Source organism: Zingiber officinale, chromosome 1B (genome assembly GCF_018446385.1).
Source record: "Zingiber officinale cultivar Zhangliang chromosome 1B, Zo_v1.1, whole genome shotgun sequence".
NCBI classification, from domain to species: domain Eukaryota; kingdom Viridiplantae; phylum Streptophyta; class Magnoliopsida; order Zingiberales; family Zingiberaceae; genus Zingiber; species Zingiber officinale.
The window spans coordinates 23,570,126-23,641,632 of record NC_055986.1 but is presented as its reverse complement, the minus strand read 5'-3'; the positions used below and the strand labels follow the sequence as shown (position 1 = coordinate 23,641,632).

Here is a 71,507-nt window from a genome sequence, read left to right as displayed (position 1 = left end):
GGGTTGGCACCACATCATCTAATAAATATTTGAGTTAATCTTCTTTGGAGCAGGAGGAACAGTTTTTGAACCGTTTTCTTGGGACACTAGGCTAAAGATAGCCATTGGTGCAGCTCGAGGTCTTGCATTCTTGCATTCTTCAGAAAGGCAAGTCATCTACAGGGATTTCAAGGCTTCCAACATCCTCCTCGATGTGGTACGAATAAAGATTAATTTTGACCTACAAATCTATATGGCCATATGCACCTATTCAGAGGCAAATGGTCTGAGTGTGAATTCTTATCTGTTGTGCAGAACTACAACGCAAAGCTCTCTGACTTCGGTCTGGCAAAGTATGGGCCAATGGGTGGAGAATCACATGTCACTACCAGAGTCATGGGCACGTATGGCTATGCAGCTCCAGAGTATGTTGCAACAGGTGAGTCATTTTGCATCATTCACAAATCTCTACCTGTTTTATACACTCGATGCGTTCCACCAAAAATCAAATTGTTCTTTCATGTTTCCATTGTGGTTTGTGGGGCTCTCCCAGTGTGAAAGACCACAACATGCTTCACCATCAGTTTTGTTCTAGTGGCTTATCACCTATAGTGGCCAGTTAGCATGTGCTCATTAATCCACTAATTACTGTCTCTCACACATTCTGCATAACCTTTTATAGCACTTTGTTTATCTGTATATAAATCTGGTTAAGTTTAAAATACTCTAGATTTCAGTTTCCCTTGCACATCTAAATGCTGTGTTTAAATCGAACATATAAATTGATCAGAAAGTGATTCAAAACTTTTGGCCCACGAAACTTTTCAGGATAGTGAAATAAATGCACAAATCTTTCTTGCTGATTTCAGGGCACTTATACGTGAAAAGTGATGTGTATGGATTTGGAGTCGTCTTGCTGGAGATGCTCACTGGCCAGAGGGCACTGGACACCAACCGGCCAAGTGATCAACACAAATTAGTGGACTGGGCAATGCCGATGCTGGGTGATCGAAGAAAGATAGGGCGGCTAATGGATGCTCGGCTAGAGGGGCAATACTCCTCCAAGGGTGCCTATCAGGCAACTCAATTGACACTGCGTTGCCTCGCCGGTGAACCAAAAAGTCGCCCATCCATGAAGCAAGTCGTCGAAACATTGGAGAACATTGAAGCCATAAAGACAAGGTCGAAAAATGCTGCTCCTCGACCCATGGCCCGCAGTCGTGATCACACTCCCACGCATAGTAATTCCCCTCTTCAACCAAGGAAGGAGACTAGTGCCCGCTCCAATATAGAAGTTGCTCGCCAAACTCGCCAAGCAGCTACATGATGATGGTTGTATAAAGGTACTACCGTTGTCTTTTATTTTGAGACGTGTTTGATTAATTAGTGAGCGAACTACCTAAGATAGGCTGATCAAAGATAACAAGTTCTCTCTCGTGCAATTCATATTCCATCAATGCAATCACATTTGTTAAAGAGTGTAGGAATGGAAAAGCAGAGAATAAAACGCTACCTTTCACATTATCAAATGAGGGTTTGTAAATTTTACATAAATACTAAATGGTCATTTGTTCTGGCATTTTGGATCAAGATTTATAGAATCGGGCTTTGTATTTTTTTTTTCCCTTCCATTTTTAATTCTCACGCGGACTAATTAATTGCACGATGCTGCTGTGGGTGCATTCTTCTCTGGGTTTTTGAAAGATGAAAATTTTTATTTTCAAAGAATATGGACGAAAAAGGAGGGAGCTCCCGCTCCAAACTTCAATCTGTATTGTATGTAAAGGGAGACATTCATCTTTTCTGCATGTTCTACTCAACTTCATTCTTTTAGGCCCAGTGTTCATCTTCTCTGGATTATTAGGAGGTTTCATGCCTTCACGGTTGAGTATCAGAGTGATATCAATGCAAATAATTGTGTGTAATGGAAAACAAATTAAAATAACAAAAATATTATTATTCTCAACTTGATTCTGAGGTACAAGATTATGATCATTATATTGAAGTTAATTGAAAGACAGAAAACACTAAACACGCCTGAAAATAGCAAGCACACAAAGCCTATAATTGGTATCTAAATTTAAGACATCATGGCGCTCACCTTTGTAGCAAAGTCATCATCATCTAGATCATCGTCGGAGCTGAATGCTTTCTCATTCTCATGTGCTCTGTACTCCTCTGACTCATAATCAAAACCATCGTCTTGCTTGTTGAAATTTTCCAGCTCTTCGTCTTCTGCTTTCTCCAATACTTCCTCTTCTATGCTCCCCAATATCATACCATCTTCAGCTTCCATCTGACCATGATAGGCTAGCTCGTCTTCTTCAGGGATCACCTCCTCTGCTTCACTCTTATTAATTGTGTAATTGGCTTCCTTAGTGGCTTCTAATTGAGGATCTATTTCATTTGGAGAGTCACTACCGCCTTGACTATGTTCTCCTTGACCAATAGAAACTTCACTCTCTGCATTGGCCAACTCCCTCTTCCTCTTCAGGATGGCACTCAGTGGCTTTGGACCCTCAAATGATAGAGCATTTTTTGGTTCATGGGTACCTTTTGCCTCTCCAGAATTAACTTTATTCAGTGTGAGATTAGAGTCAGTAGTTCTGATTTCATGAAATTTCTCATTAGCCTTTGTACCTTTCAGTTCTGCAAGAGACATCGGCCTAGAAAAATCTAGAGAGTTTGTACCATCCCTTGAGGTTGCTTTGTTTCTACGAATCCTCTCATCTTTGATGAACTCCTCACTTGGTTGCTGTCGTAGTCTTTCTGGATGCCTTAATTGGGAGTTCATACGGTTTATTGGTGACAATCTACTTCGAAGTCTCCTTCTCTCCTCCAAGAGAAGGTTACTTGCTGCATCATTTGAAGATCCACCAGGAAATGTAATCCTGCCTCGCAGACGACTGCTGATGGATTTCTTAGGAAAATTTTCATCATCATGGGTACGAAGACGGTGATGTCTCCTTGCATATTGTTCCTCTCTTCCATAATGCTCACCACGACCATGACGATTACTGCTAGACTTTAAAGCATCAAACCGTCTTCGTTTAATTAGTTGAAAGCGCAAGTCTGACCCTTCCATTGCATCAGATTTTGTCTCTCTATCAAGTACTTGTCTTTCAAGTGATGGTGGTCTGTCCAAAATCCTAAAAGAATTTGATTCCACACCATACCTGCCATGTGACTGCTTATAGCCATCGTATTCACCAATGCCATTGTGCCTATCCCTTATAATCTTTTCCACAGGTTCATAATCACCGTGGTGATATTCATATTCATCTTCGGGTTCCACATTTTGTCCACTATGAGCAGCCACTATTTCGAAAGCATCTTCACCGTGATAGTAATCAGGTTCTTCAATATCATCTTCTACAAGTACATCAAAACCAGGGGAATGTTCCTGCAATAATTCATCCGCATCCTTGCCATCCTCATTTTCCTCATCTGTAGATTGCTCCTGATGACCCCATCGTTGGCTTTGAAAATACTCACTGTTACTAGGTTTTCCATTTTGAATCAGTGGAGGATGCTCATCACCAAATGATTGAGGCAATTTTATTTTGTTCTTAAATGATTCTTGCTCGGTAGCATTTTCAGCTTGTGTAACAATTTTTGCTGCCACAGATGATACCCCAACCGGGCTAATGGCTCTTGCCTTCGCTTTTTCAAGATTAAGTTCAGCTACATTCTGTTGTGTAATAATTTTCTTCTGTGCATTTTTCTCATTTATTTGCCGTGGTTCAGCAGATAACGTAGAAACCATTGCAGCACTCTGTAAAACAAAGTCGATGGATGCCTGTGGTCCATGCATGAACGGGCACCTTTCACCCTTCAAACACTGCCCCCACTGAAAATAGTAGCAAGGAGCACTTTGTTTGTTGCCATTACGAGGAGTGGGAACTGCCGGGGTAAACGTTGATGCTGCAGATCGATCTGGTGCTTGAACTGGAGCTGAGTTGGCTCTTGGTGAAACGTAAAGAGAATCAAGTGGCTGTAAAACAAACTACAGCAATAAGCTCTACATATATCATCATCTACCTAAATAAATTTTATCTTATTTTATTGTTCCTAACCAAGTTTTTTAGTCTACCGCTTTCTCGCTTGATATGTATATTTGTCATAATTTCACATCGCCTAACTAAAATATTTAGTGATCGTCTAAGTATATGTCCGTATCATCTTAAACGTGTCTCTCAGAGTTTTCCCTCAATATATGCAATTCAGACTTTCCCTCAATATATGCAACTCGGACTTTCCCTCAATATTGTAGCTCTCATTTCTTATTCTGTCCATCCTCGTATGTCAACACATCCACCTTAACATTTTTATCTCTACAACTCTCATCTTCTGTTCATGTGCTAGAGTCCCAACATTCAGCTCCATATAACATAACAGATGTAATTGCAATTTTGTAGAACTTTCCTTTAAGTTTTAGAGGTACCGTACGGTCATATAAAACACTCGATGCTCTCCTCCATTTCAATCATCCTGCTTGTATTCTATATAAGACATTTTTCTCAATCTCTCCATTGTTTTACAAAAATGATCCTAAATATTTAAGCTCTCGGTTGCAAATAACTCATCATCTCTTATCTTAACAATTGTCTCATTATGTCTAATATTGCTAAACTTAAATTCCATATATTCTGTCTTTATTTACTAAGCCTAAAATCTTTCCCTTCTAGTGTTTTCCGCCAAGAGTCTAGTTTAACATTTACTCCTTCACGTATTTCATCTACCAAAACAATATCATCTGCAAATAACATGCATCACGGTACTATGTCTTGAATGTGTGTAGTGAATTCGTCCATGATTAGTATAAAAAGATAGGGACTTATAGCTGATCTAGATGCAACCCTATATTTATTGAAAATGCTCTAGTTATTCTGCCTGAAGTCTTTACTCTGGTTATTACATCCTCGTACATATCCTTAATTAATTCAATATATGTTACCCTAACACCTTTCTTTTTTAGAATTCTCCATATAATTTCTCTTGAGACTCTATTATAAGCTTTTTCATACCATGTGTAGATCTTGTTTTTGCTCCCGATATTTTTCAATTAGTTGTCTAATAAGATGTATAACTTTTATTGTCGACCTCCCAAGCATAAACCCAAATTGATTTTCGGTCATTTGGTCTCCTTCCTTAATTTTTTTTCTATTATTTTTTCTTAAAATTTCATAGTATGACTCATTAGTTTAATACCTCTATAGTTTGCACAATTTTGTACGTCTCCTTTATTCTTATATAAAAGAATTAGAGTACTTACCCTCTATTGATTAGGTATTTTTTTTGTTTTCAATATTATGTTAAATAATTTTATAAGTTATTCAATACCTTGTTTCCCTAGCCACTTTCATACCTTCTAAATATCATCTGGCCTAACGACTTTTCCATTGTGCATCCCATTAAAATTTGTTCTACTTTTGAAATTTGAATTCTACAATAAAAATTTAAATTTCTATACTCATTTAACCTATTTAAATTACCTAAGTTAAGTTGGTCACCTAAACCTTTTTTAAAAAGTTGATGAAAATACTTCTTCCACCACTCTTTTATTTCTCTATCGTTACTAGTACCCTATTACATTCATCTTTAATACATTTTATTTAGATAAGATTTCTTGTCTTTCTTTCTCTTATTTTAACTATTTTATAAATGTCTTTTTTCTCTTCTTTTGTATCCAATTTTTGATATAATCGTTTAAAATTTTTATTTTTGTTTCATTCAATACTTTCTTGTATATTTTTTTTAAACATTTTCTCATTCTTATAAATATATAATTCTTTATAAGTTGTTCGTTTTTCCTTCACTTTCTCTTGTGCATTCTCACTCTACCAACAAGATTCCTTATTTAGTGGTGCATGTCCCTTTGCCCACCGCACTCTTAGTTACTATTTTCAACTTGGATACCATCTTATCCTATGTTGTATTAGAATCACCTAATATTTATATTCTACCTTCTCGTTAAATATATTTTGTTTCTCATCATTTAACTTCCACCACTTAATTCTAGGAGTCGTATATATTTTCTTTCTATCGATATTATACTTGAGGCGTATATCCAACACTACTAATCTATGTTGGGTGGTTAAGCTTTCTCCAGAAATGACCTCAATCTTTAGAAATCGTTTCTATCCTTCTTCCTAACTATAAGAAAGTCAATTTGCAATTTATTATTCTCACTTATGAACGTGACTACATGTTATTCTCTTTTCTTAAAATATGCATTAGCTAATATAATACCATAAACTATCTCAAAATCTAATATAGTTTGCCTTTATTCATTTCTCGTTCCAAATCCATAACCCCTATGTACCCTCTTATATTCCTCATTTTATACTCGGGCATGCTCACTTAGATCACCTCCTATTAAAATCATTTCATTTGACGGAATATTTTGTAATACTTCATATAAGTCATCCCAAAATATTGATTTGGTAACTTCATATAATCACAGTTGTGGTGCATATACGCTAATTATGTTCATAGTTTTTTTCGTCACTATAATCTTAAGGGCTATAATTCGATCCCCTTTTCTAACAACTACAATTTCATCTTTTAACGAACTATCTACAATAATACCCACTCCATTTCTTGCTTTACTCTTTCCTGTGTGCCATAACTTAAAATCCGAATTCTCTATCATCTTTGCCTTCTTGCCTACCCATTTTGTCTCTTGTACACACAAAATACTAATTCTTCTCCTAATCATCGTATCTACTACCTTCATTAATTTACAAGGTTCCTATGTTCCATGTTCTAAATCTTAGACTATTAGTTTTCTTATTATATTTGTTTTTAACGAACCTATGGTGTGAGAACTCTTACCTATTTAACACTACACCCAAGTTCTCATGGAGATGTAGTGATCCTTACCGATACGTTACAATCAAACTCTGCAACGTCAACTCTTGCATATTTAGCACTACACGCGAGTTCTAGAGATGTAGCGGTCCTTGCCTAGACGTTATAGTCGGACCCTGAAATGCGTTCCTTCTAGGGAACAAGCTAGTATAAACACAATAGTTTAATGGATCCATTCATTAAACATTTGTAATAGTTTTAACGCTCGCTAACAGCCTAACGCAACCCTCCTTTATCAGGACTTGGGACCGAACATGATTGGTTCATCATGGGCGGAGTTAATATTGCAATATAGAAATAATGCAAAAAGGGAAAAACCTTTGAGAAAAGAATCATATTAATAAAAAAATTATGCTGATAAAAAATATGAGCAATTAATAGTTTATGCTGATAACTAAGTGCCATTTGAACCATATTTGGTGAAATGATGCATATTTAAAAGGAATGAAAAGATAAAACTGACATACCGGATGTCGGAATGAACATTTTGGATTGAGACAGTTCCTATTTAGCCAATACCAGCAATCCCTAGGGTTAATTCTGGCACCCTCACTGTGGCGATAATCACATTCACTTCCCTGAAAGATGAATTAACTGCATTAATTTTTAATAGAAAATATTATATGAATTTAAAAATTAATGCTTCAAAATGAAATCAAAGAAATTTATGACGGTGCACATTAATCTGAAGAATTTGAGCTTAGAAGAGGGCTACAGCAAGTTTCAAACAATTAAGCACAACAATTAGCCAGGAGCTCAAAGGGTATATATCTCCAAGCAGCGAAAGTTACAGAATGCATACTTGCTGATTGTACAGATGTAAACATAATTCTTTAGTAAACATGTAGATTGAAATGAATCTCATTTAAGCTTTCAAAACAATAAGGTTTGTTGTCAGGTTTATTATTGTGTTCATAAACAGCAAGTTTGAACAGTAGAAAATAGATTTGTGTGTACCAAAGACCATACTGCCACAACTGCTACAATGCTTCCGTAAGCAATGGCATACTGTGGTAAGTAATCAGGTGTTAGATGGCACATAATTATTTTCATTTCAAATATTCTAAAAACCTTTATTAAGATCTTCAAAAGTGGTGCCACCTTCGAATGAATTGTCAGCAAGAGTTACACTTAACCAGAATCAACAATTGAACATAATGATTTGGTCCACTAACGCATAGCCTTCAAATCATAGAATTCATCCTTCAATATCGAAAGCTTAGTTTAGCAGTACAAAAAAGGACAATCTAAGGGAAATTTTCAGTGAAATAGCTAACTAAAAACTTACTGACATAAAATCATGGAAATGGCTCTGTCATGTCTTTGAAAAAACAAAAAAAGGTTTAAACCAACATGGTTAAGCAGATAATAATAGCATGTATCGAAGTAATAGTAAAAGAAACATAGGCTTAAGGACTTCTTATAGAGAATCAAGACAGCATCTTTGTTCCTGTAGGAAAAAAAATACAACCAGGTTCAATATCTAGAATCATGAATTTCCATCTTCCACCGAGAAAGGAAGACAGGCAAAGAACATCTCTAAAGTCCAATTGCGGGCCTCAACTACTTTTTAAAAGATCTTGTTCTTCGAAGAGATGGTAAATTAAAGAGATTTCAGATGGATATGTAAGAAAACTGGGAAAATGGAGGGAGGGATCATACTTTTCAGTTGTCTTTTGAATGGATGTATAGAGGGAAGATGACTTTTTATATCCAGCGGGTGTTAATTGGTTTTCTGCTCATTTCTGTGCGAATAAATTTGAAGGATGGATGCTCAAATGTATCTATTCATATAACCTTCCTTCCTCTCTATTTGACAAACGAAACAAAGGAAACATGATCCATCTCTCATCTGTCATTCCAAATCCATCTTTTGATTTATCAGTTCAAGAAAATAGACTAGTAGACGTTAAGAAATATTGAATCACTCAAAAACCTATCTAATATAGACACCTATGGACTCTACTAAAAGTAGCCGAATTACCAATAAATCAACCCCACAAAACAATACCAGAAAGGAGCACATAGTCCTTTGACATCATATCTCTTCAAAATGAAAGTGGAGGAAAGTGAACAAATGTGAGTAATACTGACACAAAAAGGAAGAAGAAGAAATTCAAAGACTAGACTGAAAGCTGGACATGTTTAATGCATCTGAGTTATCTGCAAAAAGTTTCACAAATCTAAAGAAGGGAACATCCCACACGAGATGCCAGTAGGACTGTAACACAGTAAAGGTGAAGAGGAAAAAGACTGGTTGAGAGAGGGAGATTCGAAGCTAGAAGAAATTATATAAGTGACAGAAGAAGAGAATAAACATGGCCATGGATTGAGGAAACTCAAGTATCATTGAAATGTTTGAGAACTCTGGCCAGATTTTTGTAAAACGCATTTACTCCTTATAATAGCACATACTAGAGCTCTTGCAGAAGTTGACTTATTCAAATCTAAAATTCGTTAAGGAAAATAACCAACAGATGAATGATAACATAGTTTTAAAAAATGGATAAGATAAGAACTTGAACCTATCATAACAAACTGAATCTGAACTAAGCACAATCGTTTAACACTTAAAATAAACATAGAAATTTAGCCAAACAGTTAGGGGAAAATACAAATGAAAAGGGCATCCTCTAACTTACTACCATTTATCTAGAAGTTAATTAAGTTTGCATTAACATGAATTACAATGAAAGAGAGGAAATCACAAAGATAATACATATATGTGGGTTGAAGTATAAATGGAACTCAAGAAATTCTGCAAATGATGACCTTTGTGCAACCTAGAAAGAGCGTGGTTCAAGTAGAAGCTAGAAGTTAGGAACCAATCAAAATAGTTCATAACAAGATGGAAAGTGCCATGGAATTAGTTTTTGTCCTAATACATAAACTTGCCAATAACAATGTATACTTCAATCATGACCAAGCTCAAGATAAAGGTGAAGTTGGGCTTGTTAGTAGATCTATCCTTTAAGCCACAAAGAATCTCCAATTTGTAACATCCCAAAAAAGTGTGTCTACTACTAAAACAATTCATACTCAACATTTCAATCTCTTCAGTGCTTATTTGTCTAGAACTTTATTTCTCATAGTATATTCAAGTGGGGCATATTTGGAATAATTTCATCTTTAAATGTTACCCAAGAGTTTCAACAGATAAACTACCAACAACTTTTATGGCAAAACAATATCTTAATGGAATCATGCAAGACACTTTCAAGAATACAGTATCCAACTTGGAAAAGAAACAACAATATAATCTACTAATTTTTATAAATACAACACTAAGTGCTCATTTTAACAATAGCTAAGGTGTTATGTGGGTAGTTTGAAAAGACTTAATAATTGTTTCAAGATAGTTTCTTGTCCAATTGAAATTAATTGCATAAGTTACTCTTTAACCATGGCTAGGGTCTTCAACATGTCACATGGAAGATGTTAAGAAACTGAGCACTTAACCATGTGCCTATTATTAGGCACTTCAAACAGTAATATTTAAAGAGCCAATAAACTAATTAGCCCTTTGGCTACCTGAACTCCAAAAGGTATTTGAGAATCAAGTTCAGAAGCTAATCCAACATTCGAACCATAAAATAACTTATCAAAGCTGAAATTATGGAAATAAGGTACCAAAAGAAATATCTTTAGCTCATGCTTCGTACAAGGGCACGATGAACAAACTAATGGTGACAGACGTCTCAGGAACTCACTTTTTTTTATTAACACAAGGAATGCTTACAGGATCTCGACCATAAAATAGAATAGCATCAGTAATGAAATCCGAAGTTTTATTCACATCACGAAAGTTTCTATAACCCAACAAGGGTTCTCAGAGTGACAAGAGAAGCAAACAACCAAATGCATGTCAGGCCCAAGGGAAGCAAGATGCACAACTCAAGTTAGAAAGGTTGCATCTTTGAGACTCAAGACATAGCAAGAAGACAAATCGAAGCCCGAAAATCGAGAGAGAAAGCCACCTTTTTGCAGGTCAATGGAGAAGCCAAGAAGTAGACGCAGTCGGTATTCCTCTTCAGCGCTTCCTCCTCCGCCGTCGCAGGCCGGATCCCTTCTCGCCCTCCATCAGACTCCATACCCTAATTCCCTCCCCTTACCAGAGAACAGGCACCGACGGATCCCAGCCTCCTCGCCGTCAATCAAAGGCGAGGTGGACAAAGACAAAACCCCCAAACGGAAAGCATAAATACAGAATTTAGCAACGAACCGAGGGGTTGAAGAACAGAGAGAGCATCAAGCGGACCGAAGGAGATGAGCCTCAAGGCCCACCGAGGAGAAAATTTTCCCCCAGGGTTTCATTCCGCGGGGGCTGCGAGTTCCGACTCCAGCTGTCGCTGTGCTCCCTGTCGCTGTGAAAGCTCGTTATTTTCTCCTAACTTATAACGAGTGAACAGATAGAATTAGGGTAAACCATGTTTCCTTAAGAAAGATTCGATGTTAGATCATCTTCAAAGATTCTTCTTATTAGTTTGTCACTTAAAAGAAGAAAAAAAAAAGAAATTTCTTTTTTTTTTTGCACTTTATTTTCTTCGTATTATTCATTCTAACAATACACCAACACATTTCCTACATTTAATAGTATCAATCAATAAATTTAAATATTTATATTTAACATTTTTAAAAATTAATTATGAGTCTTGTCAATTTCTCTCAAATGTTCTTAGCTAAAATTTAGATTTAGTAAATAATTACTAAATATAAGATGTTAAGACATTGAGACAATCACCAACAAATCTATATTTATAATACTCATCATCCTGCACGGATTCGAGTCACGAAAACAGTCTCTAATACTGAGACAATCGACAGAAGGAAGTTTCTGAAATAGTTGGAGACTGAGTTGAATAGTTTGTGATCAGTGAGACCAAGTTTTATTCCTGGATACTGCAACTTTTACATACTTATCCTGTTACTTACAGCAACTTGTTCTCATGTAAAAGAAAGAAAAATTAAAGGAGGCAAAAGAACCTCTAAGCATTGAAGACTTGTGAACAAAGTCTTCTGTTTCCGAATTACGGCATTGAGTTACTTTATCGACTTATCGTTAGCACCAATGTCTTCAAGCCATGCCACTAATTCATGGGTTAACGGTCTAAGTTTAGGGGATTCACTCACACAGAGGCATGCGATTTCGAGCATCCTCAACATATGAACCTTGTCATCCCGGAAGTGTAAACACGGATCGAAAACTTCGGCTTCCCTCTTGTCCTTCTTCATCTGGAGCACCCAGGGCACCATATCCCTGCTGCGGAACGGCTTGCACATGTCTACGGGCCTCCGGCCGGTAAGTAGCTCGAGAAGCACAACTCCGAAGCTATAGACATCACCCTTGAAAGTGGCAACCGGGGATTGTGCATACTCAGGAGGAATGTAGCCCAGAGTTCCAACCAGATCAGTTGTCACATGAGTCTGATGAGGTAAGATAAGCCTGGCTAGACCGAAGTCCGCCAAATGTGCTTCAAAATCTTCATCGAGAAGAATGTTGCTTGACTTGATATCGCGGTGAAGAATGTGCGGATCACAGGACTGATGCAGATAGGACAGCCCTTTTGCTGCTCCTCGAGCAATCTGCAGCCTTCTTTCCCAATCCAACATCGAGCCTCCTTCGATCTTCTCGTGGAGCCAGAAATCCAAGCTCCCGTTCTCCATGTATGAGTAGATCAGCAATCTATCGCTCCCGTATTTGCAGTATCCTTGCAGCAAAACAAGGTTCTGATGCTGAGCTCTGGAAAGAGTTTCGACCTCCGCTTGGAATTCCCTCTCCATCTGGAAGAAGTCGCCGGAAAGCCGCTTGATGGCTACCTTCCGTCCGTCGGGCAGAGTGGCTCTGTAGACCAAGCCGAATCCTCCGCAACCGATGATACATGCTTGATTGAAATTGTCAGTAGACTTGAGTATGTCGTCGATGCTCAGGTCCTTGTTATCTTTATGGAACAAGATAACAAGACTGCAGCCGGCTGCATCTGAGTTTTCATCTACATGCGCCACCACCTTCGCGTTGTCTTCGTGTCTTGCTGAATTTCTTAGCACAATCCAGCAGAGTACAGCAGCCGCCAGCAATACCACCCCGACTCCGACTCCGGCAGCGATTCCTATCACGGCAGCTTTCTTGCGTCCGCCGCCCTGTGATGGTTGGGAATCTCTGGGGTGGCAAGGCGACAAGCGAAAACCGCAGAGACCGGCGTTGCCTTCGAAGTCAGAGCTTGGGAATGTCAAGAACTGGCCTCCGGTGGGGACTGATCCAACTAAGTGGTTATATGAGACGTCAAATCTCGACAAGAAACTGAGACTGATGAGAGAGCTGGGTATGCTTCCAGTTAGATCATTGTGTGACAAATCTAAGCTCTCTAAGCTTGTCATGCCGGAAAGCTGCGCCGGTATACTCCCGGAAAGATTGTTCCAACTCAAGTCCAGCACATGGAGTTCTGCAAGGTTTCCGAATCCCGGCAAAATTTGCCCAGCAAGCATGTTATCACCCAGAATCATTGATGGAGGAAAGCTACTGACCTGATTGTACTGTAAGCCATTGTTGCTAGAATTCCTCTTGAGATAGAATGGAAAGATCTCCGTTGAGGCAGCTTGCAGCGACTTACATCCAGCCATCAGGCACTTCATTCGCCCCAAGCTTTCAGGAAGCTCGCCGGTGAGTGAATTATTCGACAGGTCCAAGTAGAAGAGGTTGTCTAGGTTGCCAAGCCATGCAGGAATTGTACCAGATAAGTGGTTCCATGAGATGTCCAGAACCCTCAGCTGGGTCAAATTCGCCAACCATGGAGGGATAGAACCTCTAAGATTACAATTTGCAATCACAAGTAGCTCCATCTTCGCAAAACCTCGGATTCCATCTACCGGCATCGTTTCACCAGCTCGGAAGTTATTTGTCAATACTAAACTGGAAAGGTTTGGGCAATTCTGAAGGATTTGCAAAGCCGACGCTATGTTGGAGAAGTTGTTGCCGGTGAGAGACAGGTCGGAGAGTGAACTGAAGCCACTAAAGCTCGTCGGAATTTCACCGATAAGCTTGTTTCTGGCAAGATTGATAGTCTTGAGTTGCGCGCACTGTGGAAGTTTGTCGGGGATGGAACCAGAGAAAGAATTTGTGCCGAAATCGAAGAGAGTTAAGCTTGTCATTGCAGTGCAATTGATGTCGATCTCGCCATTAAGGAAGTTTTTATTGAGATTGAGCACCCTAAGGGAGGATAAGTTTGACAAGGAAGGGGGCAAACTGCCCACAAATTTGTTGGACTGAGCGTTAAAAGATTCTAGCTTCGTGAGGCTGCCAAAGATATCGGGGATGGAGCCGGAAAAGTTGTTAAATGAAAGATCGATTTCAACAAGGTTTGGGAGGTTACCGATGTCGGCGCTCAAATTGCCGGCGAACTGGTTTCCTTGAAGAAATAGGTGCGTCAACGATGCCATGTTGAACAAATCATCAGGAAGCTCTCCACTGAGGTGATTCTCACTGAGAGAGAGCTCAATGAGGGAACTGCAAATATGGAGACCTCTCGGAAAGCCGCCGGAGAAGTTGTTCATGGAGAAGCGGAGAACTCGTAAATTGGATGAGGAATTGCAGATAGCTGGGTTTATAGGACCGTTGAAGCTGTTGCCGGTGAGGTTCAAGAAGGTGAGGTTGCTGGAGCCGACGAGGACCGGGTGGATGCCGATGAAGAGATTGTTAGATATGTCGAACACCTTGATCGCCGGAAGGCTTATATTGGAGGGAATCTCTCCCTTGAGCTGGTTCGCGCTGAGATTGAGGGACTCCAGCAGCGGAAAATGGAGCAGCTCAGCAGGAATCGATCCGTTCAGGTAATTGGAGGAAAGGTCGAGATTTCTCAGTTGACCTAGCTCGGCCAAGGAAAGAGGCAAGGGGCCGCGCAAGCTCCTGTTGCTAAGATCCAATTCCACCACCTTCCCGGAGGAGACGGTCGTATCTCCGCAGCGCACTCCGGCCCAGGAGCAGCAATCCGAGGAGACGTTCCGGCTCCACCCCAGCTTAGCCAGATCGAGGTCATCAAATCCCAGCAACGCGCCGAGATCACTGGACTCGCAAATCTGGTTCTGCGAGACCGCCAAGCGGGATAGCATCGCGAAGGAGAACAACAACAAGAAGAAGAAACAGCATCGGCCCCCCGCCGCCGCCGCGCCGCCTCCACTCGGCATAAAAGCCCCCGGGTAGGCAAGCGAGGCGAAGAAGACCGTAAAGGAGAGTCTTTTCATGCTCAAAATCCAATTTTGGCAGCGCCCATCCAGGATTTCGTGTCCCCCTTCGCTCCCTACTGGAATCTGGCCGGAGAAGGTCAACTCCCGCCGGAGCAGCCGACGCAAGGAAGAAGAAGAAGAAAAAGAGGAAGATCCAAGAGAGCAAGACTCGGAGACAGAGAAATTACTTTTGACTTTGCTTCTCTGTACTAATTCTTCACTTTCCTTTTCTGTCGTTGTTATCGTCTGGAACGCTGCTGCGACTACAAAAGCAGTGGATCAACAACATCATCGATGAAAATAATTCCATGGAAGAGAAAGCTCGATCCGTTTTTTGGCATTTAATAAAGACGATTTAGTTGAAGGCTTGAAGCAGCTGGACGGAATTGGGAAAGAGCGATGCAGTTGACTGCAGCAGCGTTAACAAAGTCAAAGGTCAGAAGGTGGACGGCGAAATTAAGGCAGCTAATGCTTTGTATATTATTAAATGGTTAATGAACTATCACCGCTGTGGATAATAACTTTGAATTCTAATTATATGATGAAATTATTCAAAGACTTTTTTGAATTGAGAACATTTTCACATTTTATATATATATATATATATATATATATATATATATATATATATATATATATATATATATATAAGGAAGGGGAGGGTTGTTTTCCTAGATTTACTTTTTTAAAATAAATTATATGGGTCCTTTCGAATATCTACCTTTATTCAAAATAAGTTTTATTAATAATGATGTTAATTTGAATAGATTAGTGCATATTTATTATTCTAAATTTATCACATAATAAATTATTATGGATAATATATATTAATCTAAATATAATAAATCAAATATATTCTTTTTTTAATAAATAATATTAAATATTAATTGAAATAAAATTATTATATATTTATTGTAGCAAAAAGGTTATGCCATCTTAGGCATCCTTCCGATTAGAAGGTAAGAGGTTTTTTTTTCTGAGAACATGTGTCCATTAAAAATTAATGTTTTATCTCATCATAATAAAATTGTCATTTTTTAGCCAATCGAACACATATAAAGACGAAATTATTATATTTATAATTTTTGAATAAGTGGATTTAAAGAACTCAATCATGACCCTGGTAATAGTTATCAGACATTAAAAGATAAAAATAAATAATTTTTTGTTTTGATAATATAGATATTTAGCTCTTATGATCTGAATAATTTTGTAGATGATCAATCTAATCTAACAAAAGTTTTTCTCCGACCACTAGTATAAATCAAAAAATGGAAATATATCAATATCACAAGTTGTTCAAACTCTCCAAATGTAATATATCATGAGTGAGATTTTAAACCTTATTATTTAGGATGTCCGTTTCATTTTTACCATTACACCATAGGGACAAAAATGAACATCCTTGATAAAACATTAAGCTAGGGTTAGGTGCGGAGTGATTGTGTGAGGCACGACGATGTTGATTACTCACCATTAGACATTAGTCATACGGGCCGAGCATGATTCATTATATAACAGCCCAGCATAAAAGGCTAAAATAAAGATTAGATATGATTCCATTTTTGATCCATAAATATAATCATCTAGGATTTCTCTATTGATTGAGAGTCATAAATAGGGTGATCAAACACTCCTTCCATGTTAGTAATATGTTTATCTCGTCTTCATCGTTAGTCAAACTTGTTTACTTCTTAATACTATTTTTAAAATAAATTCATTTTAAATTATATGAATAAATTATGCTAAGATTATGACTAAATATATGATGAGACAAAAAAAAAATACATCAATTTATAATTCGGCAAAATGAATTGCCACATCTACAAAGCAAAGGTAAAGAAAAAGTAGCTAAGCAGCATCATCCCCACCACCATCTTTGATACACACACTACCACACATTTTATGCATGAGATAGGCACTCATGTCTCTCCAACTAAAGAGAGGAAAAAATAAAAAGGAGGGCCCCGACCCGATGCAACAGTAGGATATCTGATGGACTCACACGACACCACGGTTCAATACCTAGCTTGGGACGTACAAAAAGGTTATTAATTGACAGAGCAGCGGTGCACAATTTGATTACACAATTAACAAGCATGTACAGTATACTGTGAGCGTTTCCCGATTTACTTGATGAACGAACTAGGAGGAGGACTGTTCATGTCCGGGAACAAGTCAAGGCATGGCACAAGTAAACAATAACCAAAGTAAACAAATGCCAAGCTTATTCAAGCAATCAGGGTTGGGAAGTTTCAAGTTTGACTTCGGTTTTGTTTTGGTGAAAATGTCCATAGTCAATAAACTATGTATGGGCCTATAAACTATGACTTTCTAGGAGATAACCAGTTGAATTCCATCCTCGACTAGTGTTTCATATCTCCAACTTGGACTTTGGACCTTTTTTAAAGTAAATATAAATGACATCATCTAAGAGGGAGATAGACCTGATTCTTCAGTTATTTTTGCTCTCCCACTCATAATTTAAGCTCCATTATTGCAACAATGACTTAATGTGAAGTGGAAACTTAAAGAGATAAGCTTTCATTATGAAAACATATCACTAGTTCATGATATCACGCAGGTTCGATTGTTTTTTGAGTAAAAAAAAAAAAAATACAATCTTTAAGTTGACTTTATAAGCATTAGATCTTTTACTGGGTTCCAGTTTGCTTAATTATAGATACTGACTCCCCTAAAGAATGCATGCTTTTATTCCTAAATAAACGATCAAATCACTAAAATGCTTGTTCATGAAACTCGTTTCAGGCAACAAGATTACGCACAGAGGTCTGGAGAAAGTGGTACGATATCATAGTTGACATGAAGAAATTCTCCCTCTTTTATTTATTTTTTAATCCAAGTGTGTTTCCAGTGGTGGCACAATTAGGTTTTATTTGATTAAAATTTACAAAGCTGAATCATAGTGTTGAGGAGGATGAATATTAAATTGTAATGGTGGATTAAAAAGTGAGTGAAGTGGAGTTTATGCCCAGGGCATGATGGAACCCCTGGATGCACCTGCTTGCCTGCCATTGCATCAGTTTAATCATGGCACTAAATCTCAGGTCCTGAATCCTGATAGAATATGGACTAGTGGTTTTCTGCACATTGGCCAGTGGTCCAAATTGATATGATTCACTTCGTATTTGTCTGTGAAAATAATCAAAACACACAAGGTTGAATGAAGTGGGATTTCCTGGTTACCCACTTTCAAAAGCTAACGTATATAGATGAATTCAGGTTCTCGGTGCAGTGAACCAATGGCAAAAGCTTACTCTTTTTGCTGCTGGAGAGTTTACTTACTGTGAATCATCATCACAAGAGGGCCTTAATAGATAAAACTATATGACAATTGTTGGTGAAGAGCTTTCTTATGAATGAATGTTAATGAACTGAGCTTACTTGATTCCTAGAATCAGAAGAATGCTCGGTTGCCATTCTTATGTTTAGCTTGTAGGAATTGTGCAAGTGAAAGAATGTACTACTGATCCAAACATAAAATTTATAATGACTTACAGAGACAAAATATAATATTTATGAAGAATTGCAAAGACAAGAATAATTGAATTTGTAAATTAAACACCTCTCATTTTCTTACAATGGTAGAAGCTGAAGTCCTCAGTAATACACCATAAGCTAGAAAGCATGCATGAGATAACACCTTGTTACTATCTCCATTTCTCATGAGCTGAAGTAGCTATAGCCTTGCTTTGACATCTGTCGTCTGGAACGATACTTTGCTGCACTTTCTTCTGCCTCAATAGCTCTCCACCGTGCATAGCCTGAGTCGTTGCTCTCTTCTCTTCTGCTGCTTTGTGAATCATAGCAATTTTGTTTCTCATTTTCTCAGCATATTCTCTAATTTTTGTTGTCCACACAGTGTTGGAGCGGTTGCCATATATAGTGAATAATCCTATCTGAAAGTCGATGAGATAGAAAGCTGGGGATGTGGCGCTCCCACTGATCGCCTATAGACTCCACTCCGACCTGCAACACAGATTACATCAGTACCGAATCAGGGAAGGGATCCTTGGCGTTGGCCCTCCGACGCTCAAGTTAGTCACCGACGATGAAGTATGATACGGTGCATAATGGTTGGGTCTGATAAAGTTGGGCAGTCCAAAGTTAAGAGAACGTGACAGTCAAAAGTCAAGGGGGTGTGACAGTCAGAAGCCAAGGAGACGGGGCAGTCAACAGGTATGGAAAGAGGAAGTTGGACGGTATGACGACGTCAACAAAATGATTCCTAGTCGGGTTCTCACGGACCAGGACTCCAGATCTGAGGCACCCTGGTCTAAGACCTGGTAGATAGTCGGGATGATATCTAACCTGGATCTGACTGGTCAGGCTCTCACGGCCTGGTTATATCTAAGCCTAGTTCTCTCAGTAAAATAACTCCCGGTCAGCCAACTCCCGGTCGACTCTTAGACTATCTCTCTACAGCTTCTGGCTCCCCAAGGTTTAGGCCAAGTGTTAAACCCGATTGATCATCCCGAGCTGCCCCTATTCATACCCGGTCGGGACAGAATGCGCTACATGACAACAAAGTCAGGGAATCATAATCACCAATCAGGGAATAACTACTGAGTATCAGGGAATATTCCAACGGTCTGCGATCATCTATGAATGGAACATTCCTTCAACCTACAGGAGGATGACACATGTCCTCCATCACCCGACAGGACCTAACATCCGACATTCTTTGACATCGGCCAGCCTCCAGAGGTACGTACTGTCATATAAAAAGGGAGGTCTTCTTCCTTACACAAGGACGCTTTCTCGCACATTCGTACTTGTCTTCTACTTTTCTTTCTCCTTCGTACATTGTTCTTCTGGGGAAAAAGTACCTGACTTGAGTGTCAAAGGGCCTGCTCCGGGGACTTTTTCCCTAGTTTCTGGCCTCTAATGTCCCGTGTGCTTGTCTAAGTGTGCGCAGAGTTCAAGTACCACCGGTGCAGTCGTCTTCGGTCAGCACCACGTGGGGGGCCATTCTTGAAGGCACATATGAGAAAGGTGTCTCAGTCGCCCCTCCGTCAACACCAACAATAGCTCATTCAGTCTTCATCCGACTCAGATTCCAGATAGGATCAATTTGGCGTCGTCTGTGGAAAATTTCTTCACCTGTTCTGGAGCATGAAGATGGAGGACATCGGGCGAATCAACGTAACCATGATGGTAGGGGAGTATGAACTGTTCAAAGAAGCTAAGAGACGAGCGGCTTCCGAAAAACAGACCACTGCTTTGCAACCATACAAAATGCTTACCATTTCTAAGGACCCGACTCATGTTTCGGACAGAGGGTCTAAGAGGAAGCAACCCGAGGAGTTTACCCCAGTCTTCTACCGGGAACCAGACCCGGACTACTAGCCTAAGGGTCTGGACTGTTATAATAAGAAAGAGCAACTGTAGGTCTCTATGGCCGAAAGCTCCCCGCCCAGGGACTCAAAGAAGGGGAAATCTATAGTCCTCAGGGAGGAGCCCCGAGGGGAATCCGATGAGCAAGTGCCCTTCTCTCTAAGGGTACTAGAGGAGAAGCTACCGAAGGGGTATGAGCCCCTGGCCATTGGAGAGTACGATGGCAGTAAGAATCGGAGGATCATCTCCGCAAGTTTCGGAATGCAGCGCTGTTGCATTAATACATCGACGATATTAAATGTCGAGTGTTCTTGAATATTCTATCTAGCTCGGCACAGAAGTGGTTTGATGGATTGCCGAACGGGTCCATCACCTGCTTCCATGATTTCAAAATTTTCTTCCTATGCCACTTCGCCAGTAGCAGGAAGTACCAGAAGATAGACCACTGTCTCTTTGCTCTTAAGCAAGGGTCGGCCGAGCCCTTGCAAAGTTATATCAAGCGCTTCAACCAGGTGGCCCAGGATGTCCCATCTGCTACCTCTGAAATATTGATGAGCGCCTTCTCTTATGGATTAGTAGAGAGGGAGTTCTTTCGAGATCTCATCAGAGACCCCGTAAAGAACTTTGACGAGATACTCGGGAAGGCCGCTAGCTATATCAACGTGGAAGAGGCTCAGGCAGCTCGGCGGAAAGCAGACAAGGTGCCTACTCCCGCCAACAAGCCAGAGAAGAGGCCGCCCCAACCACCAACTCAGCCTCTTCCACGCGCTTGGGATGCTCGACCGCCCTTCTCTCTCGGTCAAGATCCCAGGCCAGCCCAACGTGTGGCGGCTATTCAAACCCCAATGCTCGGAGCGTGGTGGCCACGTTACTGCATTTACCATAGGTCCTACACCCATACCACAAATGATTGATTCTAGTTCGCCCGAGACTCTCGGCACGCAGCTGAGCTAGGCTTACCTCCATCTGAGATCGCGCCCAGGATTCAGTAGAGGATACTGGCTGGCCAACAACCTGTAGTAGGTCAGTCTGGTAGACCCTTGCCTGACAATGTGGGACAAGGAAATCAGTAGCCCCGTCACAACCAGGAGCCAAGGGAAGCCCGAGAAGAGGAGAATAGGGGAAATGTGGTCATCTACGAGATCGGCATGATCTCCGGAGGGCCCACAGATGGAGACTCCGATAGGGCTCGGAAGTCTCATGAGCGGCGCCTGGAAATACACGCTGTAGGATGCAGCCGGGAGCAAGCTACAGGGCCCATCATCAGCTTTGGGCCACAAGATCTGGAGGGGCTAGAGCTCCCTCACGACAATGCCCTAATAATCATGGCCGTCATCGCCAACAATCGCGTGACCAGAGTTTTCATGGATACCGGAAGTTCTGTCAACGTGATGTTCAAGAGTGCGTTCGAGAGCATGCAAATCAATGCTAGTGAACTCCAGCCTGTGGCTACTTCATTGTATGGCTTCACCGGCAATGAAGTATGACCCATGGGCCACATCAAGCTAGCCATATCTTTGGGTAGCGAGGCTCTGGTGTGGATGCGGAGGAGCACCTTCATAATGGTGGATTCGCCGTCCTCATACAACGTCATCTTAGGGAGACAGACACTGCACGAGTTCCGGGCGGCAGTCTCTACTTTTCATCAGAAGATTAAATTCCTTGTGGGAGACCAGGTTAGAAAGTTAGAGGTGAGAAATTGGTCTCTCGCAGGTGTTACATTGACATGGTGAAGGTGGAGGCTCGCAAGGCTCAGCAAACATAAGATGGCAGGATCCACGTCATTCAAGAGGAACCTTTGCCTATAGCAGAGGAGCCCATCCCTTAGAAGGAGGTTTAACTCTATCCTGATCGCCCAAAGAGCCTCACCCGCATTTCAAGAAACCTGCCTATCAAAGTCAAAATGGACTTAGTCCAAGTGCTTGACTCGTAATAGAGACGTTTTCTCTTGGTCCCCCGAAGAGCTACCTGGGGTCAAGGCCGAGGTGGCTGAACACAGATTACACCTTCTGCCTGATTCCCGACCGGTCAAGCAGAAAAAAAGGAACTTCTCGGCCGAGCAAAATAAGATCATCAGAGTTGAGGTGGACCAGCTCAGGAAAGCAAGTCACATTAGAGAGATACAATTCCCGTCCTAGCTCTCTAATGTGGTCCTGGTAGTTAAACCCAACAATAAGTGGAGAGTCTGCATCGACATCTGAGACCTCAACCGCGCCAACCCTAAGGATTGCTACCCGCTACCTAGGATCGACCAGATGATGGACTCGACCTCAGGATGTGAAAGGATTTGCATGCTTGATGCTTATGAAGGATACCACCAGATTCCTGGCGCAGGAAGATCAGGGGAAGATTAGCTTCATCACGGTAGATGGTACATTCTGTTATACCGTTATGCCTTTTGGATTGAGCAATGCCGGAGCTACCTACCAAAGGATGATGGATAAGATCTTCCGGGAGCAAATAGGGCGGAATGTGGAAGTCTATGTGGATGACATCCTCATCAAATCCACTTTGGCTGTAAATTTAATTACAGACATAGAGGAAACTTGCGGCACACTACAACAGTACAGGCTGAAGTTAAATCCATTAAAATACTTGTTTGGAGCTCGAGGGAGAAAATTTTTAGGATACCTTGTTATTGAGCGAGGGATTAAAGCTAATTCGGAGAAGGTTCGAGCACTTCGAGATATGAAGGCATCTCAGAATCTGAAGGAAGCTCAGAAGTTGGTGGGTCGAATAACTGCCCTGTCTCAGTTCATATCCCGGTCTGCGGATAAAGTCATGCCCTTCTTCAAAGTACTCAAGAGAGCAACCAAGTTTCAATGGGACGAAGAATGTAGCCAAACCTTTGAGGAACTAAAGAAGCACCTGGAGACCTTACCCTCACTGTTCAAGCCTATTGCTGGAGAGCCGCTCTGGGTTTATCTGTCAGCCACCCTAGAGGCCGTGGTGGCGGTGTTGGTAAAAGAGCAGGATAATGTACAGTAGCCAGTGTATTTCTTCATTCACTTATTAAAAGGGGTCGAGTCCCGATACACGACCCTAGAAAAATTGGCCAACAGATAGGTACTCATGGCTCGCCGCTTAAGACCCTATTTCCTGGCACACCCCATCATAGTCCTGACTAACAACACCATGGGTAAGACTCTTACTAATATGGAAGTAGCAGGTCGCCTCATCAAATGAGCCACCGAGTTGAGAGAATATGACATATAATATTAGCCCTGGATGGTGATTAAAGCACATACCCTAGTAGATATCCTGACGGAGGTTCATCAACCTGACTCCAAAGAAATTTGGAAGATCTATGTAGACGGGGCATCTACCCAGCAAGGAAGTGGGGTGGGGATACTCCTGATATCCCTTAGGAAGATGTCCTTCAACTGGCCATCAGGTTAAATTTCAGAGCCATAAATAAGGAGGCGGAATATGAAGCACTATTGGCAGGGCTGCAAGTAGCTCGGCATGTCGGAGCCGCCCAGGTGGTTATCTATTCAGACTCTCAGCTTGTAGCTCAGCAAGTAGCAGGCAACTTCGAAGTTAACAGTGACAAGCTGCAGGTATACAAGGAAGCCTATGAGAAGATGAAAGAGGATTTCAAGGAGGTCACAGGGACTAAGATTCCCCGAGCAGATATACAAGCTAGCTCTTTGACCACTTGGGTGTTGGACAAGTTGATAGCTCAGGCCTTCCTAATAGTTCAGATAGACCTGCAGAACAATATTGAGGAGTTGATCGACTGGAGGGCCCCAATGATCATTTATCTTTAGCAGAGTGTCCTGTTTGCTGATCCGGAAGAGGCCAGGTTGATTAGAAAAAGAGCTCATATGTATACCTTGATTGGAGACCAACTATACAAGCGAGCATTATCCAGACCACTACTCAAATGCTTAGGAATGGAAGAGGCGGAGTATGCTTTGAAGGAAGTACATCAGGGATGTTGCGACAACCATACGGAAGGAAGGATGCTAGCCCGAAAAGTATTACTGGCACACTCTGTAGAAAGATGCTCAAAGATGGGTGAATACTTGCTTATCTTGCTAGAAGCATCAGAGCCTGACTCATCGACCAACCGACATACTGAAAACCTCAATAGTCTCATGCCCCTTTGACCAATGGGGCATGGATATTGTGAGACAATTCTCGATGGCGCCAGGTTAGAAATGGTTCTTGCTCGTAGCGGTGGATTACTTTTCTAAATGGGTAGAAGCAGAAGCCTTGGCCAAGATTACGGAGGGAGCAATTATTCAATTCTTATGGGAAAACATCCTTTGCTGATTTGGAATACCACACAAGTTGGTTTTAGATAACAGGCGACAATTCCAGGGCCACAAGATCCAGGCATGGTGTTGAGGGTTTGGCATAACTCAGACCTTCACATCCGTAGCTTACCGTCAAAGCAATGGGCAAATTGAGGTTACCAATAGGGAGATAGTCCGAGGGTTGAAAGTAAAGTTGGATCATGTTGAAGGAAATTGGGTGGAAGAGCTGCCCAGCATCCTCTGTACCTACCGCACGACCCCTCGAGAAAGCACAGGACTCACCCCATTTCACTTAGTCTACCGCAGTGAGGCTGTGGTGCCCATAGAGGTCGGGGTACCTTCAGTTAGAAGACTTCTATATGACGAAGGGAACGTCGAGCGACGACTTTCAGAGTTGGATTTGATCAGTGAAATTCGCGAACGGACAGCTGGCCGCTTAACTACATATCGGTAAAGGATGCGGCAGAACTACGATAGAAGGGTGATTCCCCGATTCTTCAGAGAGGGGGACTTAGTGTGGAAGAGGACAAAGCTCATAGGGAAGGTAACCAAATTGTCACCTCAGTGGGACGGTTTGTACAAAGTTGTTAAAAGGTTAGCATCTGGGGCCTATTATTTGCAAGACGCTCAGGGTAGGAAGCTAGACCGTCCCTGGAGCACTAATTAACTACCTCCATCCCTATCATATTTAAGTTAGTACTTTGTAAGACTTGAGATCAAAAAGATATGACCGGTCAGGCATCCAATGCCAGGTCAAGATACCTAGTCCAGAACACTCACGAATGTTCTTTAAGACCTGATCAGACCCTGTTCTTGAGTTAATAGCTTAGGTCTCACTAAGTTAAGACTAAGGGAAGGCAGAAGATCTAAAAAAGAAGTAGCCACAACAATAGTGAACATTAATAAAGTATGATAATATATTCACACACAAGTCATTTGAAATTTGCGAATACATCGTTAGGCATCTCCCTAAGGATCCGACGATGATCCAGAAAATCTTCAGGTGGGGTAGAGGATAGATACCCTTGTTCCTCGAGTTGCTGAAGTGCCCCCACCACACCATAGGCCACGGATGTGACGAAGCGATCCCCCACTTGTGCACTGAACTCTGAAGAGTGTAAATATTCCTCTCTGCTCGCTTGCAGGCGGTTGCTCTCCCTAGTCTTGTAGGTCTCCAAGGCAATAACAGAGCTCGATAGAGTAGATTGAGTCTGAGACAGCTCTGCTTGCAGAGAACCCAGCTCTGTTGCCTGAGACTCCAGGTCCCGCCTCTGGTCCATGATAAGCAGGTCCCGGGAACTCAACTCCTGAGTTATACGATCCATCTCTTGTTTATGTGTAAGCTTGAGGTCCTCTAGAGCTGTAGATCGCTGAGTCAGCTCTGATTGGGTCTCTTGACACTTGGCCTTAGATGTTTGCAAGAGAGCTTCAAGTTTGCCCTTGTCATCTCGGAGATGGCTGATCTCCGACTGAGCCTCTTCCAAGGTCTGTTCCCTGGCGGCGTTCACTTTCTTCAAGGTCGCCACCTCTGCCCTAAGTTCAGACACGACTGCAGCAGGATCAGAGATTTGAGACTCCGGGTCTGCAACTCGATCCTTTAAGATCTTATTAAATTGATATATGTGCAAGATCGTCTGGTTTAAGCGGAGCGACTGGGCAAACATCTGTTCATAATCACGGAGGAGTGAGAAAAAAAAGACAGAGTAGGAGAAGCATAACCGCAAAAGAGAGTGGAAGCTTACCTTAGTAGTAGTTTTAGAGGCCGAATCCACTAGGCCAGGCAAAGTGTGGGTGTCCATCGCCTGCATGGTGTTCTCCCACTGAGGTGCTAAGCGACCTCGCAATAGGATATTACGAGCAGGAGCATGGAGAAAGCAACGCAATCCCCACTCTGTGGGCAGAGTGGCACGGTAGTGAAGATACTGAGGCCTGGAAGAGTTTAAAGCAGTCCCGCTCGGGTCAGGCTGGGTGGAAGCGAACCTTGGTTGAGAAGATGGACCTGGCGAGGTGGAAGCAGGTCCTAGTTGAGGAGATGGACTAGTCGGGGTAGAAGCAGACCCTAGTTGAACAGAAGGGCCAGACGAAGAAGGGGAAGACTCAAGATGAACAGAAGGGATAGGTTGAGTGGACACGGCCAGTCGAGGAGGAGGTCTAGCAGGGGCACTAGATTTATGTTGCCGCCCCGGGTCAATTTCTTCCTAACAGCCGGAGCCTTCCCTCGTTCAGCTTTAGCCCTGTTCGAGGCAGCCTAATAGGATCGCTCGGGGGCTGTGGATCTAGAACAGACGTAGAGGCTGGCAGGGAGCGATTCGGTTCCAAGGGTCTCGGGGTCCCCGGACGATTGAGAGAAGGCCTCTGCTGAGGCGCTGGCCTGCGGGGCATGAGGAACCTTATGTTCCTCCAAAATCTCTGGGCCTAGGTTCTTCAGAATATCGCTGGGCGGCTTAGAAGAAGCAAGGGTGTAGGTGCAAAACATGGCCGCTTCTGCAAAACAAAAAGAAAATACCTCAGTTAGCAAAGACCTGGAAGTGGGGGCATTGGATCTTACCAAAAGGAGGGCCCAAAGGCGTTCGAATGAGGTTGAGTCCAAAGTGTATAACATGCTCTCTCGTAGCAGAAAGGGGTGCCGTAGTTGCACGCCCTCCAATTTTTCGAAAGCTGTGTGGCAAGGTGGTTGATGTTGGTGGTCGTGTAGCTCAAAGGGAGTGGGAAGAGTATAGCATCACTCAGCTGGCCAAGATGCTGGCTCAAGCATTTGGACAAAAAAAAATCTAGACTTCCAACTTTTGTTGGAAGAAGACATCCTGTCAAAAAACTTGTACTTGACCCTGGACTGCACTATGAAAATGCCCGACTCCGAGCATTTGAGGGTGTAAGAGTGGTAAAAAAGTTACAAGGTCAGGGGTATTTGATATAGGCGACAAAGGATCACCATTCCGCACATGGCGCGGAAGGCATTGGGGGCGAATTGGGACAACGAAACGCCAAAATACCTGCTCAAAGAGGAAAAGAACGGATGGATAGGAAAGCGAAGTCTGCTAAGGAGCTGGTCATTAAAAAAGGTCACAAAACTGGCAGGAAGGGAGGAAGGATGGTTATCCGACCCCGGAGGATGGAGCTTGTAGGCCTCAGAAAGTTCCAAACTCGACCGAATTGCCCTAAGATCACTATTATCCATGTCGGAATGGAAATATGCATACCAGGGTACCTCCATCTCGCCGGCCATTACAAGATCAAAAAGAGTGGGAGATGAAGAAGGAAGAGTACTTACAGGGGACAAAGGAAATGCACGAAGGAGAAGACGAGCAAGCGAAAGCAAGAAGGAAAAGAAAGCTCGAAGGAAGTCGAAGCGATGAGGAACGACGGTGGACAGCCTTTAAGGTTTTTAAATCAAAACCCTTAGGAAGCATTGGAAAGCGAGTCAGACAACTGAAACGGCATAGCACACATCAACCATCAGATCGAGTTAAGTGGAGCATGCAAAAAGCGTGCGTCATACATTATGACGAGTTAAGTTCATGGGGCGCGTGTCATCTCCCTATGAATGAGCAATGATGATGGAAGTGACAGGAAAATCATGGAGAGGGATATGCGAACAGGAATGCCCTACCTTGTGAAGACCATGCCTCGTAGACTGAAAATTCCATGCGGCTGCCTCGGGAAACGAAGAAGAAGGCGACGGGAAGTGTCGCTCCAAATTCGACGCCTTTATGCCTCCTCAAAATCAGAGTAAGGTTTAAATTTGACTAAAACTTTATGTATTGCCCTTTGTGGTCGCAGGAGCATTAAGCTAAGTCCTCGAGCACAATCCCTTCAAGCCACAAATGTTGCTCGCCAGATCATTTCTTGGTATGGTCTCCAGATCACGTCTTGGTTAGACCTCTAGATCCACTCCTGGTCAGGTCTCCAGATTAAGTCCTGGTTAGATTGTTAGAGTGTATACTAAAAGCCTAGCTTTTTGTAAACATTTATTTTGAAATAAAGAATCACATTGGTCAAATGTCTACATTTATATGCTAAGTGTAGTTGTTCAATTAATTTATATTGTAGATAATATGGTGTGTGGTGTCACACACAGAAAATAATATTATCAGTTCTTTATAAGTTATAAATAGTAGCTCACGACTAAAATGGAAAGGAACAAACTATTGGAATAGTCGTAGTGTAATTTGGTATTAGTTTATCTTGACTATAAAATTACACTAATACACTCTAAGTGTATTGAGCAGGACCATTTGAGCTAGTATCTTTTTATACTGACTATATAAAAAAAATAATACCTTTGTTATTATGGAAGTGTGTACTCTTAATCATGATATAATAACAAGCACATATACTTAACATTTATTTCTTTAATTTATCAAAGGGTGTAATTTAGCTCGTTAAATCAATAGACCCGATAAGTTGGGAAATGATATTATTTATATGGTGTGTTGTTGATTATAGAATGAAACTATGTCCTAGTAATCTAGGTTGATGATGTCCCCTTGAGGAGCTCATAAGGATTATCATGTAAACTCTGCAGGTGGACTTAGTCTGACATGACAATAAGGTTGAGTGGTACTACTCTTGGAGCTAGATATTAATTAAGTGACTTGTCAGTAACTCATTTAATTAGTGGATATTTGATATCTTAAACACAGGGAGACTAACACACTCATGATAAGAAGGAGCCCATATAGTAATATGAGATTGGTATGGTAGTGCAATAATAACTCTTTAGTGGAATGAGATATTATTGATGAACTTGAGTTCGGTGTTCGGGGCGAACACGGGAAGCTCAAGCTCATCGGGAGACCAAAACCAATTCCTCCTCTTGGTCCCTGTCGTAGCCCCTTATTTATAAAGTCTTATACTCACCTAAACCCAACTTATTACCCACCTTAAGGTGGTCGGCCAAGCCTAGCTTGGAGCCCAAGCTAAGGCCGACCAAACCAAGGATAGATGGGGTCAAGTGGTGGTTGACCCTAGCTTGGAGCCCAAGTAGGTGGTCGGCCACAATAAAAATAAAAGGGAGTTTATTTTAAAATCTTTCCTAATGTGGAAGACATGATTTTAAGAGAGAGTTTTAAAATTAAATCTTTCCTTTTATAGTTTCTACAAAGGATTAAGAGAAAGGTTTGATATCTTTCCTTATTTGTAGTTAAAAGGAAGATTTTAATTTTAGAGAAAACTTTCCTTTTTTGTAATCATCCACATGTTGTATAAGAGAGATTTTAATTTATAAAAGTTTCCTTTTATAACCAACCATGAAGGGAATTTAAAAAGAAAATTTTATTTTAAAAATTTCCGGAAACAAATAAGGAAGTTTTAATTTTGTGTTTAAAACTTTCCTTATTTGGAGGACTTGTAGGGGTCGGCCATAAGATGGATTAAGAGGAAATTTTAATTAAATTTTCCTTATTAGCCATAGGCAAGGAAAATAAGGAAGTTTTAATTATGTTTAAAACTTTCCTTATTTGCCAAGACCAAGGAATATAAAAGAGAGGATAGAGGTACCTCACCTTACAACACATCTATTATTCCTCTCTTCTCTTCCTTGGTGGTGGTCGGCCCTCATCCTTCCTCTTCTCCTTTTCTTCTTCTTTGGTGGCCGACAGTATCAACTCTTGGGGAGATTTTGGTGGCCAAATTTAGCTTGGAGAAGAAGTAGAGAAAGGAGGCTTTGTTTCTTAGCATCCCTTGGAGCTTGGTTGGTGGTCGAAGTTCTTCATCTCTAGGAGATTGTTGGTGGCCGAAACTTGTAAGGAGAAGGAGGCTTGGGTAGATTCTCATCTTGATAGATCGTCGCCCACATGACATCCGAGATAAGAAGAGGAATACGACAGAAGATCGTGAGTTCTACAAGCTACAAAGAAAGGTATAACTAGTTGTCTTGTTCCGCATCATACTAGTTTTCTTTGTATGAATTTTGAAATACCAAACACAAGAGGCTAACGATTCTAGGTTTCAAATTTATGATTCGATTTTGTGTTTCTTTTGTTTTTCGATCTTGTGATTTAATTGTTCTTAATAGTTAAACCTAGGATTACTATAAGGAGATTAAATATTGAATTTCGTTTAAAGGTTTTGTCTTGGAAGTGGTGGATGATCCCATACCCAAGAAGGCCTACTGCCTCACCATGTTTAACCTGGAAGCCGATCTCTGAAATAAATATTTAATCGAATTTGTAACATGGGTGGATTTGGATTAATAATGTTAAGCATCGTTTACGATCCAAGTCTAAACCTCTAAGAACAGATAAGTTGAATTTGGAATCAATAATGTTAAGTTCTATTTGCGATTCTAAATTTAATTTCTAAAGTACACAATAGGTTGTTAGGAATGGTTCGGGACTTGTACAAAATTTTTGTACAGGGGAACCAGTATGATATTCTGAGTAGCAACTAACACATACCTCCAGATCCCTTCTTGGTCGGGTCTCCAGATCACGCCCTGATCAGGTCTCCATATCAAGTCCTGGTCAGACCTCCAGATCCCTTCCTGGTCTGGTCTCCAGATCACGTCCTGGTCAGGTCTCCAGATCAAGTCATGGTCAGACCTCCAGATCCATTCCTGGCCGGGTCTCCAGATCACATTCTAGTTAGACCTCTAGATCCACTCCTGGTCAGATCTCCAGATCAAGTCCTGGTCAGACCTTCAGATCCCTTCATGGTTGGGTCTCCAGATCATGTCCTGGTCAAGTCTCCATATCAAGTCATGGTCAGACCTCCAGATCCATTCCTGGTTAGGTCTCCAGATCAGGTCCTGGGCAGGCCCCTCGATTGCTTCCTGGTCAGGCTCTCGGTCGGGATTCTAAACTCTCGTCCCAGCACGAGTTATAAGTGAGCTTGCTCTCACGCCTCCAAACTCTCGCCCCAGTGCAAGTTATAAGTGAGCTTGCTCTTACGACCAACGACCTCTCGTTCGGGCTTCCAGACTCTCACCCTAATGCGAGTTATAAGTGAGCTTGCTCTCACGACCAACGACCTCTCGGTCGGGCTTCCAGACTCTTGCCCTAATACGAGTTTTAAGTGAGCTTGCCTTCACGACCAACAACCTCTCGGCTGGGCTTCCAGACTCTTGCCCCAGTGCGAGTTATAAGTGAGCAGACTCTCACGCCTCCAGACTCTCACTCTAGTGTGAGTTACAAGTAAGCCTGCTCTCACGACCAATGATCCCTCGAGCAGGATTTCAAACTCTCATCCTCGCATCTTAGCACGCGCTATAAACAAACACACTACCACGCTTAGTAACTCACGGGTCATCCTTTTACACTCTTATTCTCGGGCAGATTATCAGCAAATAAAGAAGTACCAAGGAAAAAGGGAAAAAGAAACAGAGACTGAGGCCCGATCAGATTTGCATTTATTTAAATAGGTTATGGCGGAACAAGTAAATCAGAGCCTGAGTCTAGTCAGTTGGACCTGAGCCTCCTTCGACTAGACTTGGGGGAGGCTTGTGATACGATGCATAATGGTGGGGTCTGATAAAGTTGGGTAGCCAGAAGTCAATGGGACGTAGTAGTCAGAAGTCAAGGGAATGAGACAGTCAACAAGTATGGAAAGAGTAAGTAGGACCGTGTGACGATGTCGATAAAATGATTCCCAGTCGGGTTCTCACGGACCAGGACTCCAGATCTAAGGCACCCTGGTCTAAGACCCGGTAGACAGTCGGGATGATACCTGACCTGGATCTGACTGGTTGGGCTCTCACGACCTGGTTATATCTAAGCCTAGTTCTCTTAGTAAGATAACTCCCGGTCAGCCAATTCCTGGTCGGCTCTTAGATGATCTCTCTACATCTCCCAGCCCCCCAAGGTTTAGGCCAAGTGTTATACCTGACTAATCATCTCGAGCTACCCTATTCATACCCGGTCGGGACAGAATGCGCTACATGACAACAAGGTCAGGGAATCGTAACCGTCTGTCAGAGAATAACTGCTGAGTGTCAGGGAATATTCCAATGGTCTACGATCATCTGCGAATGGAACCTTTCTTCAACCTACAGGAGGATACCACGCGTCCTCTATCACCCGACAGGACCTGACATCCGACATTCTCTGACATCGACAGGCCTCCAGAGATACACACTGTCATATAAAAAGGTAGGTTCTCTCCCTTGCGCAGGGACGCTCTCTCGCACATTCACACTTGTCTTCTACTTTTCTTTCTCCTTTGTACATTGTTCTTCTAGGGAAAAAGTACCTGACTTGAGCGTCGGAGGGCCTGCTCCGGGGACTTTTTGTTGGTGCAGCGGGGCCGACAAGAGGGGAGGGGTGAATTGCTTGCAAAATAATAACTACTCTCCTCAAAGCTTTCAGCTCAAAAAATAAAAGCAACAATAAAAAAAATAACAATAAAGAAGGAAAAAGGACTCAGCAATTGACTTGGTTACAACCAAGAAAATTGTTAATCCAAGCCGGTTGAATGACACACTAAAGGTCTCCTTCTATGAAGGCGGAGAAGCCTTTTACACACTTAGAGAGCTCAAGGGTTGCTAGGAATTGATTACAGAGTTGATTGCTTGATTGATATCTTATTCCTAGGTCCAGGGGTCATTTTATAGCCCCTGGAAAGTCTATCCCGTAGGTCGAAGGCACCTCCAACTGAGGTCCGAGGCGCCTCAGCTCGGGTGAATGGATAGAACTCTATCCGGTCGACAACGGTCATTTTGACTAGGGCTGAGGCGCCTTAAACAAGCATGTGTTAGAGTGTATACTAAAAGCCTAGCTTTTGTATAAACATTTATTTAAAAATAAAGAATCACAATGGTCAAATACCTACATTTATTTGTTAAGTGTAGTTGTTCAATTAATTTATATTGTAGATAACATGGTGTGTGGTGTCACACACAGAAGATCATGTTATCAGTTCTTTATAAATTATAAACAGTTGCTCACGACTAAGATGGAAAGGAACAAACCATTGGAATAGTTATAGTGTAATTAGGTATTAGTTTATCTTGACTAATAAATTACACTAGTACACTCTAAGTGTATTGAGTAGGATCATTTTAGGTAAGTTCTTTTTATACTGACTTGATAAAAGAACTAGACCTTAGTTATTATGGAAGTGTGTGCTCTTAATCCTAATATAATAACAAACACATATATTTAGTATTTATTTCTTTGACTTATCAATGGGTGAGATTTAGCTCGATAAGTCAATAAGCCCGATAAGTTGAGAAATGATATTACTTATAGTGTGTGTTGTTGATTATAGAAGGAAATTGTGTCCTAGTAATCTAGGTTGAGAATGTCCCCAAGAGGAGCTCATAAGGATTGTCATGTTAAACCCTGCAGGTGGACTTAGTCTGACATGACGATGAGGTTGAGTGGTACTACTCTTGGACAAAGATATTAATTAAGTGAGTTGTCAGTAACTCATTTAATTAGTGGACATTCGACATCTTAAACACAGGGAGACTAACACACTCATAATAAGAAGGAGCCCAAAATGTAATTTGGGATTGGTGCGGTAGTTCAATAATAATTCTTTAGTGGTATGAATTATTATTGATGAAGTTAAGTTGTGTGTTCGGGGCGAACACGGGAAGCTTAATTTCATCGGGAGACTAAAACCAGTTCCTCCTCTCGGTCCCTATCGTAGCCCCTTGTATATAGTGATTTATACCCATCACATACCCACTTCTTACCCACCTTTATACCGATCCTATTGGAGCCGGCCAAGCAAGCTTGGAACCCAAGCTTGGGCCGACCAAGTAAATAGGATGAGTTGAGTTGGTGTGGCCGACCCTAGCTTGAACCCAAGCTTGGTCTGGCCGAGCATATCATATTAAAAGGGATTTTATTTTTAATCTTTTCTTAATATGGATATCATGGTTTTAAAAGAGAGTTTAAAATCTAAATCTTTCCTTTTATAGTTTTCTACAAAAGATTAAGAAAAGATTTGAAATCTTTCCTTATTTGTAGATTGAAAGGTGGATTTTAATTTTAAGAAAACTTTCCTTTTTTAACCATGTTCATGATTTAAAAGAGAGTTTAAAAATTAAATATTTTTTTTATAAGTTTCTACAAAAGATTAAGAAAAGATTTGATATCTTTCCTTATTTGTAGATTGAAAGGAGTTTTTAATTTTTAGAGATAACTTTCCTTTTTGGAAATCATCCACGTGTTTAAATGAAAGATTTTAATTTATAAAATTTACTTTTTACAAACCACCATGAAGGGAAAAATTATTAGAGAAATTTTAAAACATATAAGGGAGTTTTAATTTTGTTTAAAACTTACCTAGTTTTGGAAGCTCTTAAGGTTGCCCGACCACTTTAATAAGAGAAAATAAAATTGATTTTTATCAATTATTTTTTTTCTTTTTCATGGCAAAGAAAATAAGAAAGTTTTATTAAAACTTTCCTTATTTACCAAGGTCAAGGATTATAAAAGAGGGGGTAGAGGTGCCTTCATGGCTAGTGAACTCTATTCTTTTTCTTCCTCTCTTTTTTTCCTTGGTATGGCTGGCCCTAGAGGTTTTCCCTCTCCTCTTCTCTTCTTCTTTAGTGGCCGGTTTCATCTTCTCTTGGAGCTCTTGTTGATGGTCGGTTCTAGCTAGGAGAAGAAGGAGAGAAAGGAGGTTTTGTTTCTAGCATCCCTTGGAGCTTGGTGGTGGTGGCCGGACCTCTACTTCTCTTGGAGAATTGTGGTGGCCGAATCTTGCTTGGAGAAGAAGGTGGCATAGGTGGATTCTCATCTCGGTAGATCGTTGCCCACACAACGTCCAGGATAAGAAGAGGAATACGGTAGAAGATCAAGAGGTTATTTGCTTACAAAGAAAGGTATAACTAGTAATTGTTTTTCGCATCATACTAGTTTTCTTTGTATAATTATTTTTGAAAATACCAAACACAAGAGGCATATGATTGTAGAGTTTTTCGAATTTGTTTCGAATTTGTGTTTCTTTTATTTTATTTTTCAAATTTGTGATTCGATTGTTCTTTTTGGTTAAACCTAGAGTTATATAAGGAAATTAAATATTAGCTTTCCTTAAAAGGTTTTGTCTAGGCGGTGGTGGATGCTCCCATACCCAAGAAGGCCATGTGCCTCGCCATGCAGTCCTAGAAGCTAATTTTGAAAATTAATATTTAATTAAATTTATAACATAGGTGGATTTGGATCAATAGTGTTAAGTTCCCCTTGCGATCCAAGTCTAAACCATTAAGAACAGATAAGTTAAATTTGGAATCAATAATGTTAAGTTCCGTTTGCGATTCCTAATTTAACTTCTAAAGAACACAATAGGTTGTTTAGGAAAAGGTTCGACACTTGTACAAAATTTTTGTACAGTGGAACCGGTACAATTCTCCTAGGACCAACCAACAATTGGTATCAGAGCTAGGGTTTGCCTGTGCGTGTTTGGTTTTCAAATAGATTATGCACATGTCATACATAATTTAGGTAGGATAATAGTATGATGTGCTAACTTTGTGGTTGCAGACTCCAACTATTATGGCATATAGATATTGTGTGTGATTGGACCCTTGGACATGTCAAGGGCATTATTTTGTGTGTGCATGATTGTATGTATTAAATACAGTAGGAGCTGTATTAGTTTTAGAATTTTACTTTTTTGTTCGATCTAGAATACATGTACATTCCTTTATGGAATATAGGATTGATATATATAAAATTCTATTTTTGTTGTGGATCGTATCTTTGCGAGGCATGGTGCTAATGGAGGACCAGAGACGCAGCAGAATAAGAAGTAAGATAGATGCGACAACTCGACCCAATAGCGGTGGCTAAGATGGCAACAACTTGGGTTAGAGCACACGGAGGACAGTGATGAAAATGTCATAATAGTTGGAAAAATAATTTCCAAATTTATTGCTTTTATTTACTGTGTGTGTGCGCATGTGTTATATGCTAGCATATGTTAAAATTCCTTACCTTAAATAACTAAGTGGGAGAGGGATTTTAAATAAATTCCACGGTCTCCATTACTGGTTTGTAAGTAATGCAACAAGCTTGCGTGTTGGCTCTGAGTGCCTCCCTCCACAACGGATGGGTTTGTTGCGGATCACTAGATCAAACTTCCTTTATGGATGGTTATAGGAAATTATTTAGGAGCGTGTGATCTTCTCCAACTGAAGGGGCATAATCCTATTTAATGGACTAAGTATCAAGTAATGGTATACACTTAGACGCATTAAATAGTATCCTCCCCAACGGAGTCACTGCTATTGTTTTGCGGGACCAAAGCAATACCAACTATTAATTTGTCATAAAGTTAGGTAAAACCCCCCTCTTACAAATGTTTGAATTTGTATACGTCCACACTAACACGGCATACAAAATTCACGGTGTTTGAGGTAATTTTATTTGTCATAAAGTTAGGTTGACAATATAAAATGGGTAATACCTCCTCTTACAAACAATTGAATATGTATACGTCCACACTAATGTGACATACAAAATTCATGGTATTTGAGGTAATTTACGGTTGACAAGATAATTAATGGGTAAGACCCTCCTCTTACGAATGTTAAATTTGTATACGTCCACACTAACGTGGCATGCATAATTCCCGGTGTTTGAGGTGTTGGTGAATTTAAATAATATTGTTTGAGGAATCAGTGTTATTTTAAATTCAAAGTTTTGATCAAATATTTGATCCAAGATAGACCAACTATTAATTTTATTCGTCATAAAGTAAGGTTGACGAGATAATAAAATTAATGGATAAAATCTCCTCTTTGATTTTGTATACGTCCACACTATCGTGGCATACAAAATTCACGGGAATTTTTAAAGAGTTAGTCTTGACCAAATATTTTTGTGATTCTTAGGTTTTCAAATGTTAGTCAATCCCCTAGTTGTTATACTATAGAAAAGACTTAGTAGTCCCAATTATAATGATTGGAAATATGACTTGGACATTAAGGTGGACTGTCTTCTTAGAACTAAGAACAATTCAAGTGTATTTTATTCATTAGTTGTTACATGTTTAGTGGAGTTATCTACCAGTACCTGGCGTGTAGATACATGAACCACTGATCATGTCTGCAATTTATTGCAGGGGTTCTAGGAAATCTGACAATTATATGAAAGAAAAAATCACCGTCTACATGGGCATTACTGCAAAAGTAGCAGCTGTTGCAGTGGGAGATGTTTATCCTCTGATAGGAATAAAAAGTGGATTTTGAGAAAATTGTCTTTACATACCAAGTTTAGAAAGAACTTGATTTCAATTTCTAAACTATCAAAGAATAGATATTCTGTCTATTTTGATAACAAATTTGTTATCAAGAAAAATAGGGAAGTTATATGTTCTGATATGTTGGTTGACAATTTATAATCCAATAACTCCCACGATGCAATAAATGGAAATTAATAACACATCTTCTAACTTTAATAAGAGAAAGCAACCTTCGGAAATGAACCAATCATATTTTTGGCATCTAAGGCTAGGTTATATTAACTTGAGAAGGATTCAAAGGATAATAACCAATGAACTCTTGGGTTCATTGGTAGTGGAAATCTTTTCCAACCTGCGAATCTTACTTGGAAGGAAGAATAACCAAGAAGCTTTTAAGTCTAAGGGGTATGGAGCCAAAGATATGTTGATATTGGTTCATTCTGATTTGTGTGATCCTATGACTATCCAGACAAGAGGTAGTTTTGAATATTTCGTCAATTTTATAGACAACTATTCAAAATACGGGTACATTTACTTGATGCGATGCAAGTCTAAGTGCTTTGATAAGTTCAAAGAGTATTAGGCTGATATGGAGTAACGTCAAGGTAAAAGTATCAAGACACTACGCTGAGATCGTAGTGGCAAGAACCTCTAGGGAGAGTTTAGGAGTCACTTATCAGAAGACGGGATTCAATCCCAACTAACTGTACCTGGTACACCCCCAACAGAATAGTGTAATAAGAAGGTATAGGACTCTTATAGAAATAGTTAGATCAATGATGAGTTATTCAGAATTACCAAAATTCGTTTTGAGGATATGCACGGGAAATGGAAGTAAACATAGTACCTTCTAAGTCAGAACTCTCTACTCCCATAGAATTGCAGAATGGGCGTAAGCCTAGTCTGAAGGATATTCGGATTTGGGTGGTCTAGCACATGAGAGACACTGATAAGTTGGACAGGAGTTCACTTGTTTGTAGGTTATCCTAGAGAAACAAAAGGAGGTTTATAGTCCTAAAAATCAGAAGGTCATTGTTAGCACCAATGCACGATTTTTAGAAGAGAACTAGGTAATAAACCATAAGCCCATAAGTAAAGTAAATAATAAAGGACACGTCTAATCTAGTACTAACTGTACAAGATGAAATATCACAAGAAACTGCAACTCGTATCACAGATGATACACAATTGTAGAAAGTGCCTCGTCGTAGTGGGAGGATTATTAGGCAAATCTAAAATATTCATGTTTTGGGAGAGTCTTTGGACTTGATCCCTGGTAAACATGAACCTAATTCCCAGACATATAACGAAGCGCTCCAAGATAAAGATGCAGCATCTTTGAAAAGAGCAATGAATACAAAATTAGAATATATGTATTCTAATAAAGTCTGAGAGCTTGTAGAACCACCAAATGATGTAAAAGCCATTAGGTGTAAATAGGTCTACAATAGGAAAAGAGGGGTAGACAGGAAGGTGGAAATTTTCAAAGGAAGGCTTGTTGAAAAAGGAAACTTTTTCGCCTGTAGCCATGCTTAAGTCTATTCGGATTCTTTTATCTATATGGACTATGAGATTTAGTAAGTGGATGTCAAGACAGCTTTCCTTAATGGAAGTCTTGAAGAAAACATCAATACATAGCAATCAGAAGGGTTCATTGCAAAGAGCATCTAGTATATAAGCTCAATCGGTCTATGGACTGAAGAAAAGCTTCAAGGTCATGGTTCATCTGGTTTAATGAAGTAATCCAGACCTGTGGATTTATTCAGTGTCCAGATGAGTCTTGTGTATACAAGTAGTGTGATGAAAGCGTGGTGGTATTTCTTGTACTATACATAGATGACATTTTTTGTAGTTGGAAACAATATCAAAATGTTGTCGGAAGTAAGGGTATAGTTGTCCAAACAAATTCAATATAAAGGACTTGGGAGAATGCACATATTCTTAGGATCAAAGTAATAAGGGATCGCAAGAAAAGAATATTTTACTTATCCCATACTTCATATATCGATACAATCCTTGCTCGTTTTAGCATGCAAGACTCCAAGAAAGGTTTTCTACCTTTTAGACATAGAGTAAACTTTATCTAAAGAGATGTCTCTGAAGACATCAAAAGAGATAGAAGACATGAAGGCAGTTCCTTATGCTTCGGCTATCAGAAGCCTAATGTATGCTATGCACGAGACTGGATATCTGTTTTGCCCAGGGCATAGTTAGCAGATATCGAATTAACCCAGGACCGGGACACTAGACTACCATAAAGCATATATTAAAGTACCTTAGAGGGACTAGAGATTATATGCTAGTTTACTAGGCAGATGATTTGATCCTTGTGGGTAACAAGGATTTTGACTTCTAATCAGATAGGGACAGTAGTAAGTCAACCTCCGGATTTTGTGTTTACTTTAGGAGGTAAAGCCATAACAATGGAGGAGTGTTAAGCATAGATGTTTTTCAGACTCCACCATAGAAGCTGAGTATGTGGCAGCCTCTAAGGCAACCATAGAAGTTATATGGCTCAGAAACTTCATGATGGACTTAGATATAATTTCTGGTTTGTCCAAAAATTATTACAATTTATTGTAATAATAGTGGTGTAGTAGCAAACTCGAAGAAAACATAAGTCCATAAGACAAGTAAACACAATAGAGCACAAGTACCACCTAATACGAGACGTCGTATAAACGAGGAGAAGTTGTTGCCGCCTAGAATACATCAGGTGATGACCTGTAGATCCTTTCACTAAGGTCCTTAAGGCAAGAGCTTTTGATGGGCATGTTGAAGGGTTGGGAATCAGATGTATGGCAGCATTTATGGAATCATAGTCTTTTAGTATAAGTGAGAGATTGTTAGAGTGTATACTAAAAGCCTAGCTTTTGTATAAACATTTATTTAGAAATAAAGAATCACAATGGTCAAATACCTACATTTATTTGTTAAGTGTAGTTGTTCAATTAATTTATATTGTAGATAACATGGTGTGTGGTGTCACACACAGAAGATCATGTTATCAGTTCTTTATAAATTATAAACAGTTGCTCACGACTAAGATGGAAAGGAACAAACCATTGGAATAGTCGTAGTGTAATTATGTATTAGTTTATCTTGACTAATAAATTACACTAGTACACTCTAAGTGTATTGAGTATGACCATTTTAGGTAAGTTCTTTTTATACTAACTTGATAAAAGAACTAGACCTTAGTTATTATGGAAGTGTGTGCTCTTAATCCTAATATAATAACAAACGCATATATTTAGTATTTATTTCTTTGACTTATCAATGAGTGAGATTTAGCTCGATAAGTCAATAAGCCCAATAAGTTGGGAAATGATATTACTTATAGTGTGTGTTGTTGATTATAGAAGGAAATTATGTCCTAGTAATCTAGGTTGAGAATGTCCCCAAGAGGAGCTCATAAGGATTGTCATGTTAAACCCTGCAGGTGGACTTAGTCTGACATGACGATGAGGTTGAGTGGTACTACTCTTGGACAAAGATATTAATTAAGTGAGTTGTCAGTAACTTATTTAATTAGTGGGCATTCGACATCTTAAACACAGGTTGAGAATGTCCCCAAGAGGAGCTCATAAGGATTGTCATGTTAAACCCTGCAGGTGGACTTAGTCTGACATGACGATGAGGTTGAGTGGTACTACTCTTGGACAAAGATATTAATTAAGTGAGTTGTCAGTAACTTATTTAATTAGTGGGCATTCGACATCTTAAACACAGGGAGACTAACACACTCATAATAAGAAGGAGCCCAAAATGTAATTTGGGATTGGTGCGGTAGTTCAATAATAATTCTTTAGTGGTATGAATTATTATTAATGAAGTTAAGTTGTGTGTTCGGGGCGAACACGGGAAGCTTAATTTCATCGGGAGACCAAAATCAGTTCCTCCTCTCGGTCCCTATCGTAGCCTCTTGTATATAGAAATTTATACCCACCATATACCCACTTCTTACCCACCTTTATACCCATCCTATTGGGGTCGGCCAAGCAAGCTTGGAACCCAAGCTTGGGTCGGCCAAGTAAATAGGATGAGTTGAGTTGGTGTGGCCGGCCCTAGCTTGAACCCAAGCTTGGTGTGGCCGGCCACATCATATTAAAAGAGATTTTATTTTTAATATTTTCTTAATGTGGATATCATGGTTTTAAAAGAGAGTTTAAAATTTAAATCTTTCCTTTTATAGCTTTCTATAAAAGATTAAAAAAAGATTTAAAATCTTTCCTTATTTGTAGATTAAAAGGTGGATTTTAATTTTAAGAAAATTTTCCTTTTTTAACCATGTTCATGATTTAAAAGAGAGTTTAAAAATTAAATATTTTTTTATAAGTTTCTACAAAAGATTAAGAAAAGATTTGACATCTTTCCTTATTTGTAGATTGAAAGGAGTTTTTAATTTTTAGAGATAACTTTCTTTTTGAAAATCATCCACATGTTTAAAAGAAAGATTTTAATTTATAAAATTTCCTTTTTACAAACCACCATGAAGGGAAAAATTATTAGAGAAATTTTATTTTAAAAATTTCTGGAAACAAATAAGGGAGTTTTAATTTTGTTTAAAACTTACCTAGTTTTGGAAGCTCTTAAGGTGGTCGACCACTTTAATAAGAGAAAATAAAATTGATTTTTATCAATTATTTTTTTTCTTTTTCATGGCAAAGAAAATAAGAAAGTTTTATTAAAACTTTCCTTATTTGCCAAAGCCAAGGATTATAAAAGAAGGGGTAGAGGTGCCTTCATGGCTAGTGAACTCTATTCTTTTTCTTCCTCTCTTTTCTTCCTTGGTATGGCCGGCCCTAGAGGTTTTCCCTCTCCTCTTCTCTTCTTCTTTAGTGGCCTGTTTCATCTTCTCTTGGAGCTCTTGTTGATGGCCGGTTCTAGCTGTTGGGGATCGGACGGCCGGCTTGAAGGGGGGTTGGATAGACGGCGCCCCCAAATAAGCGCTTCTCCTACGATGTTAGCTTGCGCAGCGGAAATACAAAACAAACAAGCTAAACTAAAGACAAGAATAAGAAAGAGCAAACAAACCAACACACGTCGATTTACGTGGTTCGGAGATAAAGCTCCTACTCCACGGCGTGTCCGTAAGGTGGACGATCCCTCAATCCGTCGGTGGATTAATCCCCGGAAACTCCGGCTAGCACAATCCTCCTTGTCGGTGGAGAAACCTCACCACAACTCGATCAAGAGCACTTGGATTGCTAGGGCACTAGTTGACTACTAATTAGAGGTTACCCACCACTAATTTCGTCAACTCAAACCAAGCTCCCAAGCTTTGGTTTTATAGGCCACGGGTTAGAAAACCCCGCCTACCAGTCGACTGCTAAAACATGCGATCGCCTGGAAATTCGACCGTTACATCCCAACGGCTCGATTCCACACATTCTGTCACGCCACCGATCGGCGCGATCGCATCACGATCGCTAAAACATGCGATCACATAAAGATCGCTACAAGAGGCGCTACGATCGCTACAAGACGCTACAAGATCGCTACAAGAAAACCCTAAAAACTAGGATTTTACTCCGAGTACAATCTCGCTGCACGTACCTCACCCTTATGACTCACTTGATTCTTCCTTTGCAGCTTTGACCTTTTGCCTTCAAGCCTACTTCCTTTGGCTCTCGTCCCTCGGATGCATTCAAGCCCGCGGCTCGTACCCAATGCCATCCTTCGCGTATGCCTCGAAGTCGCTTCCCTCGGCCCTTGTCCTTGCTGCCTTGTCCACGGTCCCTCGGATGCTCCATCCTTCACCGGACCCGAAGCCATCAACCTGAGTCATATGTGTATCCTGCAAACCTGCATAACTCAAATACACATATCAAATACAAGGGTGAACCTAACTTAAACCCTTTGCCCAAACACCAAAACACATGGTCCCGCGGACCATTGGGATTGCTCCAACACTAGCTAGGAGAAGAAGGAGAGAAAGGAGGTTTTGTTTCTAGCATCTCTTGGAGCTTGGTGGTGGTGGTCGGACCTCTACTTCTCTTGGAGAATTGTGGTGGCCGAATCTTGCTTGGAGAAGAAGGTGGCTTAGGTGGATTCTCATCTCGGTAGATCGTTGCCCACATAACGTCCGGGATAAGAAGAGGAATACGGTAGAAGATCAAGAGGTTATTTGCTTACAAAGAAAGGTATAACTAGTAATTATTTTTCGCATCATACTAGTTTTCTTTGTATAGTTATTTTTGGAAATACCAAACACAAGAGGCATATGATTCTAGAGTTTTTCGGATTTGTTTCGAATTTGTGTTTCTTTTGTTTTATTTTTCGAATTTGTGATTCGATTGTTCTTTTTGGTTAAACCTAGAGTTATATAAGGAAATTAAATATTATCTTTTCTTAAAAGACTTTGTCTAGTTGGTGGTGGATGCTCCCATATCCAAGAAGGCCATGTGCCTCGCCATGCAGTCCTGTAAGCCAATTTTGGAAATTAATATTTAATTAAATTTATAACATAAGTGAATTTGGATCAATAGTGTTAAGTTCCCCTTGCGATCCAAGTCTAAACCATTAAGAACATATAAGTTAAATTTGGAATCAATAATGTTAAGTTCCGTTTGCGATTCCTAATTTAACTTCTAAAGAACACAATAGGTTGTTTATGAAACGGTTCGACACTTGTACAAAATTTTTGTACAGTGGAACGAGTGCGATTCTCCTAGGACCAACCAACAGCATGAAGGCGCCTCCAAGGTGGAGGCGCCTCCAATACTTGATGAAGGCGCCTTGAGCTTTATTTCCAGCTTGTTTTCTCCTTTGTTTTGACTTCCGAAGCTTCACGCGTTTGGGTAATTCTGGCCAACCGAAATAGGGCTCACCTGAACCTAATTTTCAGTCTTCTCCTTGAGCAATCTTCTGTCCCAGCTTTACGTCCCTCAAACGTCGCACACGTTCTTCTCGCCCATCGGTGTACTCTTCTATAGCTCTCTCGTCCTTCGGACGCACCGAGCCAGTCGACTCCCTTCCCGTGCCATCCTTCTCGCTAGCCGCGTCTTCCGCTCGACTTCCTGCGCTCCTAAGCTCCTGCATACTTAGACACAGGGATAAAAAACAAATAGGACCTAACTTAAACTTGGTTGATCACATCAAAATAATCACGGGGTCCTATAATCTCCCCCTTTTTGATGTGCATCAACCCAAGTTTAAGTTTGGGTAAAAACAAACAAATAGTAATTTAAAGAAATTACAAAACTAACATTTAAAGTCTAAATTTGCAATTAAACTAAATTGCAGCTTAAAATTTAGTTCTAATTCCAATTGTTGAAAAGCAAAAAAAATTAACCAAAGGTTGTTTTAATTTCCCCTAAGCTTAACTGATACCTATTTCTCCTCCTTTGATCACAACAAAAAATGAGGTACAAAACATTTCCAGCTAAAAACAATTTCTAAGTTTTCTAAGGAAGATAATTTTCTAAAAAAATGTGTAAATTTAGAATAAATTTTAACTAGAAAAAAATGTCCTTCGAAATTTTTTTTCCTAAGTTAAAAATTTAATATTTAAATCATTTTCCGAAAAACTTAGTCAAGACAATTTCCAATAAAAATTTCTAATTTCAGAAGAAATCATAACTTAGGAAAAAAATATTATTTGAGAATATTTCTGAAATAGAAATTTTATCCAAGAAATTTTTTTTTCTAAGTTCAAAAATATTTTTGAAGAATTTCCAAAAAAAAAAAATTTTAAAAAAACTTTCTAAAGCATTATTTTAATTCTAATTTTAATACTTTATCAGAAAGTTAATTATAATTTTTATTTCAATATTTTGGCTTCCAGGTTGTGACGAGACACTAGGCCTTCTTGGTTATTGGAGCAATAAACACTTTCTTAGACAAAGTCTCATAAAGAAATTTTAGTGTTTAATTTTCTCGCTAAAAGCTTTAATTACTATTTTTTTTTAAATTTAGTCTAGTGAAGATTTTGGAACCCAGTAAAGGTTTCTTCCTACTGCATTAGCCAGAAACTTAGGGGGTATATAGTTTCTAGGAACTTTTCTAAGTTGCCCCTGATGTTTTCTAATATACCAATTTAATTTTCTATAAATTATAAGTTTTGATTTTGGAAATTTATTTAAGCATGCATGATCATTTTTCAACTTTTCAATTTCAATTTTTAATTTTTCATTTTCTAATTTTAAATTATCATATACTTCTAGGGGGCATGCTTTTGCTAATTTCAATTTCAATTCAGCATTTTCTTTTTCTAATTTTGCTAGATCTTTCGTAAGCATTTTGATAAATTGAAATGACTAAGTAGGGGTGAGAGCACGTACCTTACTTACCTCACTTGGTGATGCTCCCCCTTCATCGCAACTTTCTTCTTCTGATGATCCTCCCCCTTCATCTATGCTCATCTCCGAGCTGGTTTCTTCAAAAAGATGGTTGGCCATCAGTACTACTCCCGAGAAGGCTTCGACTTCAGATTCTGAGGATGAAGACTCATCCCATGTAGCCTTCAAACTCTTGCGTTTAGAGAGCGTCGATCTTTGAGACTTTTCCTTGTCCTTTTTCTTGGGGCAACCATCCTTGATGTGCCCTTCTTCATTGCAATTGTAACAACGGGTTGTCCTCCTGTTGCGCTGATGCTTTCTCGGCTGTGATTGAAATTTATTAGTTTTAAGAAATTTATTGAAATGTCTTACCAGTAGTGCCGCTTCGATTTCGTCGATCGACGCTTCGGAGTCGGGATCGTCCTTTTCAGCTTGTAGGGCAATGTTGAGGTTCAACTTCTCTACTTGTTTAGGCTCTACAAGTCGAGACTCGTGAAGTTCGAAAGTAGAAAATAAACTTTCTAAACTACTTACCTCAAAGTCCTTAGAGATGTAGTAAGCATCTACTAAGGACACCCATTCAGGAGTTCTGGGGAAGGAGTTGAGCGCGTATCAGATCAAGTCTCGGTTTGTTACCGATTCTCCAAGGTTGTTGAGTTGAGTTATTAGCTCCTTGATCCTCGCTTGAAGTTGCGCTACCTTCTCACCATTATTCATCCGGAGGTTCGTTAGCTGAGTCAGAAGGATGTCCCGCCTTGCCAATTTTACTTCTGAGGTACCTGATGCGCGCAAATATTATGATCTTTTACGCATGCTTTAGCGCACATTCACTTGACTTATGCATATATATGCTTCACATGATCACATCTTTTATTTTGTATTCATCATATCTATTGTTTTGTTCAGATATCTGCTCTTTGTTTGGTTTTATGTTGACAGGGAAGATTTTCGGAGCTTGAACGGAGAGTATTGATGCACCGGAACTAACCAGACAACACGACCGTGCAACCCTGCATGGTCGTGTGGCCAAACAGGAGAGGAAGAGTACACGACCGTGCAACCCTGCATGACTGTGCGACCAAAACAGTGACTAGTCAGCACACGACTGTGAGACCCTGCACGGTCGTGCCACCCCAGGCAGAGAAGGAGATTTGCATGGCGGTGCACCCCTGCATGACCGTGCCCCAGGGGCTACACGGTCGTTCGACCCTGCACGGCTGTGCAGCCACGCACAAAACCGGAGAAGGGCACGGCCGTGCCACCCTTACACGACCATGCCGCGACGGCCAAACCCTAAGGCTATATAAGGGGTTTAACCCTTTTTACCAAGGGGGAGGCGATCCGTTAGGGAGAAAAAGATCTTGGAGAAATTCTACGCCGCTTTGGACCGCTGTTCAACGAACTTCCACCACCACATCAACTCAGAAGCTGAGAGTTGGATCCGAAGGTCACTCTTCGACACCCGATAAGCATATTCCTTCTTACTTGTTGAGAATTGTATGTTTGTCTATACTATGTTTTCGGATATCTCTCAGCATTCATGGAGTAGATCCCTTGTTCTGGGATTAGGGAGTAGTCGTAGTATGGATTGATGTAAAACTCGAATTGTGTTTATACTTATTGGATGAACTTCATGCTTTGTTTCAATTGCTAATTGCTTACTTTTGATTGAGAAGAACTTGTCAGCCTCGTAGAGGATTACCTCTAGATCATATACCCGAGGGACCCTAGTGATAGGGGTAACTCGTTCATGAACATCTAGGATAGCTCCTTGAGAGGAAGATAGATTCTCCCTAAGGGAGCGAGAGACCAGGCTTAGCTCTACTCAATATTCTTAATTTACCCTTTAGAGTTATGTCCTCAAGATTTGCCAAGGTGCCCTAGTGATAGGGGTAAACCGTGATAAGATTTCTTAGGGCATTACCCTATTCTGGCGCTTGAGAATACCCACTTAGCTTCCGGCAATAGCAGGAATAAGGACAGCGAGAGTAAGACAAATCGAGACACATCAATGCTACCACGACGAAATCGACCCCTAGAACTCATCACCAAGTGAATATTTTGACCTTGCGACTCTCGACTCTCTCCCTCGACCTTTCTTTTCCCTTAGCCTGATCTAGACCATTGGTAGTCTAGCTAACCATAAGTGAGTGATTGCTAGTACTTATAGTCAGTCCTTGTGGGATCGATATTTTTATTACTAACGACGAATCCGTGCACTTGCGGAAACATAACAAGTTTTTGGCACCGTTACCGAGGACTGCGTCCATAACACTAGCTAAGTCATATAGGATTAGACTAGGCTTTGTTTTTTCTCTGCATAAAAAAAAGGGAAAAATCTACTATTAATAAAATATTTTCACTCTTCTTCCTTACTGCATTCATTTTTTTTTTATTTCTTGCTATCATATTTTCTATCTTGTTCTCTTTTCTTCTGCATGGGTAGAGCTAACCTTTCAGGACAGTTGCTACCATTTGATCCAGAGATTGACAAGACCTTTCTGAGGAGAAGGAATTTACAGAAAGCTTTCCAAGCAGCAAAAGAATCCTCAGGAATGGCCGATAAACTGCTGAAAGATTATCCGACACCATATGAACGAGGGGTCCAATCCAGTATCACCCGACCACCCATCGATGCTGACAACTTTAAGATCAAGCCCGCAGTAATCCACATGGTCCAGTTAAATCAATTTGGAGGGGGGCCACACGAAGACCCGAATCATCATCTGGAGTTGTTTTATGAAATCTGTGGCACGATGAAGGTGAATGAGGTTTCTCCAGAATTGGTGAGACTGCTTCTTTTCGGATTCTCTCTGAAAGACAGGGTCAAGCAGTGGCTGAATTCTCTACCAGCAGATAGCATATCATCTTGGGAGCAATGTGAGCAGAAATTCTTAGACAAGTTCTACCCCCCAAGCAAGACTGCCCACATGAGGAACCTGATTGCCAGCTTCAAGCAGATAGACTCAGAATCCCTATTTGAAGCCTGGGACTGGTTCAAGAGCATGCAGAGACAGTGCCCCCATCATGGCCTTGAGAAGTGGCTGGTTCTACACACCTTCTACAATGGAATAAATTATCACACGAAGGTATCATTAGATTCTGCGGCAGGAGGAGCACTGATGTGTTAGGATGTATACTAAAAGTCTAGTTTTTGGTATAAACATTTATCTAGAAATAAGAATCACATTGGTCAAATGTCTGCATTTATGATAAATGTAGTTGTTCAATTAATTTATATTGTAGATAACATGGTGTGTGGTGTCACACACAGAGGATCATGTTATCAGTACCTTATAAATTATAAATAGTAGCTCACGGCCAAGATGGAAAGGAACAAACCATAGGAAGGTCGTAGTGTAATTAGGTATTAGTTTATCTTAACTATATAATTATACTAGTACACTTAGAGTATATTGAGTAGGACCATTTGAGGTCGTTTCTTTTATACTAACTTTATAAAGGAACAAAGACCTCAATTATTATGGAAGTGTGTGCTCTTAATCCTAATATAATAACAAGCACATATATTTGATATTTATTTCTTTAATTTATCAATGGGTGAGATTTAGTTCGATAAATCAATAAGCCTGATAAGTTGGGAAATGATATCACTTATAGTGTGTGTTGTTGATTATAGAAGAAAACTGTGTCCTAGTAATCTAGGTTGAGAATGTCCCCAAGAGGAGCTCATAAGGATTGTCATGTTAAACCCTGCAGGTGAACTTAGTCCGACATGATGATGAAGTTGAGTGGTACTACTCTTGGAGCTAGATATTAATTAAGTGAGTTGTCAGTAACTTACTTAATTAGTGGTCATTTGTTATCTTAAACACAGGGAGACTAACACACTCATAATAAGAAGGAGCCCAAAATGTAATTTGGGATTGGTGTGGTAGTTCAATAATAGTTCTTTAGTGGAATGAATTATTATTGATGAAATTAAGTTGTGTGTTCGGGGCGAAAACGGAATGCTTAATTTCATCGGGAGACCAAAACTAATTCCTCCTCTCGGTCCCTATCGTAGCCTCTTGTATATAGAGATTTATACCCACCACATACCCACCTTCTTACCCATCCAATGGGGTCGGCCAAGCTAGCTTGGAACCCAAGCTAGGGCCGGCCAAGACCAAATGGTTGAGCCAAGTTGGTGGCCGGCCAAAGCTTGGGTCCCAAGCTTAGGTGGTCGGCCACTAGAATATTAAAAGGGTTTTTTATTAAAATTATTTCTTATGTGGATATCATGATTTAAAAGAGAATTTTAAAATTAAAATTTCCTTTTATAGCATTCTACAAAAGATTAAGAGAAGAGATTAATCTCTTTCCTTATTTGTAGATTAAAAGGATAGTTTTAATTTTTAGTAAAAACTTTCCTTATTTGTAAATCATCCACATGTTTAAAAGAGAGTTTAAAAATTTAAAATCTTTCCTTATTTGTTGATTAAAAGGTGGATTTTAAATTTTAAGAAAACTTTCCTTTTAAAACATGTTCTTGATTTAAAAGAGAGTTTAAAAATTAAATATTCTATTTTATAAGTTTCTACAAAAGATTAAGAAAAGATTTGATATCTTTCCTTATTTGTAGATTGAAAGATATTTTAATTTTTAGAGATAACTTTATTTTTATCCACATGTTTAAAAGAAAGATTTTAATTTATAAAAGTTCTTTTTTATTAACCACCATGAAGGGAAAATTTATTTGAGAAATTTTTATAAATTTCCGGAAGCAAATTAGGAAGTTTTAATTCTTGTGTGAATTAAAATTTCCTTGATTAAGGGATTAAAGGTGGTCGGCCATTATCATGATGAAAATAAAATTATTTTTAATTAAATAAATTTTCCTTTTCAATGGCAAAAGAATTAAGGAAGTTTTTATTAAATTTTCGTTATTTGCCAAGACCAAGGATTATAAAAGAGGGGGTAGAGGAGGCTTCATGGTGAACAACTCTATTATTTTTCTCCCTCTTTTCTTCCTTGGTGTGGCCGGCCCTTCCCTTTCTCTTCTCTCCATCTTTGTGGCCGAAACCTTCTTTTCTCTTGGAGATCAAGTGGTGGCCGGATCTTAGCTTGGAGAAGAAGGAGAGAAAGCTTGCATCCCTTGGAGCTTGGTTGGTGGAAAAGGATCTTTTTCCTTTGAAAGTCTTGCTTGGCCGAAACTTGAAGGAAAGAAGAAGAAGGTGGTTTGGTGGTTCTCGTCTCGGAAGATCGTTGCCCACACAACGTCCGGGATTAGAAGAGGAATACGGTAGAAGATCAAGAGGTCTTTCTAAAAGGTATAACTAGTATTTTTCCTTTCCGCATCATACTAGTTATTTTTGAAAATAATACCAAATACAAGAGGCATGTGATTCTAGTATTTTGAATTTATTTTCGATGTTGTGTTCTTTGTTTTTTTTTTTTCTTTTCCTTGTGATTTGATTGTTCCTTTCGGTTAACCTAACGTTATTTTAGGAAATTAAATATTATCTTTCCTTAAAAGGTTTTGTCTAGTCGGTGGTGGTTGCTCCCATATCCAAGAAGGCCATGTGCCTCGCCACGTCAGTACTGGGAACCAATTATGGAAATTAATATTTAATGGAATTAATAACTTAGGTGATTTGGATTGAACGTGTTAAGTTCCGCAGGAGATCCAAGTCAAAACCTAAAAGAACAAATAGATTAAACTTTGGATCAAACGTGTTAAGTTCCGCAGGTGATCCAAGTTTAATTTAAAAGAACACATGGTAGCTAGGAAAAGGTTCAGACCTTTATACAAAATTTTTATACAGTGGAACCATTAGGTTTTCCGAGTAGCAACCAACAATTGGTATCAGAGCTAGGGTTTTGCCTCTGTGTATTTGGTATTAGTTTAATTATGCACATGTCATACATAATTTAGGCAGGATAATAGTAGGATGTGCTAACTTTGTGGATGCAGGATCCAACTATTATGGCTTATAGTTATTATGTGTGTGATTGGACCCTTGGACATGTCAAGGGCATTTTATTCTGTGTGCATGATTGTATTATAAAATACAGCAGGAGCTGTATTTAGTTTTATTAGGATTTTATTTTTTGATCTAGTTACATGTACATTCCTTTTATGGAATATAGGATCGATGGATGTAAATTTTATTTTATGTTCGATCTAGTTTACATGTACATTCTTTCGAGGAATATAGGATCGAAAAATGTAAAATTATATTTATGTCACAGATCGAATCTTGCAAGGCGTGGAACCTTTTGAGGGCCAGAGGCGTAGCGGAACAAGGAGCAAGATGGATGCGACAACTAGACCCGGTGGCGGTGGCCAAAGATGGCAGCAGCTAGGGTTGGCGACACACGGAGGACAGCAATAGATAAAAGTCATAATAGTTGAAAATTAATTTTTTCTATTTATTGCTTTTTATGCTGTGTGTTGTGTGCTTGTTAGTATGCATGCTAAGTAGGCTAGCATAGTCAAAATTCCTCACTTTAAATAACTAAGTGGGAGAGGGATTTATTTTTAAATAAATTCCACGGTCTCCATTACTGGTTTATAAGTGATGCAACAAGCTTGCGCGTTGGCTCTGAGTGCCTTCCTCCATATCGGATGAGCTTGTTTGCAGATCACTAGCTTAAACTTCCATTTTGGATGACTATAGGAAGTTAATTAAGAGCGTGTGATCTTCCCCATTGGAAGGGGCACAATCTTATTAATGGACTTAGTGTCAAGTAATGGTATACACTTAGGCACGTCTAATAGTATCCTCCCCATCGGAGTCACTGCTATTGTTTGTGTGACCGAAGAAAACCAACTATTAATTTGTCAAATAAATAAGTTGACAAGATAATAAAATTAAAAACTCCTCTTACAAATGTTTGATTTTGTATACGCCCACACTATCGTGGCATACAAAATTCATGGTGTTTGAGGTAATTTCATTTTGTCATAAAGATTTATTGACAAGATAATTAATGGGTAAAACCCTTCTCTTACAAATGTTTAAATTTTGTATACATCCACACTATCGTGGCATACAAAATTCACGGTATTTGAGGTGTTGGTGAATTTAAATAATATTGTTTGAGGAATCAATGTTATTTTAAATTCAAAAAGTTTTGACCAAATATTTGATCAAAGACAGATCAACTATTAATTTTATTCGTCATAAAGTAAAGTTGACGAGATAATAAAATTAATGGATAATTTTTTTTTGATTTTGTATACGTCCACACTATCGTGGCATACAAAATTCATAGGGATTTTAAAAGTATTGATCTTGACCAAATATTTTTGTGATTCTTAGGATTTAAAATGTTTGTCAATCCCCTAGTTGTTATACTATAGAAAAGACTTAGTAGTCCCAATTGTAATGATTAGAAATAGGACTTGGACATTAAGGTAGACTGTCTTCTTAGAACTAAGAACAATTTAGGTGTATTTACTTCATTAGTTGAAACATGTCTAGTGGTGTTATCTACCAGAACCTGGAGTGTAGATACAGATGTCATTAATCATGTCTGCAATTCATTGCAGGGTTCCAGGAAACCTGACAACTAAATGAAAATAAAAACATTGTCCACATGGGCATTACTGCAAAAGTAGCAGCTATTGCAGTGGGAGAGGTTTATTCTCTAATAGGAATAAAATATGGATTATTAGAAATTATCTTTACATACTAAGTTTAGAAAGAACCTGATTTTAGTTTCTAAACTATTATAGAATAGATATTGTGTCTATTTTGATAACAAAGTTGTTATCAAGAAAAATAGGGAAGTTATCTATTCTGGTATGTTGGTTGACAATTTATAATCCAATAACTCCCACGATGCAACAAATGGAAATTAGTAACATATCTTCTAACTTTAAGAGAAAGCAACCTTCGGAAATGAACCAATTATATCTTTGGCATCTAAAGCTAGGTTATATTAACTTAAGTAGGATTCATTGGTAGCTGATGAACTTTTGGGTTCATTAGTAGTGGAAATCTTTCCAACCTGCGAGTCTTACTTGGAAGGAAAAATAACCAAGAAGCTTTTAAGTCTAAGGGGTATGGAGTCAAAGATATGTTGGAATTGGTTCATTCTGTTTTGTGTGATCCTATGACTATCTAGGCAAGAGGTAGTATCGAATATTTCATCTATTTTATAGATAACTATTCAAGATACATATACATTTACTTAATGTGCCGCAAGACTAAGTACTTTGATTAGTTCAAAGTGTACAAGGCTGATGCGGAGAAACGTCAAAGTAAAAGTATCAAGACACTACGATGAGATCGTAGTGGCAAGTACCTCTTGGGAGAATTTAGGAGTCACTTATCAGAAGTAGGGATTCAATCCAAACTAGCTGCACCTGGTATATCCCTACAGAATGGTGTAGAAAAAGGAAGGTATAGGACTCTTATGGAAATAAGTAGATTGATGATGAGTTATTTGGAAAATTACCAAATTCATTTTAAGGATATACTCTGGAAACAGAAGTGAACATAATACCTTCCAAAGTCAGAACTCTCTACTCATATAGAATTGCTAAATAGGCATAAGCCTATTTTGAAGCATATTCGGATTCGGGTAGTCCAGCACATATGTTGAAGAGAGACAATGATAAGTTGGACAGGAATTCACTTGTTTGTAAGTTATACTAGAGAAATGAAAGTAGGTTTATAGTCTTAAAAATCAGAAGGTCATTGTTAGCATCAATGATCGATTTTTAGAAAAGGACTATGTAATAAACCACAAGCCCATAAGTAAATTTGTTCTTAAAGAAATTATAAAGGACATGTCTAATCTAGTACCAACTGTACAAGATGAAATATCACAAGAAACTGCAACACATATCACAATTGATACACAATTATAGACAGTACATCATCATAGTGGGGGAGGTTGTCAAACAACCAAAAGGATTCATGTTTTGGGAAAGTTTTTGGACTTGATCCCAAATGAACATGAGTCTGATCCCGGAAATATGATGAAGCACTCCAAAATAAAGATGCAGCATCTTGGCAAAGAGCAATGAATACAGAATTAGAATATAAGTATTCTAATCAAATCTGGAAGCTTGTAGAACCACCAGATGGTGTAAAAGCCATTAGGTGAAAATATGTCTACAATAGGAAAAGATGGATAGACAGGAAGGTGGAAACTTTCAAAGCAAGGCTTGGTGAAAAAGGAAACTTTTTCCCTGGTAGTCATGCTTAAGTCTATCCGGATTCTTTAGCAAGTGGATGTCAAGACAGCATTCCCTAATGGAAGTCTTGAAGAAAGCATCCATACAAAACAACCAGAAGGGTTCATTGCAAAGGGCAAAGAGCATTTTGTGTGCAAGCTCAATCAGTCTATGGACTGAGGCAAAGCTTCAAGGTCTTGGAACATCCGGTTTATCAAAGGAATCCTGACCTATGGATTTATTTAGTAACCGGATAAGTCTTGTGTATACAAAAAGTGTGATGGAAACGTGGTGATATTTCTTGAACTATACGTAGATAATATTTTTGGTAGTTGGAAAGAATATCAAAATGTTGTCAGAAGTAAGGGTATGGTTGTCCAAACAATTCGATATGAAGGACTTGGGAGAATGAATATATTCTTAGGATCAAAGTAATAAGGGATCGCAAGAAAAGAATATTTTAATTATCCCAAGCTTCATATATCGAAAAAAAATCCTTGCTCGTTTTAAGCATGCAGAACTCCAAAGAAAGGTTTCTTATCTTTTGGGCTTGGAGTAGTTTTATCTAAAGAGATGTCTTCGAAGACATCAAAGGAGATAGAGGAAATGAAGGCAGATCTTTATGCTTCGGCTATCGGAAGACTAATGTATGCTATGCACGAGATCAGAAATCTGTTTTGCCAAGGGCATAGTTAGCAGATATCAAAGTAACCCTTGACAATGACATTGAACTGCAGTAAAGCATATATTGAAGTACCTTAGAGGCACTAGAAATTATATGCTAGCTTACAAGGCAGTTGATTTGGTCCCTGTGGGTTGCACGGATTTTGACTTCCAATCGGATAGGGACAATAGTAAGTCAACCTCGAGGTTTTGTGTTTACTTTAGGAGGTAAAGTCATAACTATGGAAGAGTGATAAGCATAGGTGTTTTTCTGGACTCCGCCATAGAAGCTGAGTATATGGCAAGCCTCTGAGGTAGTCATAAAAGTTGAATGACTTAATAACCTCAAGATAGACTTAGATATGATTTCTGGTTTGTCCAAAGATTATTACAATTTATTGTAATAATAGTGGTGCAGTAGCAAACTCGAAGAAACCATGAGTCTATAAGGCAAGTAAACACAATAGAGCGCAAGTACCACCCAATACGAGAAATCGTATAAACGAGGAGAAGTTGTTGCTGCCTAGATTGCATCAGATGATGGCATATAGATCTTTTCACTAAGGCCCTTAAGGCAAGAGCTTTGATGGGCATGTTGAAGAGTTGGGATTCAGATGTATGGCAGTAGATATGGCAGCTTAGTCTTTTAGTATAAGTGGGAGATTGTTAGGATGTATACTAAAAGCCTAGCTTTTGGTATAAACATTTATCTAGAAATAAGAATCACATTCGTCAAATGTCTATATTTATGATAAATGTAGTTGTTCAATTAAATTATATTGTAGATAACATGGTGTGTGGTGTCACACACAGAGGATCATGTTATCAGTACCTTATAAATTATAAATAGTAGCTCACGGCCAAGATGGAAAGGAACAAATCATAGGAAGGTCGTAGTGTAATTAGGTATTAGTTTATCTTAACTATATAATTACACTAGTACACTTAGAGTGTATTGAGTAGGACCATTTGAGGTCGTTTCTTTTATACTGACTTTATAAAGGAACAAAGACCTCAGTTATTATGGAAGTGTGTGCTCTTAATCCTAATATAATAACAAGCACATATATTTGATATTTATTTCTTTAATTTATCAATGGGTGAGATTTAGTTCGATAAATCAATAAGCCCGATAAATTGGGAAACGATATCACTTATAGTGTGTGTTGTTGATTATAGAAGAAAACTGTGTCCTAGTAATCTAGGTTGAGAATGTCCCCAAGAGGAGCTCATAAGGATTGTCATGTTAAACCCTGCAAGTGGACTTAGTCCGACATGATGATGAAGTTGAGTGGTACTACTCTTGGAGCTAGATATTAATTAAGTGAGTTGTCAGTAACTTACTTAATTAGTGGTCATTTGTTATCTTAAACACAGGGAGACTAACACACTCATAATAAGAAGGAGCCCAAAATATAATTTGGGATTGGTGTGGTAGTTCAATAATAGTTCTTTAGTGGAATAAATTATTATTGATGAAATTAAGTTGTGTGTTCGGGGCGAACACGGGATGCTTAATTTCATCGGGAGATCAAAACCAATTCCTCCTCTCGGTCACTATCGTAGCCTCTTGTATATAGAGATTTATACCCACCACATACCCACCTTCTTACCCATCCAATGGGGTCGGTCAAGCTAGCTTGGAACCCAAGCTAGGGCCGGCCAAAACCAAATGGTTGAGCCAAGTTGGTGGCCGGCCAAAGCTTGGGTCCCAAGCTTAGGTGGCCGACCACTAGAATATTAAAAGGGGTTTTTATTAAAATTATTTCTTATGTGGATATCATGATTTAAAAGAGAGTTTTAAAATTAAAATTTCCTTTTATAGCATTCTACAAAAGATTAAGAGAAGAGATTAATCTCTTTCCTTATTTGTAGATTAAAAGGATAGTTTTAATTTTTAGTAAAAACTTTCCTTATTTGTAAATCATCCACATGTTTAAAAGAGAGTTTAAAAATTTGAAATCTTTCCTTATTTGTTGATTAAAAGGTGGATTTTAAATTTTAAGAAAACTTTCCTTTTTAAACATGTTCATGATTTAAAAGAGAGTTTAAAAATTAAATATTCTCTTTTATAAGTTTCTACAAAAGATTAAGAAAAGATTTGATATCTTTCCTTATTTGTAGATTGAAAGAGATTTTAATTTTTAAAGATAACTTTATTTTTATCCACATGTTTAAAAGAAAGATTTTAATTTATAAAATTTCTTTTTTATTAACCACCATGAAGGGAAAAATTATTTGAGAAATTTTTATAAATTTCCGGAAGCAAATTAGGAAGTTTTAATTCTTGTGTGAATTAAAATTTCCTTAATTAAGGGATTAAAGGTGGCCGGCCATTATCATGATGAAAATAAAATTATTTTTAATTAAATAAATTTTCCTTTTCAATGGCAAAAGAATTAAGGAAGTTTTTATTAAATTTTCCTTATTTGCCAAGACCAAGGATTATAAAAGAGGAGGTAGAGGAGGCTTCATGGTGAACAACTCTATTATTTTTCTCCCTCTTTTCTTCCTTGGTGTGGCCGGCCCTTCCCTTTCTCTTCTCTCCATCTTTGTGGCCGAAACCTTCTTTTCTCTTGGAGATCAAGTGGTGGCCGGATCTTAGCTTGGAGAAGAAGGAGAGAAAGCTTGCATCCCTTGGAGCTTGGTTGGTGGAAAAGGATCTTTTTCCTTTGAAAGTCTTGCTTGGCCGAAACTTGAAGGAAAGAAGAAGAAGGTGGTTTGGTGGTTCTCATCTCGGAAGATCGTTGCCCACACAACGTCCGGGATTAGAAGAGGAATACGGTAGAAGATCAAGAGGTCTTTCTAAAAGGTATAACTAGTATTTTTCCTTTCCGCATCATACTAGTTATTTTTGGAAATAATACCAAATACAAGAGGCATGCGATTCTAGTATTTCGAATTTATTTTCGATGTTGTGTTCTTTGTTTTTTTTTCTTTTCCTTGTGATTTGATTGTTCCTTTCGGTTAACTTAAAGTTATTTTAGGAAATTAAATATTAGCTTTCCTTAAAAGGTTTTGTCTAGTCGGTGGTGGTTGCTCCCATATCCAAGAAAGCCATGTACCTCGCCACGCCAGTACTGGGAACAAATTATGGAAATTAATATTTAATGGAATTAATAACTTAGGTGATTTGGATCGAACGTGTTAAGTTCCGCAGGCGATCCAAGTTTAATTTAAAAGAACACATGGTAGCTAGGAAAAGGTTCAGACCTTTGTACAAAATTTTTGTACAGTGGAACCATTAGGTTTTCCGAGCATGCAGAGACAGTGCCCCCATCATGGCCTTGAGAAGTGGCTGGTTCTACACACCTTCTACAATGGAATAAATTATCACACGAAGGTATCATTAGATTATGCGGCAGGAGGAGCACTGATGAACAAAAGCCTTGATGAAGCTAAAGAGATAATAGAGAATGTGGCACTAAACCACCATCAGTGGGCATCTGAAAGATCTAGTGGTGCTTTCTCAGGAAATCAGATGAAGGCGTTAGGAAAATTCGAGGTGGATGCATTCACACTCATGTCTACAAAGCTGGACGCGAAATTTGAAGCCATGGGTAGCAACACAGCTAATGCAATAGTATGTGTTTGCGACATCTGCGGAAGTGCGGACCACGCTCAAGATACTTGCCCCCTTGGGGCAATGCAGGTACAGATAAACCAGCTTGAGCAATGTGATGCAATAACAGGCTATAATCAGAGGCAAAATAATCCGTACTCCAACACATACAACCCTGGATGGAGGAATCACCCCAATTTTTCATACCGAAATAATCAGGACCAAGGGCCTGCACATCAGACCTACCAACCTGGACAACAGACTCATCAACAGCAGCAACCTACACAGCTGTCTAGGATTGAAAAGATGCTTGAGGAAGCTCTCTCGGAGCAAAAGGAGATGAGGAGCGAGATCAAACAACTGACTTAGAGGCTGGAGAGCTCAGAAAAACACCAGAAGATGCAAGACAGCCAGATAGCCCAGATAGCTCAGTCCGTCTCAAGAGCACAAGGTACATTCCCAGGGAAACCAGATTTAAATCTGGTGGAACATTGCAATCGCATTGAGCTGCGAAGCGGACGTACTGTGGGAAACCCCCAAATCATGACTTAGATGGAGCTTGACTGAGAAAAGGAACCCACTCCCCTAATGCGCAATCAGACGCAAAACAGGGATGGAGAAGTGGTTACTAAAAGAACTAAAGAAGCTCTTCAGACTACCCCACAAAATCATACAATTCCTTTTCCTCAGAAGCTTATAGCATCCCAAAGGGATGAAGAGTTCCACCGATTTCTGAAAAAGGTTAAAGAGATTTACGTTGAAGTACCATTGTTAGATGCGCTACACCAGATGTCGAAGTTCGTGAAATTTTTAAAGGGAATCTTATCCAATAGAAGGCAGAAGGGCGACTTCGAGACTGTAGCACTAACAGAGAATTGCATTGCCCTCCTTATGGCGAATCCTCCACCCAAGCTTCAGGACCCAGGAAGTTTCTCCATACCGTGCAAAATTGGTTCTGAACTTATACTAAGAGCTTTCTGTGACTTGGGAGCCAGTGTCAGCCTGCTCCCGTACTCTCTATGCAAGATGCTGGGTTCCCAGAACATTAAATTGACTACGATGGCATTGCAACTAGATGACCATTCATACAGGTACCTGATGGGAATAATGGAAGATGTGCTAGTTAAAGTAGGTGGATGTATAGTTCCTACAGACTTCATTATCTTGGACATGGAGGAAGATCCCAAGATACCGATCTGGTCTAACCCGGCCGTGTCTATAAGACACGGCCGTGCCCCATCCCGTGCGGCGTCGCCTACCTCCTCCAAGAAACGCTAGCCTCTACATTCTTCTCCCCCAAAACCCTTCCCCTCCCCAATACACCTCATCTAACCCTAATTTCACCCTTTAGAGTCCGCTTTTCCTTAGATCTACATCCAGATCTAACACATTCCCAAGCCAAAACTTTGGAAAAAGAAGCTAATCCCCTATTCCTCCTCTCCCCTACTCCTATCCTCAAGGACTTATCTCCACAGAATTCTAAGCTCACCATGTCGCAGATCTTGAAGAGACTTCGTCGAGGAAGTGGTGGATTTGGAGAAGGAGATGCACCGGGAGGTGACAAAGGAAAAGGGAAAGTTTCATCATCAAAAGGAAAAGGGAAGAGGGTAGCACGCGACGAAGGTAACGAAAATATATTTAATATTGTTTTTAGAAATCAAGATCAAAAAGCTAGATATGATAACCTTGTCGCTAGGAAAATTGTATGCACGAAATATATGGATCCCGCCACTATGGATATGCTAGGAATTAGGGATGATATTGATTGGATGATTAGCTCTTTAGATTGGAATGATTTAATGTACTGTCATGATTAGCTCTTATATAACTATCTTTCCATGATAGTATATGCCTTAAATAATGTATACATAAATTTTTACAAATTTTAGAATTTCGTAAAAATTTTGGGGCATTTCTGAAATTTGGCAGAAATTAATTTCAGAAATCAGAAATGATAATCGACTAGGTTAGTTGATTACCACATCCTAATCGATCAGGACAATCGATTAGGCAAGTTCTCATGAGCACAGTAGCTCACGGAATCGATTGCAGCAATCGATTAAAGGCCTTAATTGATTACAACAATCGATTGGCATTCGATAATCGATTGAATCTCAACTTCAATTGATTACAACTGGTCTTAAGCGATTAAGGGCTTGGTTTAAGTGCTTAAGTTCCTGTTTTCAGCTTAAATAAGTTTATTTAAGTTGAATAAGCCGTGTTTAGTCATGTTAACCATTTCTAAACCTAGGAAGTGGTTAGATAAGCATTAAAAGGATACTTTTATTATTGAAACAAGAAAGAATTGGTTAAAGAAGACTAAGTTGGAGTTTAGGATGAGGTTTAGTTTCAAAGTTAAATTTTTTAACCTCAAAACTTCAAATTTAGATATCCTAAAGGTTTAGGAACTCCAAGTTATTATTGGTACAATGATAGAAGTTTAGAACATATTTTGAGGGGAACTACTCCTTAAAGACATGATTTTTTTTAACAACCAAATGGAAGGCTTTTAAACCTTCGTTGTTATGTATACTCTAGGATAAGTATTTGGGCACAATGAAGGGTATGAGATCTTCATTGTTATGTTGTGAACAACAAGTGAGGTTGTGAACAACATGTAGGTAACTCTTCAGGGAAAGAGTTTTTTATGTGTGGCAAAAGGGGAGAATATAGGGTTTAAGTTAGGCCTTCATTAACTAAAGGGAGAGTTTGCCCTCTTGGAAAGGGAGATAATGAAGGAAACCCTCATTCATGCTTTAGCATGAAGAAGTAGAGGCTATGAGATTAGCCTAACTTAAACATATTGTCAAATATCAAAAAAATGAGAGATTGTTGGTGTAATTTCTTTAGGTCAAGATTGACCAGTTTGACTAAGTTTGAGTTGGCTCAAGCTTGAGTCCTGATGTTTGATTTTTGATGTTTGATAATGTATGAAAATTACAATTGTAATTGTCTGTTTGGGGAGATTGTTGGTACAATTCCCCTCTGGTCAAGGGTTGACCAATTTGATGTAAAGAAGAGTCAAGTAGGTTAAGGTTGAGCAGATACTTGATTGGGAAGTACAAACTAGAAGTTAGGCAAGGGCAAGTCCAATGGGAGGGTTGGCAGAAGAAGAAAATCCAAGTAGTCAGTATTGACCATACACTTGGTGTGAAAAGTCCTAGTGAGTGAAACTAGGCAGATGAGAAGTTCTGGTGAGTAAAGCCAGGTAGTTGAACAATCCTGATGAGTGAAGATAAGTGAAAAGTCCTAATGTGTGAAGCTAGACAAAAGAAAAATCCTAATGAGTGTAGCGAGGTGAATGTCCTAGTGAGTGAAACCAGACAGTGAGAAAGTCTTGGTGAGTGAAGCCAAGCATGTGGAAATCCAAGTCGGTCAAGGTTGACCGAACACTTGGTAATTGAAAGTTCAAGTAGGTCAAAGAATTGACTGGATACTTGGCACAAGGAGAAATGTCTAAGTGGGTTAAAGGATTGACTGGACACTTGGTGAAGAAGTCCCAACATGTCAAGGTTGATCAAATGCTGGGCATTCTGAAGTCCCAATAGGTCACTGTTGACCGGATGTTGGGCGAGGAACTCGAGACTTAGTTTTGGAAGTTAGGGTTCAATAATCGATTAGGGTAATCGATTACACCATGCGTTAAGCAATTAAGCATTTTTCTTAATTGCTTAAGGAACTTCTGTTTAAAACAGAAAGGGTCGTAATCGATTATGGCAATTGATTAAGGTGTTTGTTGTGAAAAATAGAAAGGACCATAATTGATTAAGGTAATCAATTACGGCTTTCTTAAGTGATTAGAGTGATCACTTAAGTTGGTTTTCATGAAGACACAAAATAGTTGGTAAGCGATTAAGTAGGGAGGCTTAATCGTTTACATGCCCTTCTCGCGCAAACAGAAGCATGCCTAATCGATTAGGCATGAGTAATCGATTAAGGCAATCGATTACTCTTGAAAAACTAGCCATTGTGCAAGTAGAAAAGGCATTCGCGTGCATTGTTTCATCACTTACTCTCTGATCTTCTTCACCGAGCTCACGCAGACATCACCGTTGATTCTTGAGGCTTCTTGGAGACAAGTGCTGCAGCACTTCCAAGATCAAGAGGCGTTGCCAAACAAGAAGAAGAAGCAAGCTAAGGTTTTATGTTGTAAATCTTGTAAGATTTATTACTATATTAGCTTATTTTGTTCTTCTTCTAGTATTTATGTATTGAGAACTTGTACGACGTTTTTCTGCCTCTGGATTGTTTCCGAGAAGGAGTGTTTCATAGTGGAGAGTGTGCATGAGGGCCGGATCCTTGGATTAGTCACCACTTCTTAAGATGGATACCAAGTAAATCCTATTGTTAACATTGGAGGAGCTTGCTTCGAGTTTATTCTGTTGCATATTATCATCGAAGCGAAGCGACGAGCTATTCAACCCCTCCCCTCTAGCCATGAAGTGACCCAACAAAAAAAACAATGTTAACTCGACCAAGATTTACTTGGTTCGGAGCCTGTGATGACTCCTACTCCAAGGCCTACATGTGAGAGTGATTTCATTGGGAAACTATTAATCAATCATAAAGTTATAATAGATGATTACAATTTGAACACTAGTAACTTGAATAAAAATAATACCGATGACTTGGAGGATTAGATCTTCAGTGCAATCGTCGTTGGAGCAACTTTCGGGAGTCGAGAAGGCATTTTCTGAGCAACACGAAGAAGCGGAAGTTGTTAGGAATGTTGTGTATGAGCCACTGGTCGAAGACTCTTTTTATAACCTATTCCAGTCACCTGGAACCTCCCCCGGGTGTATGGACCATGCTGACGTGTCAAACTCTCGTCGAAACTTCATCCCTAAAGTTTATCCACATATGGGTGCCCGGACCCCTTCTGGGCACTTGGACCACTAACGCGGGTCGGCCAGTCATCGCACTCCAACTCAACAAGTCGATGAAATTTGGCCATCTGGGTGCCTGGAGCAGCTCCAAGCGCCTAGATCGCCAAGGTGCCCGACTAGGCACCTTGTCATGGCAATCCTTCGCTAAGGCATCCCAGGCACCCGAAGCAACTCCGGGCGCTCAGACCACCATGTTTCTAGCTTCTACTCTGTGTTAAACAAGGTTAGTGTAGGGAATAATATTTAAAGAAAGACAAGTTTTGATAGCTCGAATTATCCGGTCCTGACTTTGAATTTCACAGAAACTCTAGATTGGACTGACGCTGATTGTTCCCTCTTCGGGAAAGGCGCCCTCACCTACTCCTCTAAGGAGAAATTACCTTTTGCTATACCGGTCCCCCAGACCATCTGAACTTTTGCTCAACGTCCGAGACTTTAGGACTTCATGCTAGACGTCCACTCCATGACCCGTCTAGTCTTTCACCTGGTGTCTGCAACCCCTAAGATTTTCACCTAGAGTCTTCGACTCTAGGATTTCGCTCAAAGTCCTCGACCCGCCAAGACTTCACCCAGCCCCCTGGACCAGAACTTCGTTGCATAATCGCAGCTAGGACTTTCCACTTACCTAACCGTATCTAGAACTTTCCTTTGCCTAAGATCACTTAGGATTTTCCTGCACACTTAGTTCAACTTGTTAGACAACAAGATAGTTTAACTTTGAGCCTCTTTGTCATTATCAAAATACAGGTTCAATCGTTTAGTACTCCCTGCACTAACAATTCACTCTTGAGTTCTTGGGAAAATATTTAGAGCATATCTAATTGAGTCCTATGATTAGCTCCTTTAACATGGTGTGTGGCTAAGCAACCGTTTCTTCCTTTCAAGCTAGAGGTTGCTGAGTTGACTTCTGAGTAGATCTCTTCTAGCTAGTTTTACTTGAGAGATACTTTCATGTAATTTAAGGAATTTCTCCTAGAGATACTTGGCAGAGTTGTAGGTGTTGATTCTATTGAGTTCATAAGTCGACAGTACACTCAAAAGATAGAACTCAGTCTTACCATTTGCTATAAAGTTGATCGGTTACTTTTTACTCCATTGGCGCTCTTCCTTTTTTCTCTATTATTATCCTTAGGTGCTTTAAAACTATATTTCATAATTAATAATATATCGAAATCTATTTTGAAAAATACTTCATTCAACGTTTCGAAAGCGTGAATTCTCCCTCGAATTTTGATGGATAGATATCTAATTCTTGAATTTTGATGGATAGATATCTAATTCGACCATCTTCCTTGTTATTTTAATAGGCAATTAGTCATTTTAAGACGATTATATTCTGATACCACTTATTACCATAAGTGAAAAAATAATATTTATTTTTTTCATTTTTATTTTAACTCACCTTATTTATTATTGTAAAAATTGTTTATCCGTTTTAAATAGCCAATTTTTGTTATGAATCCTTTCACAATTTCCTTAAAAATGATATTTTAATATGACTTTTACAAAAGCATATCAAAAGGGAAAGAAAATTAGAAATTGCTACATAATGTCTTGAATTAAAAGAAGAAGAAAAAAATATGGTTGAAGATTTACATTTTATCCAAATTATATGATTACATATCGATTCAAATTATATTATTATAATAAATAATTTTATATTAGTTTATTAAATATGAAATTTGTCAATTTTTACTTATCAACAACATGACAGCATATTAATGAGTGCTTGAGATGGCCAACTAATTGGATGCTAAAGGGAGAGTGAGCAAGGTGAAACGAACACGGATGAGGAAAGCAAATTTAACATCTAATTATTTGCGTAAATGAAATGGTTGAGAGGATTAAATAAGATGTCCCAGACTTATTTCAATTGTTTTCATTTGAAATATTCTAAAAATCCTTTATTAAGATCTTCAAAAGTTACACTTAACCAGAATCAACAATTGAACATATAATGATAGGAGAGCCCCTAGTAAGGAAAACACCTAGTACAAACCCAAAAAGAACCCAAAAATAACCCAACCCAAAACCCAACTCCAAATCCGGCTGCGATTTCCTTCACGGATTCCTTCACGGCAGCTTTCTTGTGTCCACCTCCCTTTGATGGATGGGAATCTCTGGGGTGGCAAGGCGACAAGAGAAAACCGCAGAGACCGGGGTTGCCTTCGAAGTCAGAGTTTGGGAATGTCAAGAACTGGCCTGCGGTCGGGACTGATCCAACTAAATGGTTATACGAGAATCAAACCTCGACAAGAAACTGAGATTGGTGAGAGAATTGGGTATGCTTCCAGTTAGATCATTGTGTGACAAATCTAAGCTCTCTAAGCTTGTCATGCCTGAAAGCTGCGCCGGTATACTCCCGGAAAGTTTGTTCCAACTCAAATCCAGAACATGGAGTTCTGCAAGGTTTCCGAATCCCGGCAAAATTTCCCCAACAAGCATGTTGTCACCCAGAATCATTGATGGAGGAAAGCTATTGACCTGATTGTACTGTAAGCCATCGTTGCTAGAATTCCTCTTGAGATAGAATGGAAAGATCTCCGTTGAGGCAGCTTGCAGCGACTTACATCCAGCCATCAGGCACTTCATTTGACCCAAGCTTTCAGGAAGCTCGCCGGTGAGTGAATTATTCGACAGGTCCAAGTAGAAGAGGTTGTCTAGGTTGCCAAGCCATGCAGGAATTGTACCAGATAAGTGGTTCCATGAGATGTCCAGAACCCTCAGTTGGGTCAAATTCGCCAACCATGGAGGGACAGAACCTCTAAGATTACAATTTGCCATCACAAGTAGCTTCATCTTCGCAAACCCACGGATTCCATCTACTGGCATCGTTTCACCAGCTCGGAAGTTATATGTCAAGACTAAATCGGAAAGGTTGGGGCAATTCTGAAGGATTTGCAAAGCCGACGCTATGTTGGAGAAGTTGTTGCCGGAAAGAAACAGATTGGAAAGTGAAGTGAAGCTACTAAAGCTCGACGGAATTTCACCGATAAGCTTGTTTCTGTCAAGATTGATGGTCTTGAGTTGCGCACACTGGGGAAGCATGTCGGGGATGGAACCAGAGAAAGAATTTGAACCAAAATCGAGGAGGGTTAAGCTCGTCATTGCAGTACAATTGACGTCGATCTCGCCAACAAAGAAGTTTCTATTGAGATTGAGCAGCCTAAGGGAGGATAAGTTTGACAAGGAAGGGGGCAAACTGCCCACAAATTTGTTGGACTGAGCGTTGAAGGATTCTAGCTTTGTGAGGCTGCCAAAGATATCGGGGATGGAGCCGGAAAAGTTGTTAAATGAAAGATCGATTTCAACGAGGTTTGGGAGATTACCGATGTTTGCGCTCAAGTTGCCGGTGAACTGGTTTCCTTGAAGAAATAGGTGCGTCAGCGATGCCATGTTGAACAAATCATCAGGAAGCTCTCCGCTGAGGTAATTCTCACCGAGAGAGAGCTCAGTGAGGGATCTGCAGATATCGAGACCTCTCGGAAAGTCGCCGGAGAGGTTGTTCATGGAGAAGCGGAGAACTTGTAAGTTGGATGAGGAATTGCAGATAGCTGGGTTTATAGAACCGTTGAAGCTGTTGCCGGTGAGGTTCAAGAAGGTGAGGTTGCTGGAGCCGACGAGGACCGGGTGGATGCCGATGAAGAGATTGTTAGATATGTCGAACACCTTGATCGCCGGAAGGCTCATATTGGAGGGAATCTCTCCCTTGAGCTGGTTCGCGCTGAGATTGAGGGACTCCAGCAGCGGAAAATGGAGCAACGCAGCAGGAACCGATCCGTTCAGGTAATTGGAGGAAAGGTCGAGCTTTCTCAGTTGACCTAGCCCGGCCAAGGAATGAGGCAAGAGGCCGCGCAAGCTCCTGTTGCTAAGATCCAATTCCACGACCCTCCCAGAGGATACGGCCGTATCTCCGCAGCGCACTCCGGCCCAGGCGCAGCAATCGGAGGAGGAGACGTTCCGGCTCCACCCGAGCTTTGCCAAATCGAGGTCATCAAATCCCAGCAGCGCGAGGAGGTCACTGGACTCGCAAGTCTGGTTCTGCGAGACCGCCAAGCGGGATAGCATCGCGAAGGAAAACAAGAACAAGAAACAGCATCGGCCCGCCGCCGCCGCAGCGCCGCCTCCACTCGGCATCAAAGTCTCCGGGTTGGACGGCGAAGACCGTAAAGCAGAGTCTTTTAACGTGGAGGAGGATGAATATCCGGCACGGCGCCCGCGCGCACGTGATAGTGTTGACTGTTGACCTGGATGCGCCACTCAGATGTATAGAGCTGTCAAATTCATCGAAAATCCAACATTTGATGGGGCGCAATGGAACCGGACGGACCGACCTTGGGCGGTAAGCTAGTCGAGTTTTAGGATATTTAAATTTTTTTGATAATATAATTGAGTCAACTGAGCGGAGTTTAAACTAAACTAAGATTTTAAAATAATTTTTTAAGCTTAACTTTATTTATTTTTTTTATAAATTTAAGTTTGTTTGAAGTTTGATTTGAGTTTGGTTTATTTAGATATTATCGAGCTCTCAATTTAAATTTGGTTCAAGCTTAATTTAAACTTGGTTCGAACTTGGCTTGTTTAGATGTTATCGAATTTTCAATTCAAATTTATTTAATTGTTTATAATTTTTTAACGTTTGATTGGTTATTAAGCTTGATAATTTAAATTTATTTATTTAATTTTATTATTTATTTAACATAGTTTTATTAATAAACATGATTTGTGAACATTATTTATAAATGTTGTTCATGAATATTAATCCTGTCAGGAATATGAGAAGACGGAATTATCAGTATAATATCGTTGGAATGTTGACCAAGTCGCCATGCCCTGGAGGTGGAGGGTATGATGAGTTGTTCTCTATATTGACTAAGTCGTCATAAGGCATCTGGTCAACATTACCTGTAGACAGGATCCAAGTTTCTCCGATCCCTGGTACCCTGATGCTCAAGACAGATCCCGATGTATAAGGAGCAAGATAATGGTTAAATAGTGAAATAAAGGAAGAATAATTACAGTGACATACTCTGGCCCGGGGGCGCCCTCTAGAAGATCGATGAGCTAGTCGTGATACTGATTGAGCCATCGTGACCTTGAATAGTAGATGAATGTGAGTCGGCTGAGGAGTTGGGTTCGGAGATGATGTCACGGAGCCGAATGCGGCATGGATCCGGATGGCAGCATGTAGCCAGAATACAGCAACGACACGTAGGGCTGTAAATGAACCAAGCGTTTGTGAACAAACTTGGTGTTTGGCTTGGTAAGAGCTTGTTTATGTTCCTTCAATATACATTAGATTAATTAAACAAACAAGCTTGAACACATATGTGTTCAACTCGTTAACGTTCGTGAACAACGTTCATGAACAATATTCACGAACAATATTTATTAATAAAATTCTTTTCAATATGCTAAATAAACAATAAAATAAATAAATTTAAATTATCAACCTTAATAACCAATCAAACAATTAAAAGTTTCAAACAATCAAACAAGCTTGAATTGAGAGCTTGATAACATCTAAATGAACCAAGATCAAGTCAAGCTCGAACCAAGCTCAAGCCAAGCTTGAATTTAGAGCTTGATAACATCTAAACGAACCAAGCTTAAGCCAAGCTTCAAACAAGCTCAAGCTCATAAAAAATAAATCAAGTCAAGCTTGAACACTCATTTCAAAAGCTTGGTTCATTTTAAGCTCGACTCGGCTCGGCTCAGTTATCTTATCAAATAAGCTTGAACACCCCAAAGCTCGGCTCGGCTCGGCTCGACTTGTTTACAGCCCTAACGACACGAAGGTCATATCGTAATAACAACTCACAGGCCGGATAATACCAACAGCTCACAATCATAATAATAGTGTGAAGGCCGAAACATAATGGCTCGATGGTCGGAACACAGCGGTGGCTCGAAGGCCAGAACGTAGCGATGGATGAGATGTCGGATCAGCATCGAAAGCATGCTAGAGTGCAGACAACTCGGGGGGACGACGTCAGCTAACCGCAAAGGTAGCAGGAAGAGGGGGGAGATCGGAGATCTACCCAACGCCGTCTATCTGTCGAAGGTAGTGTAGCGTCTAAGGCTGAAAGGAGGCGGTCTAGCTATTCGAGGGAGACTAGCGGCTTGGCGCGAGGAAGTCAACACCGGAGGGGGCTGTCGACAATCGATCTGAAGCAATGTCGGCGTACTATGTCCGTAGCATGAGAGGGTCGGCCCGATGAAGGGCTAGCTGGCGCCGGCTATGACAGAGTCAACAGTGCTTGCTTCTGTAGCGGTGGAAGAGGGACAACGTATGCGAGCGAAGGAAGGAAGGGAGAGCCTTCGTGAGGCAGTCCCTCGGCATCACATGGCGTGAGCACAAGAAACCAGAAACAGTGCCGGGGCAATGTGAAGGGGGAGAGACAGCCTTGACAGCGGCGTGGAGAAAGGAGAAGGCGACGGTGGATCTTACCTGCGTTGGTGTGGTGGCGGTGACGCTGGGGATGAGAGGTCGGAGGTGTCCGGTAGCCCGCGGCGACGTCTATTGTGGTGGAGCAACGTGTGTCGAGGGAAGGGGCTCCCTGGCGGCATCCTAAGAACGAAACTTGGTGGCGGCGTTGAAAAAACCCCCCTCGTCCTCCTTTGCACTGGTGAACCATGCTCCACTTAAACACCCAAATCCTTAATATGTGAAAAGATCACAATGCCCCTCTTTTCCTCCATAACTCCCTTTGAGTCTAATAAACATATCTGTATCAAATATTGTTCATGAACGTTAATGAACTGAACACATATGTGTTCAAGTTTATTTTTTTAGTTTAACGAATTGTTTAAACTTGTTTATTTAATTAATCTTGTGTATATTGAACGAATATAAATAAACTCTTATTAAACCAAATACTAAATTTATTAAACATTTAATTCATTTACCGTCTTAAATCGACCTACCATCTCGACAGACTATAAAATTTCCAATTCAATCCGATTTAAAGTGAATTAGAAGTCAGCCCATAGACCCATCATCGCTTCGATTTCAATGATTAATTAAACAAAGGAAGCATATCAGCAAAGAAAACCAATCCAATGGCAATATAAAACTCTTAATTAACCATATTACATAACTTACAAGTTACAACGTCAAATCATATTCGCACAAATCCAAGGTTATACACTCACTGT

General features: G+C 39.7%; 6 protein-coding genes and 1 pseudogene across 7 annotated transcripts in view; 3 read left to right on the top strand and 4 right to left on the bottom strand.

Annotated features, from left to right (window-relative positions):
* The window catches only part of LOC122052934 (probable serine/threonine-protein kinase PIX13), a 3,255-nt gene extending 1,686 nt beyond the window's left edge, over positions 1–1,569 (top strand). For both annotated transcript variants that reach the window (XM_042614708.1, XM_042614699.1), the window contains exons 4-6: positions 54–196; positions 295–418; positions 849–1,569. In XM_042614708.1, the coding sequence (XP_042470642.1) occupies positions 54–196; positions 295–418; positions 849–1,306 (725 nt within the window). In that variant the 3' untranslated portion in view covers positions 1,307–1,569. The remainder of the gene's footprint in view (positions 1–53; positions 197–294; positions 419–848) is intronic.
* Positions 1,570–1,915: 346 nt separating this feature from the next.
* LOC122052929 (zinc finger CCCH domain-containing protein 32-like) lies at positions 1,916–11,251 on the bottom strand. The gene is made up of 3 exons (XM_042614686.1): positions 10,830–11,251; positions 7,320–7,430; positions 1,916–3,973 (listed from the first exon to the last, which is right to left on the bottom strand). Exons 1-3 carry the CDS (start codon positions 10,941–10,943, stop codon positions 2,060–2,062), a joined length of 2,139 nt encoding a protein of 712 aa, XP_042470620.1. The 5' UTR covers positions 10,944–11,251; the 3' UTR covers positions 1,916–2,059.
* A 485-nt stretch (positions 11,252–11,736) lies between these two features.
* Positions 11,737–15,515, bottom strand: LOC122052922 (phytosulfokine receptor 1-like). The gene has a single exon (XM_042614672.1). It carries the CDS (start codon positions 15,085–15,087, stop codon positions 11,893–11,895), a length of 3,195 nt encoding a protein of 1,064 aa, XP_042470606.1. The 5' UTR covers positions 15,088–15,515; the 3' UTR covers positions 11,737–11,892.
* A 33,028-nt stretch (positions 15,516–48,543) lies between these two features.
* Positions 48,544–59,832, top strand: LOC122033538. The gene is made up of 2 exons (XM_042592614.1): positions 48,544–49,135; positions 59,267–59,832. Exons 1-2 carry the CDS (start codon positions 48,544–48,546, stop codon positions 59,830–59,832), a joined length of 1,158 nt encoding a protein of 385 aa, XP_042448548.1.
* On the bottom strand, positions 49,068–49,139 carry LOC121994434 (annotated as a pseudogene).
* A 219-nt stretch (positions 59,833–60,051) lies between the features above and the next one.
* On the top strand, positions 60,052–60,741 carry LOC122033454. Its single transcript, XM_042592510.1, has one exon. The coding sequence runs from the start codon at positions 60,052–60,054 to the stop codon at positions 60,739–60,741; it is 690 nt and encodes a 229-aa protein (XP_042448444.1).
* A 5,490-nt stretch (positions 60,742–66,231) lies between these two features.
* Positions 66,232–68,587, bottom strand: LOC122052913 (phytosulfokine receptor 1-like). Its single transcript, XM_042614660.1, has one exon. It carries the CDS (start codon positions 68,484–68,486, stop codon positions 66,573–66,575), a length of 1,914 nt encoding a protein of 637 aa, XP_042470594.1. The 5' UTR covers positions 68,487–68,587; the 3' UTR covers positions 66,232–66,572.
* Positions 68,588–71,507: the final 2,920 nt, after the last annotated feature.

What these genes read in the sequence shown, in the direction of transcription:
- LOC122052929 (XM_042614686.1), bottom strand. Translation starts at nt 10,943, where the DNA reads ATGGAGTCTGATGGAGGGCGAGAAGGGATCCGGCCTGCGACGGCGGAG. An exon ending in CTCCATTGACCTGCAAAAAG is followed by an intron (nt 7,431 to 10,829) that starts GTGGCTTTCTCT and finishes TTCATCTTTCAG; the next exon opens with GGAAGTGAATGTGATTATCG. An exon ending in AATGTTCATTCCGACATCCG is followed by an intron (nt 3,974 to 7,319) that starts GTATGTCAGTTT and finishes TTTGTTTTACAG; the next exon opens with CCACTTGATTCTCTTTACGT.
- LOC122052913 (XM_042614660.1), bottom strand. Translation starts at nt 68,486, where the DNA reads ATGCCGAGTGGAGGCGGCGCTGCGGCGGCGGCGGGCCGATGCTGTTTC.
- LOC122052922 (XM_042614672.1), bottom strand. Translation starts at nt 15,087, where the DNA reads ATGAAAAGACTCTCCTTTACGGTCTTCTTCGCCTCGCTTGCCTACCCG.
- LOC122033454 (XM_042592510.1), top strand. Translation starts at nt 60,052, where the DNA reads ATGCGCAATCAGACGCAAAACAGGGATGGAGAAGTGGTTACTAAAAGA.
- LOC122033538 (XM_042592614.1), top strand. Translation starts at nt 48,544, where the DNA reads ATGGGTAGAGCTAACCTTTCAGGACAGTTGCTACCATTTGATCCAGAG. An exon ending in GAGACAGTGCCCCCATCATG is followed by an intron (nt 49,136 to 59,266) that starts GCCTTGAGAAGT and finishes ATTATGCGGCAG; the next exon opens with GAGGAGCACTGATGAACAAA.